The sequence below is a fragment of the Arvicanthis niloticus genome, chromosome 24 (genome assembly GCF_011762505.2).
Source record: "Arvicanthis niloticus isolate mArvNil1 chromosome 24, mArvNil1.pat.X, whole genome shotgun sequence".
Taxonomy (NCBI): domain Eukaryota; kingdom Metazoa; phylum Chordata; class Mammalia; order Rodentia; family Muridae; genus Arvicanthis; species Arvicanthis niloticus.
In genome coordinates, this window is record NC_133432.1 from 22950082 (window position 1) to 23014417 (window position 64336).

Here is a 64336-nt window from a genome sequence, read left to right on the forward strand (position 1 = left end):
TAGTCATTTTTTTACTATAGTATCCGAGTATCCACTTTGCTTTCTGTTACAGTGATCACACTACAAGCTGAAGGAACTCCCCGAGGAAAGCTTTTATTTCATCTTGCATTTCTAGGTCACCATCCATCATCGAGGGAAGATAGGGAAGGAACCGTGGGGGAAACACTCATAGGCTCATTTTAGCTAATTTTTTTTCCACATACAAGGACCACTTGACATGGTGTCTCCTATAGTAGGCCAGACTCTGACCTGTCAATCATTACTGAAGATAATGTCTCACCGACATGGCTACAGGCCAATCTGATCTAGGCATCCCTCTTCCCAGGTGACTTTGTGTTGTGTTAAGTTGACAATAAAAATTAGCTAGAACTCTCCAAGCTTCTTCAACATGACACACAAACACATCAGGGTTAAACTATATATAACCTTTGCCTTTGTTGATACCAGGATCTCAATATCGCAACACAAAACACCATCCACATTTAAAAGTCCCACGATCTTTAACATTTTCAACATTCGAAAAGTCCAGCATCTCTTTTAAAAAAAATATAAAGTAGTTCATCTGTCAGTTCTTGTAAAATCAAAACCGAGTTATACACTTTCTTTTTTGGAAAAGAAAAGAACCAGGACGTGGGACAATCAGCTCAGAGGGAAACCAAAATATAGAAATGAAAAAATAAATAAATAACTCTCCTTCTCAGTATTGTCAAAGTAATCTCTGATGCTTGAAGCAACAGTGGTTTTTGTTGGGAACATGCTAGACTGGACAAACGATCACTGAGTCATAAGTGGGTGGGCACTTCAACAGATCCAAGACAGTTTCACCTCCTGAAGTGATAGGTCAGACACAGTGTAGACCTCAGAGTAAAGAGGAAGTTCAATATAGTTCAATATAGTTCAATGCCTAGCATTTGAGGCTCATGATCTTCTGGGCTTCAAAGGACTAGTTCTACTCATTGCACAAAGAAAGGGGGCAGCCTTGTTCCCCATCAAAACTACTGTACCCAGGTATGCTTGGGAAACAAAATATTTCTACATTTTTGTTGTGTGGAAAAAAAAGTAATCTGATCTAGGCAGTAGAAGGGGGTTCCAGATTAGTTCTTTTTTTTTTTTTCTATAATAAAATACCTGAGGTGCACTAACTTTATGAAGAAAAGAGGTTTATTTAGCTCACAGTTCCAGAGATTTGAGGGCACAATCAGCTCAGCTCTGAAGAAGGAAGGCTTCAAGGGAGAATAAGTGCCTGATAGAATCAAGTGCTCAGGAAACACATTTGGGGAAAACAGGAAAGGAAACAAGCATGGGGCTTCAGGTTCCACAATGTATTTTTGAAGATTAAAATAGGGGCTACAGAGATGGCTCAGAGCATAAGAGCATTGGCTGCTCCTCCAGAGGACCTAGGTTCATTTACCAGCACCCACATGGCCCCTCACAGATGTCTGTGTCTCCATTTTCAGGGGATCGACACCCTCACACAGACATACATGTCGGCAAAAAAAAAAAAAAAAAAAGAAAGAAAAAGAAAAAAGAAAAGAAAAGAAAAGAAAAGAAAAGAAAAAGAAAAAAGAAAAGAAAAGAAAAGGTTGGTAAGATGGCTCAGATGGTTAAAAGCTCTTGTAAAGGACCCTGGTTCAATTCCCAGCACCCACAGGGCAGCTCACAACTGTGATTCCGGTTCCAGAGAATCTGATACTCTCACACAGGTGTACATCCAGGCAAAACATCAATTCGCAAAAAATAAAAATAAATCTTATTTAAAAAAAAAGATTAAAGTAAAATTACATGTGTGCATCTGTGTACATATTCGAGGAGCAATGCCTGCAAAAGCCAGAAGAGGGCATCAGATTCCCCCTACCCCCTGCTGAGCTGGAGTTACCGTAGTTGAAAGCTATGGGGATGCTGGGAACTGAACTTGACTCCTCTGTAAGCATGTGCTTTTAACCACTGAGTTATCTCTTCAGCCCCACCACAATCCCCTTTGAGGGACTATCTCTACATGACCTAGGGGCCTCTCACAACCCTTTGTATACCACTTCCCAATATGTCCTGTACAAATCTGCCAACACAGGACTCTTGAGGGTCCAATCCATAGTAGGAATGACTAAGCACGCCTCGGTGGTTAGGAGGTGGTTAAGAGGTATCTTTGCAAGATCCCATTGCTAAGTTCCAACATGAAATGTCTCCATGGGCTCATGTGTTTGAATATTTGGTCTCAATCTAGTGTCTGTTGAGGGAGATTGTTGAGACCTGGCTGGTGTAAGTAGAACACTGTGGACACTGCTTCCAGTCTCCTCTCTCCTGCTTGCTGGTTTACCTATATGTATATGCTTAGAGTTTTCAAAACCAACTTTTAATAAGGCTTCTTGAATGCTTCAGCCTCCTTTTCAGCCCACCACCCACCAGAGGTAGTAGATAGGAAAGGTTAATAGGGCAAAGGAGGACATGGACCTGTTTAGAAATAGTTCTTTGGAGCAAATCCAATCTGCATTGTCAGGATATCAGCAGTTCAGTCGATCCAGGAGAAATCTCAAGGCTCTGTCAATTGTCTGAATCCTCAGAAGCAACAAGAAGCTGCCAGAACACCACAGAGAAATGGTGCATTACTCTCTATGAAGTCATGATGTAAAGCCCACTCGAAAAAGAACTCACAATCCCCGGAGAACTGCAGACGCACTGCAAATCACTCACAAGAAACACATTTGATGCAATCGCATGAGGTTTACTGGCTAGCCAGGGCTGTCTTCCCTTCAAGCTCACGCAGAGGCACAGGAATTCAGCCTCGAACAAAAGAATTTTACAGCTTTTAAGGGGGAATCTACAAACCAGGTGGGAGTGGAGTTAGGGAAGGGGGAAGGCTGAGAGTGGAGTTAGGGAAGGGGGAAGGAGGGGGAACAGGTCACTAGGTCATCGATACATTTGATCTCAAATTCTTAAGATGGATGGTGTGTCACTTTATAATTGGCTATTTCAAACTAGTTTCACACTATATATCATGAGCTCCAGTTCAAGGGGGTCAGGCTAATCTCGAACTTTTAGCATCCTGGCACCAACTGTCTCAGGGTTGTTAGTTCAAAGCTCGGCCAGGCTAATCTCGGGCCCATAGCAACCTGACATCATACATCTTATGGTTTGTTTAGTTAGGGCCATCTATTCAAATGGTCAGCTAATTTCCTGGGACTGAGGCGACACAGTGTTTGACTTACAGGTTTTTATGTCTTTGCTTTTAAGAGTAGGGTTCAGGGGATCCACTTATGATTTTTCTATCTTTCATTGACAATGACCAACAAAGAACGGTAAGGTGTGCCAATACCATCCAGCATTGTCCACTGTCCATTGGGCTGTATTTATATTCTTTCCAAGCATCACATGTTCTCTCAAGCATCTGCCTCACATGCCCTTCTCCCAGGCTGCCTCCAGAAAAACATCACGTGTCTGTTTTTAGTAAACACCCTCCCACATCCTCCCATAGGACAGTTTCCATAAAAAAAAAAAAAAAAAAAAAAAAAAAAAAACAAACCATCACATGACACAACTGAGTCTCAAAAAAAAAAAAAAAAAAAAAAAAAAAAAAAAAACCCAGAAATTTCTACTTCATACATGTAAGAAATCTTGATGCAAATTCTCATCACTCTGGGTGAAGACTCCCTTCAATGCCTTTCTTACCATGAAGCCATGAGCCAAAATAAATCCTTACGTTGCTTTTCTCTGGTGTGTGTGTGTGTGTGTGTGTGAATATACACACATATAAATGCAGGTGAGTGTGTACAAATACATAGAGGACAGAGATTGATGTAGGGTGTCTTCCTCCATCACTATTCCTTTTATTTCTTGAGACAAGGTCTCTTATTAAACCTGGCTACACTGAATGACTAGCAAGCTCCAGGATACTGCCTGTCTATGCCTCTCCAGCACAGGTATTATTATTATTACTGGGATTATAGATGCGCCCCCTGTGTCTTGCTTTTTATTATGGGAGTGAAGGAATCCAATCTCAGGGCCTCATGCTTTGCACAAGTATTTAACCAAGTGAGGCATGTGCCCAACTCCTTACATTGCTTCTTCAGTCACAGCAATGAGAAAAATAGATAACACAAGAACTTTGATTTTGTCCTTTAGGTGATGGTGGATGTATGTGCAGGAAGCACATACTGGTCAGATATGTGGGGGCAGATTTGGCTTGTGGAGAGCTATCTGGTGGGTGGTTCATTCACCCATAGAGGCTGACGCCATTGTTCCCAGAGTCGGTCAATGGCTGCCCTTACAACAGGTATTTCTGGGGTCAAGATGCCTGTCGGCAGGCCACTTGGCTATGGAAAGCACAAGGTTTCCACCTCTGCTCTCTCTGTTCAGCTGTGTGAAGATTAATGATAGTCGTTTTCTGAACTGTTCCGCTCCTGAGCCCTGTAATACACTGTTCCAATAATCCCTTTGATTTCTCTCATCAGGGAGTGATGCTGCAGAGAAACATAAATACATTTTTTTTTTTTTTGCCTTTCAGAAATCGCACACCCTTCCACATTATACACTGCAATTTAGAAATTACATTCACATGTGGAATAATACAGTCGGGAGTGCTTACGACAGAGACTGGCATCAGTTCTTCAATTGTTGGAGATTCCTGGGTATTTTGATTATGGTGTAAACTAGCTAAGTTCCCCCGCCCCCCAAGCTCATTATTGCTGCTTTAGGTCTCTTATTTATGGCTAGCCCATTAGAAGTATATACAGGCTCAAGGCTATAGAAAAGTCTTCTGGTTGACTTGGCACAGAAGAACCAGTTTGAAATTTGTTCTAGTTGATCTCATGGTTATTATTTCTGGCAAAAATACACGGAGGGTGGGTCTTCATCTTGTGTGTGTGTGTGTGTGTGTGTATACGATTGCAAGTGTGAGACATTGTGCGTGTAGTGATTTTATAGCAAGCACTTTGCCAACTGAGCCATCCTGCCACCCTCTTTTCAAATATCTTTTTAAAAAGATATAATTTAAATTAGGTGCATGTGTTTATGCTTGGGGTGCCCACAGAGGATAGAAGAGAGCAACAAATCTGGAGCTGGAGTTATAGATAGTTGTGAATCACTCCTCAGGGCTGGGACCCGGACACTGGTCCTCTGCGAGAGCAGTGCGCTTAAGGGTGAGCCACCTCTCCAGCCTGCGTGTTCCCTATTGTAAAGCATATAACTCAGCAACACTTTGTGTATTCATCATATCGCACAGCTGCCATCACTATCTAGTGTCAGCACACCAAAGAAAAACCCCTACTCATTAAACATCAGCTGCCCTTCCCACCTTCTGCCGGGTCCCTTTCAATCATTCGTCTACTTCCTGTCTCTATTGACACACAGGACTTTTCATGTAAATAAAATTATATGATAAATATACAGTCTTATGTGTCTGACGTCTTTCACTAACATAGTGCTTAGAAATTTATGCATATTATACTTTAGCTGTACTTTACACATAGGGGAAACTGAGGCTCACAGCCTGTCTATTTTCACTTGAACCATGGCAGCTTGGTTTTGGGCCATCCCTCATTGTTTTGTTTGAAGTTTTGAGATAGGGTCTCACTATTTAGCTCAGGCTGGCCTCCTGAATGCCACCATCCTGCCTCTGACTCTTGAGTGCTGGTATTGAAGGCATGGGACCCCACATTCAGCTCCTTTCCTTGTTTTTACACCGGTATTAGGCAGGGTTCTTGGGGGGGGCAGCAGTTCCCGAGAGACCTCTTTTGAGGGTTGAACAACCCTTTCTCAGGGTCACCAACACATGTATCTATATCGAGATGCATAACCATAGCAAAATTACAGTTATAAAGTAGCAATGAAAATGATATTATGGTTGGGGGTCACCTCAACATGAGGAACTGTATTAAAGGGTTGCAGCATTAGTAAGGTTGAGAACCACTGCTCTAGAGAAACAGAGCCAAGAGAATGTGCATGGATTACAAAGAGAATCTATTAGATTGGCTTCTAATAAGGTCATGGTAGTCGGCAATAGTTGTCTGCACACTAGAGACTCTGGGAAGTTGATAGCTGCTCATCCCACAGAAGGGGATGCCTGGCAGTCCCAAATGGGTGAGAGAACATTGGTATTCGGTGTCCATTGTCACAGTGTCACACTAGAAGGCCAAAGGAGGATGGAGTCTGGTGTCCACCTTGGATGGCAGCAGTAGTGACAGACACATTTGATCAGGGGGAGGTTTAGGCAGGCAGGGGAAAACTGCTTATTCCTCAAATCTCTTTATATGAGGATCATGAGATGGAAGTTCCCTTCTACTCTGAGGGCAGGTCTTTCTTCCTCTGTCAATCTTCCCTGGAAATGCCCTTGAAGAGATGGTAGAGGTGTGTCTTATAGGTGATTCTAAATTCTTCCAAGTTGACATTCAAAACCTGCCACCACAAAGCTCTTCTGACTACTCATGCATAAAACTGTGCTTCAGGGGGGAAAAGTACCTAATCACGATGCTAATTAGGGAGCCATGTTACCACGCCTTTTATGTTCCTAGTTCAATTCAGTTCTGTACACTATTGAGAAAACTAAGCTATCAGTCTTAGGTCTGACCAAACTTCTAAAATTAGGCCATGTTTCTGGATCAACAGCTGTGAGGTACACATTGAACAATGACAGTTACTTGGGTGCATTTGCCACCGCCACCCCCAATTCTTGCCCTGTCTTCTAGTTTGCTCTTACTTATTATTATTTTTTTCTTTATAAGACAAGGTCTCACATAACCCTGGAACTCACTATGCAGCAGAGGATAACCTTGAACTCTCGATCTGTCAGTCTCCACCTCCAAGACGTTGGGATTGCAGGGATCCACCAACCAGTCTCACTGAGTTACTTTTGACATGCAACAGAACCTTGCAATGTAGTTCAGACTGGCCTTCAACTAGAGATCCTCTTCTGTCATCCTCCTGACTACTGAGATTTCAGACGTGTGCCTCCATGCCCAATTCTTCCTCAGTTAAAAGAATAATTCACACAGAGTCTGACCCTGGGCCTACCCAGGATCCTGTGCGTTTAGTAAGCCTCCTTAGGAGGGAGGTGTATTACTTACTTGTTTCATTGCTACAGCTAAATGCCTGAGGAAATTTAAAGAAAGTTTACTGTGGGCTCGCATTCTAATGCAAACCATCATGGCAAAGAAGATGGAACGGCAAGAGCATGAAATGGCTGGTCATGTTGCATCTACCTGGAGCTATGGAAAATATCTCCTTAGTATATATATGAATGAATGAATGAATGAATGAATGAGTGGAATGACTCTACAAAACAATGAAGCAATGCTTTCACACCCTGGGGCCTTATCCTTTTTTAGAAGAAATAAGAGATAAGCTTAAGAGACGGTCTTAGGTATCACATGATCAGCTACACTCATATATCACATGATCAGTTCACTATGTAGCAGATGGTGACCTTGAAATCCCAATGCTCCTGCCTCTGTCTCCAGAGTGCTTGAATGTCAGGCTTGCAACGCCACATCTACTTTGCTTGACACTGGTTGCTAGACAATCACTCTACCAGCTGAACCACATCCCTAGCCCTGATGCATAATTGGGTTCTTGGTTTGTTTGTTTGTTTGTTTTCAAACAGTTTCCCTTAGTTTGGGCCAAGGATGACCTTGAACTCCATTAATATCTCACCTCTGGTGGACTAGAATTACAGATGTGTACTAGCCCCTGCCTCCTGCTTTGTGGTTTTTATTTTAAGCACAAATACAACATACACATGAGCCGATTTTTCATTTTCTTCTCTGGTCAAACCAGCATCGTGAGTGATGGTCCTGATGGCTGCTGGGCCTTCCCCCCCCCCACACACACACAGTGACCTTACTTGAAGAAAATACTGTGAGTGATCAGAGAAATTCTGACTCCTTAATGTCATGGAACCATGGCATAGCTGGAAACCACACCCTGTGGCACATGCTTTGGTTTCTTGTTCTTCCCCTAACCAGTGCCAGGCACCATAATGTGGGTCTTAAATCACCCCCCTGGCCTCGAACTCTGAGATCCACTTACCTGTGCCTCCCAACCGTTAGGATTAAAGGCTTGTGCCACTGCCACCTGGCTTCCTGGTCCTCTTTTTTTTTTTTTTTAAGATGTATTTTTATTTTTACTTATGAGAACTAATTGAGGCCAGAAGACAGCACTGCATGGATCCTCAGGAACTGAGGTTATCAGCAGGTGTGAGTCACCAGATGTGGGTGCTGGCAACTGAACTCAGCTCCTCTGCAAGAGCAGCAAGCAATGGTAACTGTTGGGACATTTTTTCCAGCCCCTGGGGACTCATGAGAATTCTGATGCCTGTAGAAAGCAGCTAAGTCTGTGACTGGTGCCAAGAAAGAAGGGGAAGACCCACAGCATTGAGTTCAATAAATATTTATTTCATTACCTACGTAGGGTTTTGAGAGATAGTTACGTAGAAGGTCTATTAATCCCGGGGCTCCTGGAGGAGCAGCATGCATTGCTGAGTGCCCTCCTAGTATGTTAAAAATTAACGGTGATGATGAGTGTGCCAAAGACAGTGGTGATTAGATTCAATGTGATGGCCAGGATCCAGTCCCTTAACTTCTCTGCAGGAAGTGCCTTCCTTTGTTAAATCAGGATAATGAGACTCCCCTGCTGTTGTGTGGTGAGCCCAATTAGCTACTGTCTTGGAAGGATTCAGACCCATAAACACATTGTAATCTACTCAAATGTAAAAAGCCAGTTGATAAGGACTTTGTGAGCTTAAGTGAATAAAACCAATAAGAAAGCAAACACACAAGCTTGCCTGGGAAACAGGCCTGTTAACTTCATCCTGCCTTGGCTTCTCTCATCCATCATTCAGACTCTATAAAGTAAGCATGGAATGGTTCTACTTCCCAAATAAAACCCTACACAGTGAGGATGAACTGATCTTCATCAAGAAAATCTTGATTATCTGGGGTAATGGCCAAGTCTTGTCATCTCAGCAGCTGGGGGGCTGAGAAAGGAAAATCCTGAGTTTCAGGCTAGCCTGGGCTAAACAGTAAGACCCTATCTTACTGCCTCCTATCCATTTATAAATAACACTTTGAAGGGTGTGTGTGTGTGTGTAATTATTTTGGAACAATCTCTCTCTCTCTCTCTCTCTCTCTCTCTCTCTCTCTCTCTCTCTATCTCTCCCTCTCTCTGTGTGTGTTTCTCTTTTGATGATGTCAATACCAAAATAGCTAAAGGAAAGCTCTTCATTTTGGAAATCATGTGAATTTAAAAACAAAAACAAAACCAACTGTAATAAAATTTCTAATGTAGAATCTTGAGTTATTTTTTTTTTTTAAATTTTTTAGAGACAGAGTTTCATGTAGCCCAGTCTGGGCTCAACCTCAGCATACAGCCAAGGATGACCTTGAACTCCTGATCCTCTTGCTTTCTTATGTAGTGGTGAAAGTACATGCCTTGTTTATGTGGTGCTGGGGATGGAACCCAGGGCCTCATGTGCGGTGTTAGGCAAGCACTCTACCAACAATGGAGTATGTACTCAGTCCCCCAAGTTTCACTGGTACCCAGAAGTGGACCTGCAGGATGCCCTTCTGAGGGTCACAGAAAGAATAAAGAAGAGAGGTAAGGGACTCAAGGAACAATCCTATCTGAACAAACTCACAGTAATTTTTTTCCACACCAAAACCACCTGGATGTCTCCTTTGTGGCCCTCTACAGTTTTTTACTTCTCATAATTTACAAGCCATGATCAACTTACGGGAGAAAAGACTTACTTTGGCTCACAGTTCCAGAGGGATACAGTCCTTCCATCATGGTGGGGAAGACCCAGGAGCACGCATGGGAGACACAGAGGCACAAGCAGGAGCATAGCTTGTCACCTTGATTCTGTACCCAGGAAGCAGTCGGTGAACAGGAAATGGAGCTTAGTTATTAAGCCTCAAGTTCTAGGCCCTGGTGACCTACTTCCTGTGGTGAGAGGCTCTGGTTCCTAAAGGTTCCACTGTCTTCTTCCCCCCAAAAAGCCCCATCAGTTTGTGGACGTGAGCTCAGAGGGGACATTTTACATTTCAATCAGGGTCCTTAACATTTCTTAGCACATTTAAACTTAACACATTAAACTTAACGGAGGCAATGGAGGAATGGCTTTGATCTTCACTCTTGTTTGTGCTCGAGAGAAGTGAAACTCTAGAGCCATAAAGAAAGCTTGCCTTGCCTTATCTTCTTGCTTTATGGTCACCTTTAGGATACCAATATAAGGCTCCTCTTACAAAAAAAGGAATCTCTCCAGCGACGATAGAAGATCAAACCACATTAAAAGAAGGATCCCAACTTGAGACCCATCCTATGGGCAAGCCTCAGTCCCTAACACTGTTAGTTTGCAGACAGGAACATGTTGTCCTCTGAGAGGCTCCAGCCAGCAACTGACTCAGACAGATACAGTCACCCATGGCCAAACAGTGGATGGAGTTTGGGGAGTCTTATGGAAGATTGTGGGCACGAAGGTGATAGGAACTCCACAGGAAGAGCAACAGAGTCAGCTAACCTGGACCCTCGGGGCTTTCGGAGTCTGAACCACCAACTGAAGAACATACAAGGGCTGGACTTAGGCCTCCCAGTTCATATGTGTAGCTTGACCTTCCTGTGGGCCATGAACAACTAGAGTGGGGCTATCCCAAAAGCTGCTGCCTGTACATGCGATATGTTCTTCTAGCTGAGCTGCCCTGTCTGGCCTCAGTGGGAGAGGAAGCGCCTCACCTCCCAGAGACTTGAAGTGCAGGGGGTGGGGTGGGGGATACCCAGAGGGGCCCCCACCTGCTTAGAGGAGAAGGGGATAGGGTATGGGGGAGGGATAAGGGAGGGGGTGACCGGACCGGGTGGGAGGTAGTGAGAGGGAGGTAAAGTGAATAAGTAAAAAAATTAATTAATAAATTATTAATAAATTAATTAATTAAAGAAGAGAGAAAGGAGGAGGATCAGTGTGGGAAACTGACTTGCCGTTTTTCATCAAATGGAGTAAAAGGTATCCTCAGAAGGGCATCCTGAAGGTCCACTTTTGGGTACCAGCAAAACTTGGGGGGGCTGGGTACATAATCAAGTATGTAGAGTGCTTGCCTAACATTGCCCATTGTTTATCTCCAGAATTTGGGGTGTCTCTGTCCTCCAGTTAAGCTTCAGATGTGTGGGAAGACCTGTGGGCTTCAGTGAGAGGCTTTGAGCTTTGGCTGCTATTTCTACACTGAGGAATAAATACGTCTTCAACGTTTTAGGGCAAAAGCCTGGACTCCGCTATCCATTCTCACTCCAGTAACTAGAGACGAGTGATAGTAAGAACTACAGCAAAAGATTTATTCAGTGTTGCCACACTGGCAAGAGGAAGAGAGATTCAGTGACTTCCCAAGTCCATCTTCAGAATCTTGTTACAAACTTTAGGTTTAAATAGAGGTCAAGAGCTTTGCAAAACTAACTAGCTGTGGGCAAGGTCTGGTCTACCCCATCTCCAGCCCAAGCGTCTCTCTCTGGCAAGGTACTCTGACAATTCGTTAGAACCGTGTGGAATCTCTTACTGGGAGAAAAGCTCCCTTTCTGGGCTTTCAGCCTTTCCTTTTTGCCAGTGTAGAATTCCTGGTAATTTGAATTCTGGAGGGCCCAAGTATTTCTCTTTAGAAGGTCTAGACTCTACCAAAGCAGTTATAAGTAGACCTTATCTGAAATGCTTGAAGATAAGAAGCAGTTACGATTTGGGCACTAGGGGATGGGGTGTCGGAATGTTTGTATAGACTTTTCTGATTGAACATCCTGACGACAGAAATCTAGGCTCCAAACTGTCCTGAAACCTGTTATGTGAGAACCCAGAAAATTTTGGATTTTGGAGCATTTTAGAATTCTGATGTTCAGATTAGGGATATCCAGTGGGGATCATAGGTGTAAGATCCCCTTTGTACTTCAACGTTTATTATCTGTTTACCATTTTACTTATTTGTGTGTGTGTTATCGCAGGCGTGTTTATATGTGTGTTTTCAGACAGGCATGGGAACATGCTTGTGCATACGGTGCATATCTGTATGGAGGTCAGAGGTCACCTTTAGGCATCATCCCTTGCTGTCTATATTGGGGTTTTCTTTGTGGGGTGGTGTCTCACTGGGACTTGGGGCTCACTGTGTCAGGCTGGTTAGTCAGAAAGCTTGGGTTATCTTCCTGTCTCTGCTTCCCTAGTGATAAGATTTTAAATACACACCACCATGTTCAGCCTGTGTGTCTGTGTGGGTGTGTGTTCCACGGTGTGCATGTGGAGTTGGAAAAGAAGCTTGTGTGCCAATCTTTGTATTCAATTCAATTTGAGGCAGGATCTCTCATTGTCCACCAGTGGGTATGCCATGCTACCCATGTGAGCTTCCAGGGGTTCTCTGGACTCTGTCTCCTGGCTCTTATGAGAATGCTGGGATCATAGACATGTGCTATTATGTCTGGCTTTACCTGGGTTCTAGGGACCAACTCAGATTCTCATGCTGTGCACAACACTTCCATTTAAAAAGAACATTATGATAATCACAGGAATGGTCCCACATAGACTCATCATGGGAACAGAGAATTGTTAAAGGCACTCGTCTTGGTGACAGCCCTTCGGACATGGTAAGAAAATCGGGTGGCTGGAACAAGCATCTAAGTCTCCCCCCTCCCCTCCCCCCCCTCCCACATCTCAGCTGTGTTTCTGGACCTTTGACCTTTTCTCTTGTGAGAACTGTCAGCACAGGGAGGCTCTGAGGTCATCTTCTCTCCAGTCAAATATTTGCCAAGTGCTCACATTCAGCCAGGCCAAGCTAAATGCCATTTATACGATGTCGCCGTGGAAAAGATACGGCTCTTGCTGCAGGGCACAGGACTCAGAAGTCCCCAACTGCAGCAACTGAAGCTAGTGTGCCATACCAGTGTATTTAGTGCTTCAGAGTTAGGAGGCTGAAGACGATGTTGGGGGCAGGCAGAAGACACCCCCCCCCCTTAACCTAGGCTTAGGGAAAAAGGTGACCTCTGAAAATGAAATCTAAAGATGAATTAAAATGACAGGTTAGGTTGCGGGGTAGAGAGAGACTTTGAGGAAAGAGCATCCGCACTTGAGCAGGACCTGGTTACCCGGGGATGATGGTTTAGACAAGGACCAGAGCAGCAGGGGAGGATGCTGAGGTGAGACTGGGGAGGGTATGGAGCTGAGTGACCTTGGGTCAAGCTATTTTAACGAAACACTCATGCTCCTCCGTTTGGCTGTCAGACTTTTGAGATGATGGACCCCAAGGAACTAATATTTCCCCTCAAATATTATGCTAAGGAAAGGAAAGGGTTGGGGAAGGCTCTGGCCCCCATCAGAGGCAGAACTTGTCTTAGGAAGATATTCCACACAGTTTTGGCAACTTGTTTGACTACGGGGGGTGGGGGGGGGGAGGGAGGGAGGGAGGGAGGGAGAGTGCGAGAGAGAGAGAGAGAGAGAGAGAGAGCACTAGCTGAGAGAATGACAGGTTAGTGACAGGCGTGATAACACCTGGACAAAGACCGCTCAGCCATGCAAACCTCTTTTCGTTAAACGCATTTTTTATACTATGTGTATGGGTGTTTGTGTGCGTGTATGTGTATACACCACATGCGTGCCTGGTGCCTACGGAGGCCAAAAGAAGGCATTAGATTCTTTTGAACTTGGGTTGCAGGCAGTTTTAAGCCACATGTGGGAGCTGGGACCCTTATCTAGATCTTCTGCAAGATTAACAAGCGCTGTTAACTGCTGAGTCAGCCTCTCCTGCTCTGCTCTGCTCTGCAAACCTCTTGCATAGTTAAACCTGCAACCCAGGTCAGGACTTTGAAGAGGAACCTCTGTGGTCACTGGAATTCTGTATTTGTTCCTCTTCTGAGTCTTTCTCTGCTTTTTGCTACTAATTTGTCTTTTGATGGTGAGCAGCTGAGCCTAGCTTGTTGGGGCTGCTAGGGCTTAGGATCTGACCCTAAAAACTCAGGTCATACTGCTACACCTGCCATGGAATGTGGGCCAAGGGCCATGGCCTGGGATCATGTTCACACTTTGGATAGATTGGTGCCTGTGGTGTCAAGGCCAGCTGGGGTGGGCACAGGGCACTAAGCCAGAGGCAGGGAGCTGAGCTGACCAGCTGTTACAGAGTGGAGGTGAAAAATATGGGTTCAAATAAAATGGGCATTTGTCAGGGGTCAGAAAGGAAGGCTAGGATTCTAGCACCCTCCCGTGGGCAGGCATGCTACCATTCAACCTTTATACACTTCCTTCCCTCTCCTCCCCTCCTCTCCCCTCTTCTCTTCCTTTTTCTCCTTCTCTTTCCCTCCTCTTCCTCCTCCTCCTTGTCTGTCTTCTTTCCTTCCCTTTCCTCTTCCTCTTCCTCCTTCTCGTTCTTTTGAGGTAGCATCTCATTTGTAACTGAAGCTAATCTGGAATGTACTAGCCATCTCAAGCTGGCCTCAAACTCATAGCAATCCTCCTGTCTCAGCCTGTCACATGCTGGGATTGCCAGTGAGATGCTATCGTGCTTGGACTTTTCTTTCTTTTTTAGATGAAGTCTTGCTATAAGATAGAGCAAGGTGGACACAAACTGGTGACCCTCTTGTCTCAACCTCTGGGAGTGCTAGGATTACCATCCAACTTTTAAAAAGCTGCCCTTTGATGGTTTCCTTTGCCCTTCAGGTACCTTTAGTGAGATTTCTTGTGTGGGAAAGCACTTGGTATAAGCTGAGGCAGAGTTACTACCTCTTGATGTACCCTGATGCATAGCTCTACGCACATTATGTAAAACAGGGGCTTCCATTTTGAAAAAGGAGGTGTGGAGAGGGTTGGGAGATCCTGGAGACCTCCAAGGCTTGCATGGTAGACTCTCGGACATCCAGTGAGACCCCCACGCCTGACTAGGCCCTGTGGAAAGGAGAGGTAGAGAAGCAGATCAACAGTTTTAAGGATCCAAGTTCTGCCTCTGGGAAAGGAATTGTTGCAGAAGAGCGGTCTCAGTGGAAAAGATCCAGCGTAGGCTCATGTCACTCTAGTAGGCGGCAGAGACATCGCTAAATATACCTGAGATATGAAGTAAAGTAGCATATACCTTTCTGCAGCATCTGAAAACAGAGAGACTGCAGGCATGAATAATCTCCAAAGCACTGACAGCAATAATAGGAGAATAATTAGAAAGAGATGAATTTTAAATCCGCAGAGCATTTGTTTTTATTTAATTGCATGGAATTAATATTTACTTACTTACTTATTTACTTACTTACAGAACTTAGAGTCAGAATTTCACTTTGTAGTCCAGGCTGGCCTTGAACTCAAACTCAAGCCCCTGTGGCCATCCTCTCCAGCACTGAGATAGGTATACGTCACCATGTCCAGATCTAATTATTTGTATCTATTTTCATTTTATTTTTTAGGTCTTACTGTGTTACTATGTACTCAGGATCTTAGTATGTTAGGCAAATGCTATACCACTTAGTCATGACCTCATCCCCTCACTGGGGGATTCTAGGCAGGGGCTCTACCACTGAGCCACGCCCCCAGCCCCTCCCTGGGGGATTCTAGGCAGGAGCTCTACCACTGAGCTACACCCCCAGCCCCTCACTGTGGGATTCTAGGCAGGGGCTCTACCACTGAGCCACGCCCCCAGCCCCTCACTGTGGGATTCTAGGCAGGGGCTCTACCACTGAGCCACGCCCCCAGCCCCTCACTGTGGGATTCTAGGCAGGGGCTCTACCACTGAGCCACGCCCCCAGCCCCCTCACTGTGGGATTCTAGGCAAGGGCTCTACCACTGAGCCACACCCCCAGCCCCCTCAATGTGGGATTCTAGGCAGGGGCTCTACCACTGAACCACGCCCCCAGCCCCCTCACTGTGGGATTCTAGGCAGGGGCTCTACCACTGAGCCACACCTCCAGCCCCTCCCTGAGGGATTCTAGGCAGGGGCTCTACCACTGAGCCATGGCCTCAGTCTTTCATTAGGGGACTCTGGGTGAGGGCTGTATTGCAGATCTATACCTTCAGCTGCTAAATTCTTTTTTAATAATGGTTGTATGTCTTTCCTGGTAGGAGCTGGCTTTTGCACCCGTCATTTTAATGCTCATATTGGCTATACTTATTTATATTTTTAAATATCACCTTTCAAGCTGGCATTACATCTGTAGTTGGTTGGGCTACAGACCATTTTCTTATTACCTTGAGATCAAGCTGTTTCTCTGACACTTTTTGGAAATGTCAGCCTTTGGCTTGCATTTAGATTCCCCCCCCCCCCCCCAGAAAGCCCTGATTCCAGTTTTCCTGGGGACTCTGTTTTTTTTCTAGGGCAGAGGAAAACCTGTCTTTTTTTTTTTTTTTTTTAGCATTATGTCTCACCTTCACAGGATCACCAAATCTTTAAACTTTCCTCTAACTTGTTTGCAGACTCTCAGTAGTCTCTCTTTTTTTACCATCAGTGGTAGCCCACGGCTCTGGTTCACGCTTATTGTCCTTTCTGCCTCTGGACCTCTCCCAATCCACCAAGCTGGGGGAGTGAGGCCCGTGGCCATTCTGATCATGTGCCTGCTCTGATTCAGATCCCTCTGTCTAGACCATCCATATCTCGTCAGATCTTCTTGCTCTGTCCATTTTTGTCATCCTTGGCCTTTACCACAGTACAGAGCAAACCTAATGCTATCCTAGATGAAGGGTCTCTGTGCATGTTCCAAGAGGCCATGGTCCTGCCTCTGCTGGTGACCAGCGTTGTTCTGGTCAGAGATTCTGACAGAATCCTCACAAGTTGTTTCCAAGCTATGCCCCTCCTCCTCATCTGACTCATCTCCCCAGAAGAATTTAAAAAAAAAATATTATTAGTGCAAAGGGAGAGAGCCTGGAAGCCACAGTTCTTGCTGAGATGAGTTTGGGCACATTCCAGCTTAAATCCAAGAGGTTTCATTTGTTTGTTCGTTTCATTTTATTTATTTTTTATTTGTTTGGACTCACAGGCTGAAAAACCTTCTGAAAGCCAACCTTGGAAGCATACCTGTAGAGAACCAGTTAAGAGTGAACTCTGGGTAAAGTCACAGGTTTTAGCGTAGATGCAGGTACACAGACTAACAGGTCCAATAAGGCTGATGAATGTAGTTTAGTGCTGGGTGCTGCCCTTGGCCTGGTTGTGTGTGTGAAAGAGAACGAGAAAAAGTTTCTCCTCTGAAAAAACATGGAGCGTGCAGGAGGATGGAGCAGGAGGATGGAGCAGGAGGATTGCAAATTAAAGGCCATCCTGGGCTACATAATGAGTTCCAGACCTGAAGAGATGGTATAAGAAGACCCTCCTTGTCTTATAATAAAACAAAATAAAAACACCAACAACAAAACCCAAAACAAACCACAAAACAAGAAGCAAGAGAAAAACCTTTTAGAACCCCGACCACTAGTTATAACTATATAACTGTTTATAAACCGAAGTAAAGCAGATGCAACTCAAACCAGTGCTTTGAATATGTGTGTGAATACATGTGCATGTACTTGGCGGTGGTGTGTGTGTCTATATGTGTGGTGTGTGCACATTTGAGCACAAATGAGCTGGGGGTGGCAGGAGAGATCCAGAGGTCAGTAAAGCATCTTCCTCAGTAGCTCTCTGCCTCATGTTTTGAGACAGGCTCTTTCACCAAACCCAGAAATTACTAATTAGGATAGGATAGGGTTGAGATCCTTCTGTCTCTACTTCCCCAGTATACCTCCACTAGGCACAGAGTGCCTAATTTTTTTCTGATTCTTAGATGCTGAGAACCTGAACTCAGACCCCCATGCTTGTGTGGTAAGTACTTTATGACTGAACTATTACCCCAGCACCTCCAGTCCTTAAGGTCTCATAGTTTTCTTCCATTTCTTGATAGAGAACGCTGTAGAGAAGACAGTCCAAATTGAGTCTGGGAGCCCAGTGAACTATGTCCTCCTACCAAGGACCTCCTTATTACTTGTGAGAACACCCACCCGACCAGAGGGACTCTGTATCTATCAGCAGATTGTCCTCCTCAGAGGAAAGGAGGCCAGCCTCTCAGACTAGAAACAGATTCCCCCATGTGGATTGGAATGTTTTCTCTCTCTCTCTCTTTCTTTCTTTCTTTCTTTCTTTCTTTCTTTCTTTCTTTCTTTCTCTCTCTCTCTCTCTCTCTCTTTCTCTCTTTCTCTCTCTCTTCCCTTCTTTCCTTCATTCTTTCTTTCTTTCCTCCCTCCCTCCTCTTTCTCTCTCTCATTCTCTCTTTTTCCCTCCCTCCCTCCCTTTCTTTCTTTCTTTCTTTCTTTCTTTCTTTCTTTCTTTCTTTCTTTCATTCATCTCCTCTCTCTCTTCTTCCCTTTCTGTCCTCTTCCTTTGCTCCTCCCTCCACATGGACAAGGGCACAGCAGCTCTACCTACCTTCTGCCAGAAGGTGCTTGGCTGTGACGTCCATGGTGACCTCACCTGAGTCTGCACATGGACTGATGCTGAGGAACCAAGGTACTTTCTACAGCTAATTGCAAACAGCTCTCAGCCTTTTGGCTGCAGGGGTGGGGCATTGCTAGGAGTAGCTGCTGAGGTGACAGGAAGCTAATTAGGCTGGATGAGTGGCTGCTCTTTGAGAGGGTCCCTGCTTCTGAGGTACACTGTGCCTGCGCTCTAGTGAGAGGTCACAGCTTGGAACAGGGAGTTCTAGTCAGTTTGCTGAGGATGTCTCATGGGGAGTTGGCTAGTTCTATAGGATTTGATTTGATGCTGGCATGACCAAGCAGCTCCAACAAGGAGGACTCCGTCTCTGTGAACAGAAGTTCAATGCTGCATGTATTTGGCTTCTAGAAACAGGTCTCCCCAGCTGTGTGGATATTACAGTTTGTACACTGTAGCTTCTGCTCCTTAAGACAGAGGGGCTGTGCGGTGTGGTGGTAAGAGCCTGCCTGGGAGTGTCGTGCAGCCTGAGAGTTGTCCCCTGGATCTGCTACTAATAGATGCGGGTTACTTCTGAGTCCCAAATGACCATCTGTGAAATGGGACCCTTGCTATCATCTCATAGGGCATTTTAAAAATGAAGGCCTGAAGATGAAGGGCCTCATGTCGTATCTGGCACATAGTGACTATGATGGTTCATCTCTTGTCAACTGGATAGTGTTCAGAATAGTCTAGGACACAGAGTTCTAGGCATGTCTTTGAGGCTATTTCTAGGGGAGTTTAGTAGAGGAGAGATGACCTACCCCTGACTGTAGCAGAATTCTCCCATGGACTGGGGTCCCGGGCAGGATACAAAGAGGGAGGTGAGCTGCCTGAACACCAGCATCCATCTCTCTGCTTCCTGACTGCAGATGCAGCGTGAGCAGCCGCGTCACGGTCATGCTGCCATGCCTCTCCACCATGATCGACTGCACCTTCCAACTGAGAGCAAAAATAAACCTTTCCTTCCTTAAGTTTTTTTTTTGGTCAGGTATTTTTTTTTTTTCAAAGCAGTAGGAAAAGTCATAAACACACTAGTCAATATTCTATTACTTAGCAGTCCTATTTTGGCAATCATTGTTTACACACACACACACACACACACACACACACACCACCACCATCATCATCATCATCATTATCTCTCTCTTTAGCTCTGTATATAATCCATCTCTGTGTCTATATATCGTAATATCATTTATCTCTACATGTATCTCTATCAGTATCATCCGTTACTATCTTTATATCCCTATCCGTTCCCATCTTATCAATACCCGTAGTTATATCATCTATCTACCATACCTATATCTATCTATACATATAAACATATGCCTAGATAACCCTTTTGAACTCCCATTTTAAAACCCCCATCTGCCGATGAAAGCTGACTTCGGAAAATTTTCAGGTCTTCCCTTAGCAGCAGCGTGTTTTGGTTACTAATCAGAGCTTTCATTTACTGAGCCAAGCACATGCCTCATTTAATTGAATCTGCACCAAATAGCCCTGTACTGTTGATCTAAACATCTTTCCCTTGGAGGACACCAAGACCACCAGAGGTTCTGATTTGCCCAGGGCCCTGTGGGATTCATTTCCCCGGCAGGATGCTCGCTCGGCTCGCACTCTCGGCCCTGTCTGCGCTGTCTTCCACAGGGATGTACCTCTTCCTCCCGCGCTGTGCTGGGTTGTGGTATTCCGGTCTTGCTGAGTAGGCAGCCTTCCTCCCTTTCAACTTGCATCTGAACTGTTGACTCCTGCTCGCTTGCTGTGCTGCTCCCTTTAGTTCAGATCAGCTTGTTCCTTTCTCAGAGCCAACCTATTTGCACAAAAGCAGTAAGGAGCCCAAAGATTGCTGAATATTTAACATTCACAGGCAAGGAGCCACAGTAACAGAACACTTGAAACATGACCCAGACAAGGGAGGGGGAAGAAAGAGGAATAAGAGACAAGGAGGCCTCAGCACACTGCTGGCCAGGGGAGCCGTCATCCTATGCTGTTTTCATAAGCACAAACCAGCCATGTGTTTTGCTCAGAGGACAGTCCGAACAATTATTGTCTGTCTCTGTCTGTAGTCATGACCTTTGGTCTTAAAAAGAATTTGGAAGACAATGACAGTCTAGGCAATGACAGGGTACTAATGATTCATTCATTCATTCATTCATTCAGAGACAGAGTTCCGTATAGCCCAGGTTACCTCAAGCTCACTATATAGCCAAGGAAAACCTTGAATTCATGAACCTTCTGCCTCCACCTCCTGAGTGCTGAGATCACAGTCCCACCATGCTAGGTTTATTCAGTACTGCGTATGGAACCCAGATCTTTATGCATGCTGTGCATTCTGCAAGCCCAGCTACATCCCAGGCTGCTAATGACATATTTAAACAGGTAGTGTCTTACAGTTAAGGCTCACACTGGCAGCTTAATCTCTTCCCCTGGCTTACTTCTGGCTTTCATTTTGCCCCTTCCTGTGGGAGGTGGATGGCTTGGAAGTGGATGAAGTGAAGAACAGGGGCAGAGGCCTGTTCAGTCTGAGCTGGGAGTTACTCAGGCCAAATTCAGCTGCCTCAACTTCATCTCTCTTCCCTTAGAGGAGCTGAGAGAGAAATGACAGGCAGACTGGATGCCTACTGCCTGTGAACCTCCAATCCCCTCTTCCGCAAAAGAAGTTTACCAACCTTAGACCAACTGAGAGCCTAAACCAAGGGTTCTCAACCTGTGGGTCGCGACCCCACAGGGTTTACATGTAAAATATTCTGCACATCAGATATCTGCATTATGATTCATAACAGTCAAAAAATTACAGTCATAAAGTAGCAATGAAAATAATTTTATGGTTGTGTATGTGTGGTGGGGGGTGGTTTCGCCGCAACATGAGGAACTGTATTAGAGGGTTGCAGCAGCATTAGGGAGGTTGAAAAGCATTGTAACCATCAGGGGCTGCAAGCGCCATATCCCATTATCAAAGGACACACATTAATAAAGGGCTGAAGCCTTGATCCTTCCCCACAGCCCTGGAACCAGAGACAACCCGACTACACGTATGGGCTACTCATTAGCTACATGAAATGGATGTACATGTAATCCATTTCATGTACATGTAATCATGTACATGTATGTACATGAAATGATATGAACGTTGGAGCTCAGCTTGTTGAGCCTTTCCGTTTTGAGCCAGCCATGGATATTTTTTCTTGCTGTTGTAGCACATAGGAGGAAGGTATGTCGTCCATATTTTCTTCTTAATTGTGGACACAGAGGCATAAATTTCCTGAATGGAAATGTAACGCCTGTGGATTGAACTGAATTGGTCTGTCAAGTTCCATTCAAGAATGTGTTCTTTAGTGGGGAGCAGGGGTGTAAGACTCCTGGCTGCAAAGGTGCAAACACAGAGGAGTAGAGAGGACAGGTGTATTACACCACCGGGCCTGGCAGTCTTATAAGTCAAACAACTTGTGTGTTTGGGGAGAAAAGGACAAGTTTAGAACAGTGACAGCTGAAGTTGGTGAGTATTATGTTGACATTTCCTGGGGAGACGTAAACAAATGCCTATTCTCTCCGGATTGAGCACTTATACAAATAAGTCTTTCCTTCTTTTAGTGTTTCTCTCAGGAATTTGTTACAGTGAGGGGGGGAAAGATCCTTACATGCTAGATCTTATCTTCATTGTGGTGGGAAGGATGTGGTGTATTCAAAATGATTTTGAAAGTAAACTCAACACCAATAGGCAAACCTGAGAGATTACACTGCAGGAGTGGAGGGAGGGAAGAACCAGGGATCACACGCCTGCTAAGAGCTCTCAGCTGTTATGCATTTGGCAAACACTGAGGTCCTGGCTGTAGCCTGGTCAGCCATGAGAACAGGAGGTTTTTCTATTATGAATTGTATAGTGTTGTCCTCCAAGCAGAATGGAGGATACCGAGTAGCTGTGTCTATGGAAAAGACCCTCAAAGTCAAGCCTGCTGACTATCAACATGGACTCACAGGAGGGGTGGTGAGGCTCTTTGTGCCCTCTGCTCATCTCACAGGCTCTTCCCGTGCCTCCCAGATAGTTGTATGTAATTTTGCCCCAATGGCGCACATCGTCAGGAAGCTACAGTATATAGCACATAGGTTAAGTGGAAGGGGGTGGGCACTACTCCAGCTATGGGAAAGTTGGCATCCAAGCTGGTCTGACACTTTCTGGTAATGCAGCTGTTTTGGAGATTGTCCACATCCTTGTAAGCAACACCACATCTGCACTCTGTAAGTAAGCCCACCAAACTCATTTGTTCCACCAACTTAGACTTTGGTGAAATCATACTTTGGCTTTTGTTGGTAACTGCTTGTGTCTGCTTTCTGTTGCTCTGGGAGACATCACACTCAAAAGCATCTTGGGGAGTGTGGTGGTGTGAATATGCTTGGCCCATGGGAAGTGGGCTATTAGGAGGGGTGGCCTTGTTGAAGGAAGTGTGTCACTGAATAGGCAGGCTTTGAAGTCTCCTCATGCTCAAGCTCCACCCAGTGTGAAAATTGAACCCCCTCTTGGCTGTCTGTGGAAGATAGTCTGGGCTGAGCCTCTGAATGGGCAAGCCAGTCCCAATGAAGTGTTTGTGTTTATAAGAGTTGCCTTGGTCATGGTGTCTCTTCACAGCAATGGAAACCCTAACTAAGACAGAGAGAAAAGGGTTTATTTGACTTAGTACCCTGCTCACAATACATCAGTGAGGGACACCAAGGAAGGAACTCAAACAAAGTAGAAACCCAAAGGCAAAAACTGAAGAAAGGACCATGGAAGAGCATTGCTTACTGGCTTATTCTCGTGGCTTGCTCAGCCTGCTTTATTATATAGCCCAGGACCATGTGCCCAAGGGTGGCACCACCCTCAGTGGGCTGTGTCCTCCTGTGTCAATCATTAATCAAGAAAGTGCCCCCTAGACACACCCACAGGCCAATCTGATGGGGGCAAGTCCTCAGTGGCATTCTTGATTACAAAGGGAGTCTGAGGCCAGTTTGGGCTTCATAAAATCTTGTCAAAAGAAAAGTAGAAAGAATGAAAGAAGGAAGGAAGGAAGGAAGGAAGGAGGAAGGAAAAGGGCTGGTGAGATATGTTAGTAGGTATGTAGGTATGGGCACCTGTTGCCAGGCCTGACACCTTGAGTTTGATATCTGGGTTTGATAACTGACTTTCAAAAATTGTCTTCTGATCTCCATGCACATGCATGCATGCACACACATATAGGCTGCAAATATAAAAATGTAATAGAAGATAAAATAAATAAAAGGGTAACAGACAACGTTAGAGAAGGAACCCAGGCAAATCCTGGCCATAGAGGATGACATTTTGAGCAGATGGTCAAACGAGGCAGGGGTCTCATCCTCCTCTTGCCTGGGCTCAGTGCTGTTTGTAATCCATAATCCCCAGATGCCAGTCATCTTTGCCTCTGACCTTGTACAAAACACACGGAGTGTGCGGATGCTGAGCGCATCTCACAAGGGTGTGGACCTGCTCTGCCAAGCAGAAAGCACAGAGGGTATTACAGAATGTCAAGTCCAGCTTGATCCTGATGGAGACATGAGGAGATCCAGAGGAAGGCAGGGAAGTGGTGGGGGTGGTGGGGGGAGGGAAGGGGAGTGCCCCAGAGATTAGAACGGCAGACAGTTTGACTTGCAATTTTACTTTGGCTGCTTGTAAGCGGTTTGCCCTTGGGCGAATAGAGGGACTTCCCCAGGCTCTGTTCCCTTCGGGTTAAAACAGATAATACCAAGTGTACAGGGGGCGGTTGTAACAGTTCAGGGAGCAAGCACTTGGCAGTGTGCTGGGCTGGCAGAGCTGCTCCTGCTCTCTGTCTACCCTGCTTCCCACTCCTACTCCTCTTTTTCCTCTTCCTTCTTTCCTTCCTTCCTTCCTTCCTTCCTTCCTTCCTTCCTTCCTTCCTTCCACCTTTTCCCCTACTTTTCTTCCTTCCTTTGACCTTTCCCCATCCTTTCTTCCTCCATTCTTCCTTCCATTCTTCCCCTTCCTTCCTTCCTTCCTTCCTTCCTTCCTCCTTCTCTTCCTTCCCACTTCCTTCTGTCCCCCATCCTTCCTCCCCACCCCACTTCCCTTTCTACCCTCATTTACTCTTACTTCCTTTCCTTCTTTCTATTTCCTCTCTCCTTCCTTCCTTCCCTCCCTCTTCCCTTTGTCCTTCCTTCCCCTCCTTCCTTCTTTCTCCCTTCTTTCCCTCTTTCTTTCCTCTTCCCTTGTCTTTCCTTCCCTTCTCTCTTACCTTCTCTTTCTTTTCTCTTCTCCTCCTCCCCTTCTCTTGTCTTCCTTCATCCTTCTCTTCTTCCCACCCTCTGTCTTTCTCTTCTCTGCCCTCTTTCTGTGTCTCCTCACTTCCCTTCATTTCCTCTTTCCTCCTGCTCTCTCCATCTCCCCCTTCCACCTCCTTTCTCTCTCCTTCCCTTGCTTGTTCCCTGTGCTTTTTTTTTTTTTTTTTTTTTTTTTTTTTTTTTTTCTCTTCCCTGCTCTGGTCCTCTGCACCCAGCACACCCAGGGACAGTAGAAGAGGTTGGGCTTTCCCTCTCCAGGTGGAGGCCCTGTCCCTACCTTCTCCCAGAGCTCTGTTGACTGAGGAGAAATCTGCAGAAAGCAGGACAATAGAGTGGTTTTCCTTTTTGTCTTGAAGGCAAAGGAAGGAAGACTTGTCTCTACAAGAGAAAAGACATAATTTCCATCCTGTTTCCTCCTGTCTTAAACAAACAAACAAACAAACAAAACTTGTGGCATCATACAACTAAAAGACGAGTGGGGTTTGATGCTCTGTGGGACTCGGATGTGGATTTCAGGGTAGGAGAAGAGCATTGGTGGAAGGGCTGGGGAAGCTTGGCACTAGGCAGGTGCTTGGCTCTGGCAGTGGGATGAGAGGATGACCAAGCTTAGCTGGGTTTGGCAGTCCTTTCCTGATTTATTTGGCTTCAGCAGGATCCCTGCATTTCAGTTAACAGGGGCTGTTATGCCCTCCCACTGGGGAAGGAGGGGATAAACACACACTAGCTTCTCTCTCTCTCTCTCTTTCTTTTCCTGCTAAGCCCACTGGTAGTACATGCTTGTAACCTCATCATTATTGGAGTGGAATCAGGAGGTTTCGAGTTCAAGGCCAACTTGGGTTACATAGCCAGCTCTAGGCCAGTTACTGAATGCCCATCATATGCATACTTTGCATAATCAAGCAAGCCCTGTGAAGGTTAGAGATGTGAGGAAGCCTGGGAGGGAGAAGAAAGGACATAAAGGACATAAGGGAGTTTAAGGAGGACTTTTGCAAATTGATAAAAAGATTTAGTTCACCAGGCCCTACCTGAGCATCTTCTAGGTGAAGAAGCCTTGGACTCCAGCTCCCAAAGAACTCTTGGCTGAGTTGGAGATAAGAAATCACAATAAGCCAGGTGGTGGTAGTGAGTGCACACCTTTAATCCTAGCACTCTGGAGGCAGAGGCAGGCTGGTCTCTGAGTCTGAGGCTAGCCTGGTCTACAGAGGGAGTACCAGCACAGCCAGGGCTACACAGACAAGCCCTGTCTTGAACCCTGCCCCCCCCCCCAAAAAAAAACCCCAAACAAGTTAGATCGTTTGACGATGATGAAGGAAGTCCCATGGGAAGTAGTCCTGAGTGAAGCTAAGAAAAGCCTGCTCCTCTCCGGGACCAGGGACATCCATGGAAAAGGGTAAAAATGTCAGGGATTGGGGAGAAGTCAATTCGGGAAGAGGGTCAGAGCAGAGCACAGGGAGCTGAGCTATTGAACAACTCAATCACTCAAGGGTCTAGAGAGGCCAAACAGTTTCCCTACAGTTGCTAGAAGTCAGCAGAAAGGGCTTGGGTGGAGGAGAGCCTCAGAACCAGCTGTTTACCCACTGATTTTGACATATGGCTGTCAGTGAAGGTCATCTTGCTGTGAGCTGAAAAATGACCTCGGGCATTGCTTGGCTTTTTTTTGCAGGGACATAAAGAAGCTGAGAAAGTGTGGTCTGAGAGTAGAGCTTTTTCCATACAAGATCAATAGCTGGGCTGGGCCTGGTGGCCCACACCTTTAATCCTAGCATACAGGAGGCAGAGGCAGACGGATCTGGGGTCCTAAGACTTTGAGGTTCAGACCTTTCCCAGCTCTGTAGCCTACTTACATTTCAGGAATGGCTATCTTAATAAGCTGCTACCACGATCTAATTTTTTTTTTGTTCCATGATACACGTACTTGAAAATCTTAACAGGTGGACCCTGGAATCAAAACCACACCCACAGCATGTGCAAGCAACTACACACCGTGTCCAAGGAAAATGTGGTGATTCGAGGTGGCTGAACTGCTGCAGGCTGCTCTTGGGGGATTGTGTGTGTGTGTGTGTGTGTGTGTGTGTGTGTGTGTGTGTGTGAGAGAGAGAGAGAGAGAGAGAGAGAGAGAGAGAGAGAGAGATGTCCAGTATGTAGGTAGGAGTCAAAGCATAAATGGCCTTTAATACTCAGTAGAGAAACAGGGAATTAACGTGATTGGCCCCAAAGGTTATTTTTTTCTGAGACAGAGGTTCCCTGTGTGTCCCAGGCTGGTCTTGAACTCCCTAAACATCAAACATCGAGGAGGAGAATGACCTTGAACTGACCTTCCTGCCCCCACCTCCCAAGTACTAGCATAATAGGTATGCCTTGATTGTTTTTTTCTTCTTCCTCTTCCTCCCCCTCTTTCCCCTCCTCATCTTCCTCTTCTCTAAGGAAGTCTGGATACATAGGCAGGCTTGTTGAAAGATTTTAAACAAGAGTTGCAACAGGAAAGGTCTGTGTTCTGGGTGGTTGGTCCTGCCCCTCTGGTCAAGGTGGATTGGGACAACAGGGAGGGCCGTCTGGAGGCTTTCCTAACGGTCCTTGAGGGAGATTGCCAAGGACAGTGGCTCATGCTTTCCATCTCAGTGCATAGGAGACTGTGACAGGAGGATCACCAGAAGATTGCTGGTACTCTTGGTTATAGGGTGAATTCCAGGTCAGCCTAGGCTGCCTATAATAGTAGGACCTTGACTCCAAAAAGCAGCCCCCTACATGTGCATACTCACGAGTGCGCTCACACACACACACACACACACACACACACACACACACACACACACACGAATGCACACAACCCCTTTCCCTCACCTTTATTTCTCTCTCCAGGCCCTGACAGGAAGGTGGATGGGGCTTAGGATTCGTTCACGTGGTCCCATCCTAGGACTGAGGCTGATTACAGGTGCAAGGCACAGGAGGATCTTTAGGGTGACTCTCTGTGTGATGCCAGGCAATGGAAACCAGAGGAAACGTAGGAGGCAGGGTGCGGGGTGAAGTGAGGGTACAGAGGCTCCAGGAGAATGTCACAAGCCCAGAAGGTGATACGGGTAACAGGAGTGTGGCGTGGCCATGAGAGCCCTCAGAAGCCAAAGTGACGAGGCCCATGTGGGCACAGGTTGGAGATGTGATAGATTGATTCATCCTTGTCTTGCAGCCAGCAGGAAGTGGTTGGGTGGTTTGATGGCACGGGGGCGTGACAGGCTGCAAGGGTGTTAAGATTGGAGCAGTGTTATTATGAGACAGTTGACAGAGTGTGGGTTGGGCTGGGGGGAAAGATATCAGAGACAGAAGCATAGGTGGGAGGCTCTTGTGACATACAGAGGGCTTTGGGGAACGGGGGTGTGCTGGGCTGATACAATGAACGAGGGGGAGGGGCAGGGGCAGAATTCTTCTTGTCCTGAAGGCATTGTCTCCTCCCTGTTTTATCTTGGGAGTTTGATGAAGGGTTTCACCCCATCCAAGAATTTGCTGCTGGTTAAAACCGGAAGCCAGGCATGGTGGTGCATGCCTGGAATCCCGGATCTTGGGAGATGGTGACCACAGGATCCAGTGTGCAAGGTCACCCTTGGCTAGAGTTTGAGGGATATTGAGAATTAGAAACCAGTCTGGGCTACATGAGACTGGTCTAAAAAACTAACATGAATGAATGAATGAATAATACATGACTTCAAAAAAAACTTGAATGAATAAAGAGAAATAAAATAAGAACTTAACTTATAGCATTAAGTCTATGGGGAGAAGAGCAAGATAAATACTTCAAAGAAGAATTGAAAAGCCTGTAGAGACCCCACCAATATAAAGAAGGATTGTGGAAAGCAATTGCATGAGCAAGTGAAGACCTATCCTGGGGAGACTTGAACAAACATCTGTTCACTTAGATAGGGCACTGATGACAGAGTGAAGAAAGGATTCCACCCAGATTCAGGTTGGTAAACCAAAGAGTTTATTGGTGTTGCTTACAGGAGCATGGGTGAGGGGGTCACACACAGGAGCACCAGTGACCTCAAACCAGCTGCATCACCAGTCCCACCTCAGCATGGGTGGTCACCTTCAGAAAGCTGCATGGGTGAAGGTCTGCCTTTAGCTTATCTTCAGCCTCCTGTAGAAGGTAGTGCCTCCCCAACCACTTGAAACTAAGGCAGGCTCGTGTGCAGCTAGATGGACAGGCATGAATGGCTGGCAGCAATGGAGTAAGAGATTTGGGCTGGATTCTTTTAAAAATCTTATTGTTCATTAGTGACAACAATAACAATTAGTATGTGTGTATGTATGTACTCATGGGGTGTGTGTGTGTGTGTGTGTGTGTGTGTGTGCCTGTCATAGTATACATGTGGGAGTCAGTTCTCTCCTTCCACCATGTAGGTTCTGGGTATAGATTTAGGTTGTCAGGCTTGGTGGCAAGCTCCTTTACCGACTGAGCCATCTTGCCATCTGTTGCGTTAGAACTGCCGTTCGAGTCTGGACAGACCACACCAGGCTGATACAGTTCCACATGGGGCTTATTGTGGGGGAAGAGTGCAAAAGTGGGGACAAAGATGAGGGGAAACAGAGAGAGGGGAGGTCAGAAGGTTCTGCCTTTTATTTGAGTTGTGAAATAACTGCTTGCAGGTAAAGGTGGGAGGTGAGCCAAGTGGATTCTGGGAATGTGTGGCGGTTGCCATAACAACAGATGCTCAGGTCTCTGTTGCCTATGTGTGATGTCACTGGGTTCAGAGATGATCTGCCATGCTGGCTTCTGATATCAACACCATCCCTGGGCTTCTGTCTCTGTCTCTGTCTCTGTCTCTCTGTCTCTCTGTCTCTCTCTCTCTCTCTCTGAGGTTCTATGTCTACAGATCACTAACCACCATTGTTGTTTTGAGGCTTCCATCTCATCTGAGAAGTATGGCTGGAGCTTGCTGTTCATGGTAGCTAGAGCCAGATGGAGCCTCACAATGAAGCCCTAGCTACAGTAGAGCAGTTGAGTTTGAGAGTAGGAAAAATTGAACCATCACTATTAAGCTTTTTCTGCTTCTCTGCTGCCTCTCCTACCAGCACCAAGGCTTCCTGACTTCTTCTTCAGTTGGTGCTGTATCCTAAGGGCATTGTTTGGTCATCATTTCACATGCATGTACTTATATGGGTGCATGTGTGTATGTGTGGGTGTGTATGTGCATGTGTGTATGTGTATGTGCATGTGTGTATGTATGTGTGTGTGTGTGTGTGTGTGTGTGTGTGTGTGTATAGAAGTCAAAGAACAATCTCATTCCTCCACCTCCTTTGAGACAGAATCTCTAATTGCCTTTGAGCTTACCTGGTGTTAGACTGGTTGGTCAGCAAGTTCTAGGAATCTCCCCATAAACCCCCATCCCCTTTCTTTGCCTCCCAATGTTGAGATTACAACTACAAACCACCTCAACTATCTTTTAAAAAATGGGTTCTGAAGATTAAACACAGGTCCTCATGCTTGCAAGCCAAGTCCTTTACCTAGACATGTCCCTAGCCCCAGAATGTGCTTTTAAAGTAAGTGCTGTCATGTGGGGCTAGAGCTGGATCTTTTCAGTTGCTGGTAAGATGTTTAATAAATGGCTTCCTGGAAAGGATAAAAACACCCTGGCTTATAGTGTTTGTGGATTCTGTGGCGTAAAGCCTCCCATGGTGGCCAATTTCAGGCTACTAAGGAGATGTCACAAAAGCCAAAATAAGATTTGTAGGTCTGGCTTGTGTGAATGGGTTTCAGCCCACTCTGTGGTTCCAGATCCCTGAAAGCAGGCAGAATGTGCTGGGTACACAGTAGGACCTCAGAAATTGTTTGTTCATCAGCATCTTCACTCTGGGACCACATAGGAATTGGAAGGCCAGGGGGGATGGCCTTGTGCTCAGATCTACCACTTCAGGGTTCATAGTTAGTACTTTCAAACCAAAGGTCTCTGTTTTCCATCTATGGCCAAGTGACCATTCTCAGATATATTTTGGCTTATTCTACCTTTTAGAACAACGTTCTCAGTCTGTGTATGGTGATCCCTTTGGGAATCGTGTATTAGCTATCCTGCATATCAGACATTTACATTACAATCCACAGTAGTAGCAAAATTACAGTTACGAAGTAGCAGTGAAAATAGTTTTATGGTTGGGGGTCACCACAACATGAGGAATTGTATTGAAGCAGCAGCAGGAAGGTTGAGAACCACGGCTCTAAGCTGACTTCTTATAGTCTTTAAAGTTCTGTGAGTGTATTGGCCATATCAGGTACTGTCATCACGTAAATGTTTATCCATTACGGGCTTTTTGAGCATGTAGGGTATATCTTGTTTGTTTTATCTTTAGCATCCAACTATGTCCAGCAAATAGCAGGTATACAATATCATGCCATTAATGGCCAACCACAGAAACAATTGGGTTTTTCTTTCCCTCACTCTTCCTTTCTCTGGTTCCTTAAATGATCAGGAATTGGCAGCAGATTTCAATTCTTCCCTCCCAGTCTGGGTTCAAACCAATAGTGAGAAGTTTTATTTGATTGACAGTTGTCCTTCCAGGCAGATGGAAGAAGTGATTTGGCCATTTTTATTGTCTATTTTCTTATTACTCCTTGCATGTGTCAGGGTATTTGAAGATGGTATGTGTGGGAGCTCTGGCTCTCTGGTGACTTTTCCCCATTTAATTAGTCTGACCTTCTGTGCTAATCCCCCTTGGATGTCCCTGGCTCCCGCCTTCCACTTCTGTATCACACTCAAGCGTCTTCCCTTCATCAGCAAAAGACCAACTGCTCGCCTCAGCCTGTAGCATAATTCACAGCTTGGCTCTTGAAAATGAACTTTCACTCTGACGGAGCTGCTCTTAGCATTAAAATTGGCCTGAGTGAGCTAGGAGAGTTTATCTTGGAGCCAGCATGGGGTCTGTTCCTCCAAGTCAAATATTTCTCTTTAAAAGTAGAATGAGCTTTAGCGAGGCCACTACCAACTGCTTCCTAAAATACCAGGGATATCTTTAAACATTAGCATTTAGTTACAACGCTGAAGGCTTGTTGGAAAGTTTATAATCTTTCCCCTACCCCCTCCTGAATAACCAAGGCTTTCATGCAGACTTTCCTTTTATTTCAGGACATGCAATCTCTCTGTTCAGAAGTGGAGGATGACATAGCTCAATGCTGGGCTAATCAAACACTCATTTATTTTCAGTTCATCCCCCTAGGATTTTATGAATGAGGTAGAGTCTCCTTTAGAACGATCTAGAAAGCCAAAGTGGTACCCCTGGAGCGTCTGGTCTGCAGGATGCTGGGAAAATTCCAGGCAGTTCAATGCTTTCCTTTCAAACCCTCCCATCCAGGCTGTAAACTGTATTATATTCTTCTGTGCATTTTCGGTTTCCCTTGCTATTTTGGATTAAAAATATGTCTGCAGTGTACAAATGAATGACCCCCTTTAGCAGCTTTAGATGGGATAGGGACAGTTTACATCATAGTTTTATATATATATATATATATATATATATATATATATATATATATATATATATATATACATAGCCTACTGCACTAGGACATTTTCTGTTGCCATAACACACACATCGGAAATTTGATGCGTTACAAAGGAAAGACATAAGACATTTACTTAGCTCACAAACCTGGAGGCTGAAGTCCAAGACTGTGTGTACCATCTGTTCAGACTCTGGTGAGGAGAGAGCCGCCCTAAATGTGAGCGATGCTGTTCCACAGACTGGTGTCTTGGGCTGGACAAAAAGGTCAAAGAGAGTAGGCCACCCTTTCTCTTGTTTCTACGCTTTGTGTAGTGACAGGACTGGTTCATATTCCTGCCATCCTAACTTCCCCGCCATGATGGACTTCATCATCCAACACAGTGGCAGGAAAGCCCACCCTCCTTGCATTGCCTTCCTTAAGCATTTGATCACAGCATCAGGAGAAGCAACTAATTCTGCAGAGGAATATTTACCTGCCTCAAAGCCCTTTGGTTCCCCTCGACCAGAGAATATGATTGTTTCCTCAAGCAGACAGCCCTTTGGGAAGAAAAGAAAAATGGTTATATTGTAAAATACCAATGTCCTTCTCAATGCCAGTGAGAATGACAGCGAGTCCTAGTCCTCCTAGAATACATGTCATCCCAAGAAAGCATAAATGTATCACAAGTCTCCAGGAACACTCTGAAAGCTTCCCTGCTCATCAATAGTATATGTCTCTTGTCAAGCCTGGAGGCAAGAAAGAAGGCAAATTGGGAAGGAGATTTGTAACTGAGTCTTAGAAGAGGAATGGATAAAGACCCTGGAGACATTGGGCCTGGAAGACAGAGGACTTGCTGAGGATTAAGTCATAGGGTCTTTAAAAATTTAAGGACTGTTGTGTTGAAGAGAAAACACATATGTTCCTGGTGGCCCCTCAGAGTAGTGGTACCAATGGATGGACATAACTTGTCCAGAAGAACAGAAGTACAAATGTGCCCCTGATAGAGCTGCTGGAAGGTGGGTTATTAGGGTTGTGTGGTGGATTCATTGTGAAATGTCCCTCATAGGCTCACGAACTTAATGCTTTGGTGTCCAGATGGTGGAGCTATTTTGTGAGGTAGTGCAAACATTATGAAGTAGGGCCTATCTGGAGGAAATAGGTCATCTCCCGGCTCCATCTCTTCCTCCCTCTTTACTGTCTGCCATGAAGTGAGTAGCCTTTTCTTCCATATGCTGCCTCCGCTGCCATGTTTTGTCTCCCTATGGGTCCGGAGTCCACAGAGCTGAAACGTTGTTTGAAAGATTCGAAATAGAGAGCTGAAATAAATCATCTCTTTAGATTGTTGCTACCAAACATTTGCTCACACCAATGTGAAGAGTAACTAACACAGCTTTATACCAGGGAGTGTGAGCACCTCTACCTCTGAAAGTATCTAATCAATTATAGGCTGGTAAAGCCCTTTGTAGGGAGGGCAATGAGGAAAAGTAACAAGTACCTATACTGTCTCAGGTTTACATACATTGTAAGCAAGGGCATGTGCCACAGCATGTGTGGTGATCAGAGGGCAACTTGCTGAAATCAGGTCTTCTTTCAGCCGTTTGAGCTCAAGGGTCAAACTCAGGCTCTCAGGCTTAGAAGCAAGGGCCTTTACCCACTGAGTCCTCTTGCCAGTGACAATCTTGGGTTTAAAATACCTGCTCCTCCATTTTCACTTCTACATCAAGGCTATGTGATCTTAGATAAGCCAAAAGTCTTTTTTCTTTTTCTTTTCTTTTTGTTTTTGTTTTTCTTTTTCTCTTTGTTTTTGTTTTTCGAGACAGGGTTTCTCTGTATAGCCCTGGCTGTCCTGGAACTCACTGTGTAGACCAGGCTGGTCTTGAACTAAGAAATCCTCCTGCCTCTGCCTCCCAAGTGCTGGGATTAAAGGCGTGCGCCGCCACTGCCCGGCGCCAAAAATCATTTTTCAACAAACTACCTTGGTTTTGAATCATGATACCACCACCATCCACATGCCTGTCTGTTGGTTGTTGCTGTTATCAACTTCCCTTAAATATGACAGGTATATCATGTAAAATATGTTTATAAGTTGATTTTTTTGAAACAAGGTCTTTTGGAGCTAAGGAATACTTTGACTTCTGATCTCCTTGCCTCTACCTCCAAGTGCTTGAATCACATGCATGAGCCAGTGTTGTGTGATACTTTTTCTGTTAAGATGGAACACAGATGTCTATTCATTTTAGATAGGGAACCAAACTACAGAGATCAAGGTAATGATGCCACCATACCATTAACTTGGTAAACAAATGAGTTTATTGGGGTTACAGACAGGAGTATGGGTGAAGGTTTGCTTACAGAAGCAAGGAAGACTCAAAGGCAGCTGCATCATTGAAAATTCTACCCCAGCATGGGTAAAAGATGGAATTTCAGAGCTGTTTGCATGGCTTGCACAAAGCTCAAAAGGTCAGAGAGTCTCAATCTCTTCTTCACCTTAGTACTTATATAAGCTGTTGAGCCACCATCTGCCTTGTGCATCTGATCAGTTTCAGAGACTTCCTGAGACTTATGAATTGTTTATTTCATAAGTCTTGATGAGCCACCTTTAGAATTCCTTGACTCTTAACTAACTTCCTTCCAGCATGGAATATTTTCATTTGGAGTAAATTCCTATCTAACAGCCAACATGCTTGGTTTATATTGTTCTGGAGATGGAACTTACTGATTTCCTGCATGGAGGGTAAGTGCTTCACCAGCTGAACTACACTTTATCTTCCTGCTAGTTATAAAAACAAGTTTTTCTGTAAAACAGCATGCTGTGTTTTCTGACAGTAGCTTCAAATATCTGTTTACTGGGTTACTTAATTGTATTAACAGACATTTGGAGAGGTTGCCCTATACCAGCTAAGTTAAAGTGTATCTGTGCTATTCATACACAGTGAGGTCATCTAGCAACATTTTTCTTACAACTTCTCTCACTGACAAGCAAGGTGTGGCTGTGCTTGAAAATGGGTGTGTGAGCCCAGTAGCATAGTGCATGCCTGTCATCCTAGCACTTGGGATGCTGAGGCAGGAGGACTGCAGATTCACAGCAAGTCTATATTACATAGCTCAACCATGCCTCAGAAGGTTTCCGTCTCTGAAAAGGGAAAATAAAGACAAAGGACAAGAATTGAGAAGTGCTCTAGGCTGCACAGAACATAGCTGTGTTCTCCTCCAAAATGATTTCCTTCAACTCTGCCTCTTCATCCTTCACTACCATTGCCTCTGCAGCTACCTCCTCTTCTTCCTTCCTCCTCCTTCCATCTTCTTTCTTCTCTTCTTCCTACTTCTTGCCACCTCCTTCTTCTTATGCTTTTTGTTTTTGAAAGGGTCCCACTAGGTAGCCCTGCCTATCCTAGAACTTTCTATGTAGACCAGGCTGGCTTTAAACTTTTGATGATCCTTTTGCCTCTGTCTGCTGAGTACTGAGATTGTAAATGTGCACCAGCCTACCCAGCAACAAAGTCTTTAAATTACAACATACACACACAGTCACAGAGGCAGGCACACACATATGTATGTATATACATACGTATGTATGTTTGTTTGTTTGTTATATAATGTTTTGAGTCACAGAAGTTTTTTGGTTTGTACTTAGCTGAATAAAAATATAGGAGCTAAATTTGTCTTTTCCCTTAACCTTCAAAAGGGTGTTGTTTGTACACACTTACACAGTGAGTTTTTTCTTACCATAGAATCTACTGAGACTACTAGCATGCCCCCTCTCCCTCCCTCTCTCCTTTTCTCTCTCTCTGTCTCTCTCTCTCCCTCTCCCTTCTTGTCCCTCCTTTCCTTCCACTCTTTTTTCTTCATTTCTCTTTCTTAACCTTATGGAAAATTCAAACATATACACAAAGGGAGAACAAGCATAACGAACCTTGATAAAGAGTTCCTTTAAATATTTCTCCTTTGGAACATTTATGATAATCACCCAGGAAGTGTAGAAAGGCTTCATTTTTTGTGTAAAGTGTAGAATAAATATATTTTATAAAGCGACTCTCAGGAGATATGTACACATGATAAGACTATAAAGATCTTCTAACCTAATAAAAATCAGTAACTCCAGCAGTATAGCAATATCATCAAGTTTCCTTCTCTATTTGTTCAGTTTAATTATTTATTTATTTTTTGCCTTTGTGGGATTATGAATCCAAGGCAACACACTGAAGATACTTGCCCAGGTCTGTGACTTCTGAGCACTTTGTAGGGAAGTGTGGCAGATGTTACACCTAGCCACGTACTCAGTGAAATTATCATGCCCATGGGCTGTTAATCTCATCTCATTGACCCAAGATCCCATAGAATCAACCTATTAAAGGGTTATTTCTTCCATTATTTTATTTCTTGAGACAGAGTCTTACTATGTAGCCTAGACTGTTCTAATCCATGATTCCTCTGGCTCAGCCTCCCAAAGTCTGGGATTACACATACAAACTACTACATCATCCCAGTACTCTGCATCTTGGGGCTGTGGTTTGTGTATGCTTTGTGTTGATCCCTCATGGGTTTATGTGATGGAACTTTGAGCCTCAGTGTGTTGGTATTAGAAGGCAACATGGAAAGTTTAAAAGGGAGGGAATTGAGCTATTTGGGTGTTACGGACCGCTCTGCCTCATGCTTGGGGGCCAAAATGTCACGGACCGCTCTGTCAATGTTGGAACCCGCACTGCCAAAAGCTTTGGGGGCTAAACTGTTAGAGCCCGCACCGCCCCAAGCTGCTCCAGTCAGAGGGTCGGGGTTCAGCAAGAGAGAGAGTGAGGACAGACTTGAAGAATGGAGACCAGACTGAGTATGATTCAATCCTGTTTATTCTTCCGTCTCTCTTCTCTCCAAGTCCATAGTTCCTAGTACCAAGTCTCAGGTATCAAGTCTCAAGTCCTAATTCCAGTCCTAGTTGCTAGTCTCTTTCCCAGTTCCAAGCTACCTGTTTTTCAAGTTCCAAGTCTCAAGTACCCTCTTCTGTCTGCCTCTTGCCTTTCATACGTCTCACTTCTAAGTCTTGCCTTTAAGTCTCACACCTTTAAGTCTCACACACCCAAGGCAAGATCCTGGGTATCTAAAACAAGATGTTATCAGAGTGTGCTCAGCCGTTGTAGGCTGTTGTAAACAAGTCTCTTGTCAGGGTATATGGCTCAAGATGGCTGCAGGGATGATAGCCGCCTTCTGTCAGCTCCCCACATTTGGGATATTACTCTTGGAAAAAATTAAACTGTTCATGTAAAACCCCAGTTAGTTTCTGAGAGTGAGTTGTTAAAACAGTCAGGCTGGCCCCGCCTTACTCTATTAGTCACCTGACTCTATTAGTCACCTTTACTGTCCTTGTGACTAAAATGTCTAACAAAACAAGTTAACAAGAAGAAGAGACTATGGCACTCATTGTTTCTGAAGTTAAAGTCCATAGTGGTGGGGAGATTGTAGTGGAGTTCACACCATTGTGGATGGGAAGCTGCTGGATTCACTTAAAGGCAGACAGGAAAGAGATTGGCTCTCATCGGGCAGTTGGGAAGCCACTCAATTCACAGCATAGTGGACTGGAAGCAGGACCAGAGGTAGATCAGTTCACATCTTGGTGGACAGGAAGCATAGCATCATAGTGGAAGGGAGGCAGATCAGTACACATCGTGACAGACGGGGCAGATCAGTTCACATTGTGGGGGATGGGAGAGCAGATCGGTTCTCATTCATATTATGACAGAGGCAAACAGGAAGCAGAGAGAGAACATGATAAGGGGCCAGGACAAGAAACAGCTTCCAAAGACATGCCTTCAGATACCATTTCATCCCACCAGGCATGCCCCTCCACAACTCCACCTCCCAATAGATTCTATCAATGGCTTTATCCATCAGTTTGGTCAGAGCCCTCATAATTTGTCTCTAATCACTCCCTCACAGACACATCCACAAGTGTGCTTTACAGATCTTCTAGGTGCCTCCCAACCCATTGAAGCTGTCAATCATGATTAACTATCTTGCTATGTGGTCTTTACTCTTCTGCTATTGTCAATGTCCCTTCAGGAAGGTCCTCATAAGAGCTGAGCTGATGTCAGTGGCATACCTTTGAACCTCCAGAAACATGGGTTAAATTAACCTCTTTTTTTTTTTTGAAAGTATTGGGCTTCTGAAATTTTGTTATAGTAATGAAAAGGGCGCTAATACACCCAGGAAGAGGAAGAAAACCATGCTTGATGCTATAGGGCAAACATGGCCGACGTTAGTGCTTATTCAGGGGCTGAAGCAGGTTGAGCAGAAAATCCTGCCCTTGAAGTCTCCATCTGTGAGTGACTCTGTAATGTATGTTATGTTGGTAAATTGTCATATTCTGTTTGAAAAAAAAAAAAAGTGAAAAGCAGGCTTGGAAGGCAGTTGTCCTCCACCCCATTTTCAAACCCAAGTACATGTTTGTTTCCCAGACCTGACAAAAACTCCTGATGTGGGGATGCAAAGGATGCCCACTAACTCTGTGACAGGCATGGGCAGCCCATAAGTGAAACACTGCGTCCTTGAGAACAGCCGGAAGGTGACACATTTCCAACAGAGCTCACTAGTGTTCACCCCATGATAGAAAGGTGCTGCAGAGGGAGAGAGAAGCTAGCTGCAAGTGCAAGCATGGGGAGAAAGCTCAATGGTGACCTCCAGCAGAATACCTCAACTGTTCCAGTTGGTTTCTACCTGATGTTGTGACCTTGAACTTCTGATCCTCACCTCTTCGCCTCCCAAGTGCTGGGATTACCAGTGTTTGTCAGCATGCCTGACTGAAGTGAGACCTTAACAGTACTTACCTAATGGGAGAAGGTTGTGAGAGTTACACAAAACACATTTAAAGAGTAGGATAGTAACAACATTATAGTTAGTAGCAATGAAAATAATTTTCTGGTTGGGGGTCACCACAACATGAAGAACTGTGTTAAGTCTCACAGCATTAGGAAGGTTGAAAACCATTGACTTAAGAGGATTATATGTTCTAGACTGACTTGTTACATGGTACATTTGAGGCCATGCTGGGCTATAGAGCTACATAATGAGTCCCAGGATGCTCTGGACTGAACAGTGAGATCCCGTCTGAGTCCATGCCTGTGGCTTCATCTAATAAAGATCTTGATACAGGATGTGGCAGTGCCTTGTGCTGTCACTTGTTGGCTACCTGAGGACTGGGTGGATTGAGGCTACTGTACATATTAGTCACAGATGCATTTGACTGAATCATGTCCTCAGGTTGCTAAGGACATCCAGGGACCCACACTGTTCTTTGCAATTCAGCAAGTGTTCAAAGGCACCTTGGAGCTGCATATTGTGTCTCTTGGACCTGTCGCTGCCACACTGCTCAGAAATTGGATTCTATGGAGTGGAAACGTGCAGCTTGTTGGCACGGCAACTGGTTCAGAGCAGGGCCAATTCCAGACAGAGAGAGCTCACCTCTGTCAATTGGGTTACAGCCTTCATAAAAACCTGTTTGTTTGTATTCTTTTCTGGATGCTTGGAGGCATCAGGCCACCTCCAGTTCTAAGGGGGTGATGCTCTCCACGCATGCACGGGTGACTCCAGCTGCACGCTTTCCTTTGTATGCCTGACTCCCTAAGTGTGGGGGCTGCTTGGCTTGACAGTGCCAGGTTAATATCTTTCTATTGCATGTGCTCACAGGGAGGGCTCCTGAAGTCTCTCATTTTGCTTTTGGGTAAGTGGAGAGAATCAGGGGTGAGAACTGTAGTTGTTGACATGACTTCCATCCTTTTCCTCTTAGAAAACAGAAGGATGGGGCTGAAGATGTGCCTCAGTTGATAGAGTGCTTGCCAAGCATGCAGGGAGTCCTGGGAATCATTGACAGCATCAAATAAACTGGTCACAGCGGCACCAAGCCTGTCACTCAAATACTTAGGAGGGGGAAGAAGAAGGATTGAAACTTCAAGGTCACCCTCCTTTACATTGCAAGTTCAAAGCCAGCTTGAGTTCCTTGACAATTTGGCTCAAAAAAAAAAAAAAAAAAAAAAAACCAACAAACACAAACAAACAAAAACATAGACAAAAATAAAATCTTACCCCCAAACCCAAATGCAAAACCCTAGAAAGGTAGTTTTCCAAAATACCAAGTTTTGGTTGTGACAAATGGAAATTTATAGCAAGAGAACCTCTGCTGACCTGTTCAAATCTGTCGACAATGCTGTCATGAGCAAAATAAAATATGAAAGTTGGAGAATTTAGGTGCCCCAGGTGGCACAGCGGGAGTTGGTGGCTGATGGGAAATTATTGGCTTACACACTGTCTCTGCCATTTGCAGCCAGCATGATCTTAAGTGGACCTCTTTGAGCCTCCACTTGTACCGAGAAAGAATTTATAATGACATTGTATTGGAGCACTGGCGTGAAATTGTAAAGGATTAAATGTGTGCTGAGCGCTTTTTAAAGCTTAAAGCTTGGTACGAAGCCCGGCTGTGAGGAGCCAGGTACGGTGACAGCTGCCCATCATCTCAGTGCTTGGGATACTTGTGTTTTCTGGACTGCCTGGGCTACAGTGTGAGAATCTATCTCAAAGTAGAATGCAACACCCAGAGTCTGGCTGTGTAAACTAATTTGAGGTGTATTCAAGAGAGATCCTGACATTTGGTTCTAAAAATCATAGAGAATCAACCTGGCAGTGGTGGTGCCTGGCTTTAGTCCCAGCACTTGGGAGGCAGAGACAGGCACATCTCCATCAGTTCGAGGTCAGCCTGATCTACAAAGGGAGTTCCAGGACAGCCAGAGCTACACAGGGAAACCATGGGGGTCGGGGGGCGGGGGGAGAGGGAGAGGGAGGGAGAGGGAGAGGGAGAGGGAGGGAGAGAGTCAGTCTTTCCTTTCCTCCCCTCTTCTTTCTTCTTCCTTTCCTCCTTCTTCCCCTCTTCTTTCTTCATCCATGTATTGAACACATATTCATATAACATGATCCCCTTGGTTCTAGGCATTCTTACATGCTGGTGACATAATCAACAAAAAAGGAAGAGACTAATCCTTGTTTTTCTGAGCTGACTTCTGCTAGAAAGAGCTACAGACACAGAGCAGCACTCCAGATGATGTTAAAGTGACAAACAGAGGGGAGGAGGCAGGATGGAGACCAGGGAAGTTCAGTGTCTCAGCTGTAAATACCACATCAAGGATGTCCCCACTGAGATGATGACATTCTAATAAAGACTTGAAAAGGCAAGTAAGTGAACCACAAGGAAGTACCTGGGAGGACGCCTTCCAGGCAGAAGGGGATAGCACATGTAGATGTTCCCCAGAATGCACAAATGTCTCTGGGGTGCACGTGTGTGTGTGTGTGTGTGTGTGTGTGTGTGTGTGTGTGTGTGTGTATAGATGTCCCTGGAGAGTACCAGTGTCACTGAATAAGTGAGAGAGCACATCAGCTCAGAAGCAGACACTGGAAGGCTTTGAAGTCACTCTCTGCCCCGTGAGAGTGTGTGTGTATCTCTGTGTGTGAGTGTCTGTCTGTGTGTGTATCTCTGTGTGTGTGTGTGGTGTGCACACAGGCAGGTGCATGTGTGTGTGCAGATGTGTGTGGAGATCTGAGGACAATCTCAGATATTGTTTCTCTGGCACCATTGACTTTCTCTGAAAAAGACTCTCTCACTGGTCTAGAGTTTAACAAGTAGTTAGGCTTGTTGGGAAGTGAACCCCAAGGATCTACCTGTCTCCAGCTCCCAGCACTAATATTATAATCACAAGCTACAGTGCTTGATCCTTTTTAATATGATGTCTGAAGATCAAACTCTTATCTTTGTGTCTATAGGCTGAGCACTTTACTGACTGAGCTGTCTCTTCAGCCCCTCTGTAGTTTTATTTTTGAAAACAGGTCGGGAACCAGTTAGGCAGTAGTTTAGGTACATAGAGACTCTAGGGGAAAGCAATATTGCTTTTACCTGCCTGTCTTTGCTTTCTGGTAGGGACTCTGTCCTACTGTGATCATTCTTCATTGACCTGGGACCCCAGCTCCTTCAGCCTCCCAGTGTAGACTGAAGACCAATAGTTCTTCAGGGACCCTTCAGGCCTTCAGCACCAGATTGGGACTGCTACTACCCCCAACTTCATGGACTGAATGGCTACCAGGTTCTCAGTCTTTCCAGTGTGGAGACAGCCTCAGTTGGAACACCCAGCCTCTATTGCACACGCTGATCTAGTAAATCTCCTTTGTTGTATATATTCATTCTATCGGTTCTGTTTCTTCATATTGGAACATGGTCTCAAAGAGATAGAAGAGGAGGAGGGAGAATACAGGAAGACAGGACCATGACAGCTTGGAAGGATGGGCAACCTCTTACCTGACAGGGAAGACAGGTAGAGAGTAGATTAGGGCAAGTACCCTCAACCCAGCATTTGACACATTAAGTCTGAGATGTCTGTTTGTCATCTCAGCCGGAGTACACTTCTGGACATATGAGTGTAAGCCTGTGATTCAGCCTTCAGTCACGCTACATTGTGTGTCATCTCTTGCTATTTCTCTTCAGCACTTATGCCCTTTACTGGACACACCAGCCCTGCACGTTTCCTGAATCATGGAGGTAGTCGCTTGCCTTGCGTTTCTCACGCTCCACTTGGATGAGCTGCCTTTCTCTCTCCCTCTTAGCTGTATGTATTTCAACGTACTCTTCACAAATCAGGGGCCGAGCATGGAGTGGCTTTCCAACAGTGATGTCGGGAGCTGGTGGAGAATGTAGCGCTTCACTGATTCTTGAGAGGGAGGATCCCAAGTATGCCGGTGTTGGTTTTGCATTTTTGCCAGTGTAGAAAATACCTAAGAAAACAACCCAAAAGAGGGAGGATGTATTTTGGCTCACAGTTATAGAGGTCTCAGTCCATGGCCAGCCGCTCTTACCCTGAGCTTCATTGTTGCTTTGGGTCTGAAAAAAAAAAAAAAAAAGAAAAGAAAAGAAAAGAAACCCAGAAAACAAAAAAACTCATGGCAGTACAAACATGTAATGGCAGCTGCTCACTTGTGGTAACCAGAAAGCACAGATAATAAATGGATGCTGGTGTTTTCTTACTTTTGTTTCGATCCCAACCAGGCTCCAGATTACTAGACGGCAGTGCTCATACTCAGGAAGAGTCCAGTGCTCTGAATTACTCTCTTCCTCTTCTTCCTTCCATCTTCTCCTCACAGCCTCCTCCTCATCTTCCTCATCCTCATCCCCTCTTTCTTCTTCTCTTGCTTCTTCTTGAGACACTGTTCCACTATTTAGCTCAAGCTGTTTTTAAACTCGGGATATGACTCAAGCTGGCCTTGAACCATATACCTCCCGGTTCAGCTTCCCAAGTGCTGGGACTTGGTCATGCACCATTCATCACTCTTAACTTTTTTTTATTTGCTTGGTGGCATCCAATTTGCACCCTGCCCCCTGTCTCAGCCATCCACGTGCTGGGACTTGGCTGTATCATTATTTTCCTTACTGATTTACCCAAGGCTGGCTCTGTGCCACGACTTTGGTAAGAATTCCATAGCTATTGTTTTCCAAGTGTGTGTGTGTGTGTGTGTGTGCGTGTGCGTGTGTGTGTGTGTGCGTGTGTGTGTGTGTGTGTACACGAGTGTGTGTATGAGTATGTGGGTAGAGGTGTGTGCATACATGGAGGCCAGGAGCCAACCTCAGGTGTCTTTCCTCAGATGTTGTCTGCCTTACATTTTGAGACACGGTCTCTTTTTGGGCCTTGCCAAGTAAGTGAAGTTGGCTGCTCAGGTAGCCTCAGAGAAAGCCACTTGTCTCTGCCTTCCAAGTGTTTGTATTATGAATGTACATCATCATGCCCCACTTTATTTATTTATTTAATATCTGACCTACTTATTTTACATCCTGACTGCAGTTTCCCTCCCTCTTCTCTAGTCCCTCCCTCTCTCCCTCCCCACCAGTTGCAGTAAGACTATGACTTCTTCTGCTATTAAGGCTGAAGACGCCATGAATTTTTAATGTTGGCTTTTGGGATCGAACCCTGGTCCTCATGCTTGCATGGCTAGCACATTACAAACTGAGCTATCTCCCCAGCCCAGTTTCATAGCTTTGGGAAGCTTCATTTGATCTTTATATCTACATTTTGCCTGCTGTAAATAGCTCCATTTTGCAGATGAGGAAACTGTGGCCCAGAACAGATATTCAAAACCACCCCTTTTACTTGGAGCATGGGAATGGTGTTCAGAGCCACCAACGATGTGTTTTTCTGCAAGTCATTTAATTTTTTTTGAGACTCAGCAGTCCCTACCCATTTCGTCATATTGATGAAGCATAACAGGGGGCAATGGATGTAAGAGTACTTAATAAATTGTCATTTTTATTATAAGTATAAATAATAATTTATAATCCATCTTTAATTCCACTGTTGTGGAATTAAACTATCTTTATTTACTCAGATTGTCAGAATAATTTTGCAATTAATAGTGTATGTAGCTTTATTATTTCACTAATCTCTAAATATTCCTTAGGGGTGCCAGGTGTGGGGTTATATAGCTGCAATCTCAGCATTTGGGGTGCAAAAGAAGAAAGACTAAGAGTTGAAGGCTAGCCCGAGCCAAGGACAGGTTCAAGTTCAAGGACAGGTGAGTTTTACTCTCTACACAATACTCTAACACCAGACAACTTCTAAAATACTCTTAACTGTGCCAGCAAGATGGCTTGCCTGGCAAAGGTGCCTGCTGCCAAAGCTGATGACCTGAGTTTGAACCCAGGGACCCACATGGCAGAAGAGACCCGGCTCCTGTAAGTCATCCCTTGACCTCCACCAAAGCCAGCACACCATGATGTGTCTCCTAACACGCAATGAATAGATAAAGTGCAATAAAACACTACTAGTCACACTGTAGTTTCTCTTCATGTTTCAGAAAACCCTTTCACCTCATAAAATACTTCTGGTGTCAGGGGTCACAGCACTCTTTGAATGGATATTTCTTGGATCACAAGAAAAACTTCTTGTTGGCTTCTTTTCCCTAGACAGGCTCTTCTGTAGTGCAAATTGCCTTTGAACTTGATGTACAGCAGGCCAAGATTACCTTGAACTCTTGTTCCCCTGCTTACATCTGGGATTCCAGGTGTGTGCCACCATGCCCAGCTAACATCGAACAGTTTTGTACAGACCAATTTACTGATATCCTCTCTCTCTCTCTCTCTCTCTCTGTGTGTGTGTGTGTGTGTCTTTGTCATAAATTGTCAAGTTCTCTCTCAGCTTATATATTGGAACTTTACCTGTTTTGTATTCATGTGTGTTGGTTGCTTATATGTCACAGACAGGAACACTTTGTTTCATCTGTTGTGAATGTTTTCTCTGGATATCTTTGCTTTGATTTCTAGTCGCACAGAGCAGCTGTGTCAAGTAGCTGTTTACTTTTATATTGTACAGACTGTTCTCGGTGCTGTCTTTCAACCTAACCCATGTGCTTACATCAGCAGCACATATAGGAGACTGTGGTCCCTGCTCAAGGATGATGTGAATTCATGACCTGCTCCAGTGTGTGTGTGTGTGTTGAGGTTTGGTCTGTGGTTATGTATTGTAACGTTAAATACTGGCCCACAAGGTCTGGTTGCCTCCAGGGACAAGGGAATCCTCACATACATGAAGTAATGCTATGTAACTTTTCTCCTTAATTTAAAACTATTGGTTGAGTAAAGATGCCTATAGCTGGGCAGAGGAGAGGTAGGAGGGGCTTCAGTTCCCAGGGCTTGGGGTCTGAGCATAGATGACAAAGAGAGAGGAGAGACAATGCAGAGAGAGGAGAAGATGCCAAAGGGTAGGTGAATCATGAAAACATGGCAATGAGGGCTGGCCCATTGGAGTAAGAATGGCCCAGGCAGAACATGGTAAGTGATATCATGTGACAGGGAAGTAGGCATAATAGTTTATAGGGTTGATATCTGTCCAGCTCTAGTTTGTTAAGGCTTCTTGTAAATATAACAGTTTTGTGCCTTTTATTTGGAACCAAATGACCAAAAGTGGGGTAGAAACTCCCTATTAATTTTAATATGTCCACATGCAGAGGACAAACCTTTCCTTGGTTCTTAGTGCTGTCTATCTTGTTCTTATGATGCAGGGTCACTCAGTTACCCAAAACTTGACAAGTAGGCTAGGCTGACTGGCCAGTAAAACTCAGGGCCTATCTGCCTGTCTTTACACGACCATGCTTGGCTATATTTATTTATTTACTTATTTAAACTATGGCTTCTAGGCATTGAATTCAGACCCTCATGTTTCTGTGGCAAACATTTCATGCACTGAGCCAACTCTCCAACCTTTTCATATATATATGTGTGTGTGTGTCTCTGTGTGTGTATATATGTATATGTATACATATATGTATATATATATATATATGCATACGGATAGATAGATACAGATATATACATTTATTTATTTGGGGGCATGAGGTACTGAAGAGGTCAGCTTAGGAACTTTGGAACACTTGTCCCTCTGGAATGGAGAGGCTAATTAACATACCTCAGACAACAGGGGATAGAACCGACCTGTGAGCTGTGGGTCGGGACACATTCCACAGAATGGACCCTTGGCCACCCATAGACAAGGGAAGTCCTTGCCACCTCATTCCCTAAGGACCAATCAGTTTAAAAGTTACACTGTTCTGCCAGTCATATTGTACCTAGTCACTGTTTCTCTAGTCTACCCCTAAAAACTGTATAAAGGCTCACTGAATGAGCTGCTTGCGGTCCCTGCCTTCGGGTGCAGGATGACCCCAATGCGTTGGAACAATAAATTTCTCTCGCTTTTTGCATTGATTCTCAGTTCCGTGTGGTTCACTCAGGGGGTCCCAGGTAAGCTAAGGCTCACCAGAGTCTTACAGTACCAGGACCTATGTCTGTGTAGGTCAAAAGACAACTGTGACAGTCTATTTTTTCCTTCTACAGTGTGGGTCCTGGGGATCGAATCAGGTTGTCAGGATTAGGAATAAATACCCTTACCTACTGAGACATCCTGCCAGCTCCTCTTCTTTATCTTTTATACTCTGATTATATCTCAAGCTAGGCACAGTGGCATGCACTTATAGCCCTACCTACTTGGGAGGCTTAACAAGGAGGATCACTTGAGTCCAGAAGTTCAAGACCAGCTTGGATAGCATAGTGAGACATCTCTACACTCTTTTCTCTTAAAAAGTTGTATGTCAGCAAAATTGTTAACAACACATCAAAGCCAACCACATAGGGAATCCATTGTTATAAAGATCTGCAAAATCATAGCAGCGCATGCTCCTTTTGGGAGCTGATGACTTTCTTTCATCTTTTTCTGTCCGTGTTTACATGAACCTGCACCTCTGATTTTCTTTTCACCTGTTCTATCTTTATCATCCTTGCCTGATACACACAAAGTGCTCAACTTCCTTTTTGTTCTGGATGGGTATTCTATTAGTTATTTTCTCGTTGCTGTGACAAAATCCCTGAGAGGAAGCTACCCGAGGAAGAAAGGGTTCATGTTGCTCACAGTCTGAGGGTGCACAGTCCAACACGGCAGGGGAGGCATGGCAGCAGGAGCATGAGGCAGACAGTCACACTGTATTCATGGTTAGGAAGCAGAGAGAGATGGATGCCAGTACTCAGTCCCCCTCCCCCATCTCTGCTTTTTGTTTTCAGTTCAGGACCTGAGACAGAATGATGCTGCCTTCATTCTGGGAGTATATTCCTTATTAATTTCAACCAACCTAGAATCTCATAGAGGAGTCTGAAAGTTTACTTCCAAGACTCTAGAACCTCCCAAGATAACAATTAACATTGACCACCACAGATATTTTGTACAATGTTTAATCTATCTCTCTCTCTCTCTCTCTCTCTCTCTCTCTCTCTCTCTCTCTCTCTCTCGATAGAATCTCATTATTGTAGCCCAGGCTAGCCTTGAACTCTCCACCTTTGGCCACCTCCTGTCTCAGCCTCCTGAGTACTGATATTACAGATTTCTGCTGCTATGGTTAACCATCCTCCCACCCCACCTGGTTCAGAAATCCCAACATTATTCTGGTAGAAATATTGAGACCAACTTTATTTTTGAGTTGTTATTTAATAAATCTCTCAACTTCTCAACAATTATGCTTTTTAGAATTATACTTCCTAGATTCTTTTTAATAATCTGTACCTTTCCAGAAATTATTTATGTCACTGAGGATTACAATATATTTGTTTACAAGTACATGTAACTTTCTCTTTGGAGTTGGGTGAAAAACATATTTTCTATAAATGGTCTTATCTCCTTGCTCATTTCTAATTAAAAATATTCCCTTAATTAGATTTGTCAGTTTGCTTGTTTATGTTAGCAGTTTTATCAAAAAGAAAAAAAAGAATAACATTTGAACCAATTTATTATGCTGTTGCTTGTGCTTTAACTGTATTTCATCTTTGTTTACTGCATCATTGAGAATTGCTTTTCTGTTTAACTTTTAAACAAGAGGCTTTGTTAATATCCACTTGGATAATCCCAGCGTGAATAGAATTCTGAAAGACTAGGATGCGAGGTAAGAGAGAAGGGGGTGTATCATCAGTGTCTATCCATTAGAGACCAGTGTGTGTGTGTTAGGGGAATGTAGGGGGCGGTTCAAGAGCCCACACCAGCTAGCTCAGTGGAAGATAGTCAAGTACAGGGAACTAGCTGTCAAATATGGGCAGAGCTGAAAAGCCAAGAGGGCTGGTGATTCATCTCAGATAAGCAACAGAGGCAATCTGCTGCTTCTGCCCACACACAGCTGGGCTGGAGCAACCTATTGAGAGGGAGGGGGAGTTATCAGACCCCAGAGAGTAGTCTCACCTGGTGGGGGCCAGATGCTCAGCTCTGATGAGAAACTACAGAAGGCAGAGATGGGGCAGCACCTGGGGGAAGGCAGGGGAAGGGATGATCTGGATGTTCTGACTTCCAGAATCTTCTGCCACTGCCTGTCTTTGGAGGAACTCATTAGAAACGAAATGGCAAAGGAAGCTGAGAATTTTCTTTGTGGAGGTCAGCTCTCCATGGTTTAAGAATAAAGAAGGCAGTCTGTGGGCCTGAGAACAATGGCCAGTGGACCCTCTAAGACTGGTTAGGTGGAAGTGTTTATGAAGCTATGGTAGTTTTGTCCTTTGTGCTGTTATAACAAAATTGTGATGGTTAGAATAGCAATGGCCCCTGTAGACTCATGTGTTTGAATGCTTTGCCATAGGGAGTGGCACTATTAGGAGGTGTGGCCTTATTGGAGTAGGCGGGCCTTGTTGGAGGAAGTGTGTCACTGTGGTGGGCTTCAATGTCTCAAAAATGCTCAAGCTACACACAGAGTGGTACATAGTCTCCTTTTGCTGACTGCGGATCAAGATGTAGAACTCTCAGCTCCTCCAGCACCATGTCTGCCTAGATGAGGCCATGCTTCCTGCCATGATGATAATGGACTGAACCTCTTCACTGACCCCCACACCGTCTAGATTTGGTTGAAGTTGTGTCTTCATGGATCCTAGACTGGCTTTGAACTGACTACATAGCTGTATTAGCTGGTTTTGTGTGTCAACCTGACACAAGCTAGAGTCATCATAGAAGAAGAAACCTCCGTTGAGGAAATGCCTCCATGAGATCCAGCTATTAGGCATTTTCTCAATTAGTGATCAATGGGGTAAAGCCCAGCCCATTGTCAGGGGCTCTATCCCTGGGCTGGTGGTCCTGGATTCTATAAGAAAGCTCAGCAAGCCATGAGGAGCAAGCCAGTATGCAATACCACTCCATGGCCTCTCCATCAGCCCTTGCCTCCAGGTTCCTGCCCAGTTTGAGTTCATGTCCTGACTTCCTTTGGTGATGAACAGCAATGTAGAAGTGTAAGCCGAATAAACGCTTTCCTCCACCAACTTGCTTTTTGGTTATGGTGCTTCATCACAGCAATAGAAACCCAAACTAAGCCGGTGATGGCCTCAGATTTCTGATCTTCTTGTCTTTACCTCCTGAGTTCTGGAACTACAATTGGGAGGCACCATGCTCAGTTTGTATAGTTCTGGGGATGGAACCAAGGACCTCATGCATGCTTGGCAAGTACTGCACCAACCAGGCCACATCCCACCCCTGAAGTTATGGTGTTTAGTCTTGAATTTGCTAGGCAATCTCTTAGAAGGATTTTGGAGACCTTTCCAATACATGGTAATATTCTACCATGGAGAGCAAAGGCTGTACTGAGAGGAATGGTTGGACTGGCTTACATGAAGATTTATATGGATCAGTTTAACTTCTAAAGTGTTCTTCCATTTCCGTTCTGTTCTCCAAAGCAGGAGATTGCTGGTGTTCTCCAAAGGGAAGTTTCAAGGATTTAGCAAATGCCAGTCCTGTGTCTAACATCCCGATCTTCTCCCTTAAAGGTGAGAGAGAGAAGTATAGAATTTGGCTTACAGGAAATTGCTGGTGGAGCTGGAGAGGAGAGTGAGGGCACACACATGAAGAACTGGGGCAAGGCGTGATCTCGTGTATTAGCATACGATAATTAGCGTAGATTCAAGGGCCAAATTGAGTGATTCCAATAATTAGCGAACAGGGTAGTGTGTTGTAAGATGGGGATTACGTGCTGTGCATAGTAAGTGTGAAGTCAGAGAGAAAAAGGAGATAAAGGAAGCCTGGGCAAGGAGAGAAGGCTTCAGAAGGGTGTAGGATCCGCTGTGAGCAATGGCTGGAAGATGGCTTTAAAATGGAGGAACATCAGATATTAGGTTAAAGGAATTGGAAATCAAACATAAAATGAATTGAATAAGAAGTCTACCATGGTGGCACATGACTATAATCCTGGTCATTGAGAGGCAGAAGAGGGGGATTGCTATGAGTTCTGGGCCACCCCAGGCTACATAGTATGGTCTTGTCTCCGTTTTTAGAAGTTTGTTTTTAAAGGGGCTGGTGGGCGAAGTTGTTTGCTGTGCAAGCATAATGGTGTGCCTGCACCTCTGGAATCCAAATAAATGGTGGGAGGAGACATCTGAGCCCCACAGTTGTCTTTTGCCTTCCATGAGAGAGTACCTTTAGATGCTGCCCCACCCTCTTCACAACACACACACACACACACACACACACACACACACACACACACACACATTTAAAAAGCCATCTCATAAAAACAAAACAGAAAATCTGTACCATTCAAGCACATTTACCATTGTGACTTAGAAAACAGTTAACGGGCTGGGGTTCACCCTTCTTACCGTTCTGCAAACCACTTCTTCCTTCCAGCATCCAGAATGGAACAGGAATACTGGAGATGGGTCACAACGTCTGCCACAGGCTGCGTATTGCTTCCTTTGAAACAGACACAGAGGGAGGAAGTGTGCTAAACAGGCCCAGACAAAGGAAAAAATTGAGAAGTAACCCACAGGAGACGTTCTTCCAGCAGGAGGAAGATAATCCATTAGTATGTTAATGGTTCTTTGACATTATCTTTGAAGTTCAAGGCCACTGTTGCTTAGCCAGAGCTGTAGAGGAGAGCATGTATGCACTGACTTTTAATCTCTTTGAAAACAGACTCTCTCTCTCTCTTCCCCCTCTGTCTCTGTCTCTGTCTCTCTTTCTCTCTCTGTGTGTGTGTGTGTGTGTGTGAGAGAGAGACAGAGAGAGAGAGAGAGAGAGAGAGAGAGAGAGAGAGAGAGAAACAGACAGACAGACAGACAGACAGACAGAACATGGAGGCTAAAGGATGTTGGATCCCCTGGAGCTGGAGTTACAGATGTTTATAGCTCACCTGATGTAGATGCTGGGAATTGAATTCAGGTTCTCTGGAAGAGCAGCAAGTTCTCTTAACTGCTCAGCCATCTCTGCAGTGAGCCCCCTCCCTCTCCTCCTCCCTCTCTCCTCCCCCTCTTTCTTTCTGTCTCTGTCTCTCCTTTTTCACAGTGTTGAAGTTTAGATATGAAAGGTCCCCTACCAGACCGGTTTGTTTGGAGTTTTGGTCCCTAGCTGGTGCTGCTGTTTGGGGAGGCTATAGAACCTTTAGGAGGCAGAACCTTACAGAAGGAAGTGGGTCACTGGAAGTGGGTTAGCTAGCTCCGGGTCTGTACTCTGGTTTCTGGTTTCACCAGGATAGGAGGAGGTAGGCTTTTCAGCTTCACACTCCTGACACCTTGGAGTCCCCTGAGGCCACACCCTCCTCATCACAATGGACAGAACCTTCTGAAAGTATGAGTCCAAATAAACCCTCCATTCATTAGCTTTGGTCAGGTATTATGATCACAGCAACAACACAGTGTGTTAGTATTCTTTTGCTGGGAAGAGACACCATGACCACAGCAACTCTTAAAAAGGACATTTCATTGGGGCTGGCTTATAGTTTGGGGGTCTAGTCATTATCATCAAGGCAGACAGCATTGTGGTATGAAGGCAGAAGGCAGACTTGGTGCTGGAGAGGTAGTTCTATATCCAGATCCGCAGGTAGCACAAAGAGTGAGACACTGGGCCTGACTTGAACATCTGAGACCTCAAAGCTTGGACCCCAGTGATACACTTCCTCTAACAAAGCCACCCCTCCTAATAGTGCCACTCCCTGTGGGCCTAAGGGGGCCATTTTATTCGAACCACCACACAGAGAGTGCTCTCCCACTGGAAGCTTTAGCACCACCTTTGCGTGAAGCTGAGGTTAGTAGGGTCCTGTGTCTCACCAGTTTTTGGATTTGGGGATTAAGCCATAAACCGATCTAAGCTACCTTGGGAAACTTTGATAAAGTAACTCACCTCCTATATTTGCATTTTAATGGAGGCTCTCAATGTCTTAACAGCAGAAGGGTTGTAATTCTAGGCACCCTGGTAAGCAGCTTGGAAAAATACTTTTCTCCAGAGGAGGCTTTTACTGCCCCTTAAATCTTATCGAAGAGCTCTGCAGCCAGGACTGGGTGAGTCTTGCAGGTGATTTCCTTCTCCTCCTAATCTGGATACCTCCTGGGAAGAAGGCACAACGGTAACAACTCAGGTCCCATTTTTATTAAGTGTATTGGCAAGAGAAAAGGAAGGAGAAATTATTCAGAACAGGACTCAGGTATGTGCTGAGAAAAACAAAAGAGATTCTGCTTCTCTGTCCTCAGCTAAAACCCATTGGACTGTATCCTGGAATGGTTCTGAGTTTCCATCAAAGACAACCTGGCTTCCCCCCACCCCCACCCCCACCCCCATCTTTGAGGTTGGAAAGAACAGTTAGGTTTCTTTCCTACTGTTTGACATTTTTCCATGCTTGTTGCTAAATCTCTGACAGGAGCATTAGCTGGGCTGAGGAATAATGGTGTTGTAAGAATGCTGATAATGGCCCAGGGAAAAAAAAGTATGTATAATACATACCTTGACATTGAATCTCTGAATGCTTTAATAGGGGATATGCACAGACAGAGAGGCCTTTTGTGTTGACATGAATGTAAGTGTTACCTTTCTTCTCAATGAGAAACATAAAGAGCTGGAGAAGAAAATAGACGGGAAATATTCAAATATTTTCCTTAGGGGACTTTGATGTACTATATGCCTATTGGTTCTTTTTAAATTTCCTCAAGTGTTAAAGAGAATGAGAGTGAATGAGAGCAAGATAGGTGATAGAGTGTGTGGAGTTTCCTGGTGTTTTCTGGAAGCTAGCTGCAGATGTAAGGATCTTATTCAAACATGCTGGGATGGTTAATATTGATGGTCAATTTGGCGGGATCTAGAAGCATCCAGGAGACACCTTCTGAGCATGACTGTGAGGGAGTTTCTACACTGGGCTAATTGAAATGGTGTGACATACTCTGAATGTGGGCGGCACCATTCCCTAGGCTAGGGTCCTAGACTGATTAAAAAGGAGGAGCCGAGCCAAGGACCAGCATTTCCTGCTCAAACTTCCTGATGATGAGTCAAGGTAAATCCTTCTCCCTTAAGTCACTGTTGTTTGATATTTTGTCATAGCAACGAGAATAGAAACTAATATGTATTACTGAACAATGCAGGTATGTGCCCATGTATGGCTATAAATATCTATATATGAAAGAAAATTTTGGCTGATTACTAACTTACATTACAAAAAAAAATTAAGCTGGGTTTACATAAAAAAAAAAAAAAAAAGATTTGGGGGGCAGAAAAGTTGACTCATCAGTTAAGAATGCACATTGATCTTCCAGAGAATCTCACATCAGTTTCTAAAACTTATGCCAGGTGGTTCAGAAACACCAGAAACACCAGGGGATATGGCATCTTTTCCTGGTCTCTGCAGATACTGCATTCATGTGTGCATACAATACCCAGACACACATCCAAACACACAATTAAAATGGCAAGTATTTTGCTCAGGATTATAGCTTATTATGGTATGATGATCATACAGCCATTAAGGCACAGCTTATATATAGTTATTTCCCATATGTAAGCAATAGGTGCATCCCAAGAAAGTTCCACTGAGATGGCTCCGTGTAAGGTGAATCCTGTATTGCCTTTAACCATTATGATGAAGTTGGAGCTATATTTCCAATGGCAAGTATTATGTGTTGGAAATAATGCTAGCAGATGAAATTTCTACTCCATGGTTATAAAACTAGGCTTGATGTAATACCACTAAAGCTACAACATTTCTAGACTTCTCTTCAAATCGCTGGAATCACAGACACCAAGAAGGATGTCAGGGAAGCTGTGGGTTTGCAAGGGTTCTCATGAGACATTGCTTGCTGTATGGGCTAACTTGGGAATCACTATTGCAGAGCACCTGCCTAGCGTGCCCTACTGAGGGGCTGGCTATATGGCTCGGTGGTAGAGACCCTAACTAGAATCCCAGTAGTAAGAAACCATGGGTGTGGCTCAACCACAGTAGATGCCTACCTAGAAGTCTTCAATGAAGGGCTGGAAAGCTTGGCTGAGGAGTTGAGATCCTGCATAGTATTCCACAGTGAGGAGATGACCCATGACTCAGTAGTAACAGAAAGAGACTTAAAGAATAATGGGATCCAACAGGTTTTTGAAATACTTTGGTCAATTCCCAACTCCTCATTTTAAAGAATGATGAAGTTAGGTTTCCTGACAGTGTGTCTGTGATCCCAGTACTAAAGAGTTTCTGGGGGAATCTTGAGTTCAAGGCTAGCCTGTAAGACCAAGGCTAACAGTAAGACCCTATTGCAAAATACCAAGGGCTAGAGGCTTGGTTCAGTGGTAGACTACTTGCTCAGAGATGGGGGAAGGTTGGGAGCATGGATCAGTGATAGAGAGATTTCTTAGCAGCACCCAAAAAGTCTAGGTCCCATCAACAGTACAAAAAAAAAAAAAAAAAAAAAAAAACAACAACAACAACAAACAAACAAAAAAAGAAAACAAAGAAGAGAAGGGAACAGAAAAGGGGAAGGGGGGAGAGGAAGAGGAAAAAAGAAGCCCATGAAATTATAAGGTTTGTGAATCATCATGTGGCTTCACAGAAGCCTGATTTAATCTTATCTCTGACTTCTGTGTTCTCACAAGCACATCACTGCTAGGGAAGGGAATCGTGGTATTTTATGTGGTACTTCCATTCCAAAGTTTTATATGGTTTCTGAACTTGGTATCTACTGACTGTCTTCCTAGCCTCTCTTTTATCAGAACGTTTCTCAGAGCATGAGAACCTGTATGGCAACCATGGAGCTCCTATTCCGAGAATGTCTTTAGGGTTGTGGATGTTTATGCACTCCTGTGTACAACAAGCCATCACACACCCCTGGGGGTTCTGAAAATCAAGAGGGAGACATCAAAATGGAAATCTTAAGTCTGAATATTTTATATTCCCTCTTTATACACTTTGTATTGACAAACTTGTACAAAAAAATCTATAAAACAAACCAAATTGCATTATTATTTTTGCTACATTGCTTATATGAAATGTTAATTAATATTATTATCAGCACTTTCCGTGTTTAAGAGTATATGTTGTGTGCATGTGGAGGTCAGAAGTTGCTGTCAGGTATCTTCTTTAATTGCTTTGTACCTTATTATCATTATTTTAGAGATTTTTAAATTCCTAATTATACATATGTGTGTTAATTATTATGGGTATGTGTGTATGAGTGTAGTGCCCACAACGTTCAGATCTCCAGAGCTGGGGCTACAGGCGGTTGTGAGTCACTCTAAAAGGATGCTGGGAACAGAACTTGGGTCCTCTTTGAGAGCAAAAGTGCTCTTATCCATTGATCCGTCTCCCCAGATTTTTATCTTTTTTTTTTTTTGGAGACTGATTTGCTATACTGGTTTGTCAATGAGTTCAGCTCTTCCCTCCCCCACCCCAGTGTTGGGATTACATCTGACTGCACCTGACTTTTGAGGGGTTACTGGGTTCTCACATCTGCACAGCAATACTTGATTCACTGAACCATCTTCCCATCCTCAGGGTTATCAGTTCAAGGTCAGCCTGGAATATACAAGGAGATCTTGTCTCAAAATAGGACTAAATCTAACCAATGTGTGAGATTTTATTAGTATAAAATTAGAATAAGGAGGTGTGAGTGGAGCCTATAGGGTCTAAGGGGTCAAGCTGAAAAGGACCCAGAGACTTGTACAGAATGCAAGGAAGAAGGAAGGGTTGGGAATAACATTCATCTTTCAAATATTTGAAACAGACTAAGGAGAGAGGTTGTGTTATACTATGTGGGGGATATAACAACTTTAAATTTGGTTCTTGAGATGTCTTAAAGAGGTGTAATAAATATTTTCTCCTCCTTTCCCTCCCTCCCTTGCTCCTTCTCTCTTTCCCTCTCTCCTCTCCTTCCCTCCCTCCCTCCCTCCCTCCCTCCCTCCCTCCCTCCCTCCCTCCTCCCCTTCCCCCTTCCCCCTTCCCCCTTCCCCCTTCCCCCTTCCCCCTTCCCCCTTCCCCCTTCCCCCTTCCCCCTTCCCCCTTCCCCCTTCCCCCTTCCCCCTTCCCCCTTCCCCCTTCCCCCTTCCCCCTTCCCCCTTCCCCCTTCCCCCTTCCCCCTTCCCCCTTCCCCCTTCCCCCTTCCCCCTTCCCCCTTCCCCCTTCCCCCTTCCCCCTTCCCCCTTCCCCCTTCCCCCTTCCCCCTTCCCCCTTCCCCCTTCCCCCTTCCCCCTTCCCCCTTCCCCCTTCCCCCTTCCCCCTTCCCCCTTCCCCCTTCCCCCTTCCCCCTTCCCCCTTCCCCCTTCCCCCTTCCCCCTTCCCCCTTCCCCCTTCCCCCTTCCCCCTTCCCCCTTCCCCCTTCCCCCTTCCCCCTTCCCCCTTCCCCCTTCCCCCTTCCCCCTTCCCCCTTCCCCCTTCCCTCCCTCCCTCCCTCCCTCCCTCCTTCCTTCCTTCCTTCCTTCCTTCCTTCCTTCCTTCCTTCCTATGGTGTCTCATATAATTCAGGCTGGCTCCAAACTCACAATATTTCATGTTTTAAATCTCTTTGTGGTACTAGGAATTGAAATCTAGGCTCAGCCTCACAGGTGGCAGATACTCTACCACTGAGCCACACCCCCAGCCCCTCACTGGGGGATTCTAGGCAAAGGCTCTACCACTGAGCCACGCCCCCCAGCCCCTCACTGGGAGATTCTAGGCAGGTGCTCTCTTTACCACTGAGCCACGCCCCCAGCCCCTCACTGGGGGATTCTAGTCAAGCTGTCTCTCACTGAGCCACACCCTCAGCCCTTTACTGGAGGATTCTAGTCATGCTCTCTCACTGAACTATATCCCTGGCCCTTATTTATTTTTACTTTTGAGACAGGTTGTACAGAGTTGCTTAGGTTAGTGTTGACTTACTCCGTAGTCCATTAGACCTCAACCTTTCAATCCACTTGCCTCAACCTCCCAAGTAGACGGGTCACTAGTATTCGTCATTAGGTCTCATCCAACACAGACTTTTTAAGTAAATGAACTATTAGTCAAATCTTGCTCCATCTAGACCTCAAGTTAATGCTCTATTTGTCCTTCTTGTCCTTGTAGAAGATCCTTGTATTCTCAAACATACACTATTGCTAAGAATCCCTTTTACCACTGCTAAAATAAACCCACAAACACAAAACGATGAAGGTGACCTCTTAGACTTTGGAGATTAGAGGTTATATACTTGTACCTGACCACTCGTTCTGCATTATGACCAAGGCTAATTGTTCATTCTACAGTTGGTTAGGGATATGAGGATGGTAAATGCTCTTAGCACGGTCTGCGGCTTGGTACAGGTGCCTGGGGAGTGAGTCGTAAGCACTGCTAGGCCTGCCTTTGAAAGGTGTTTATCTGTCCTCATTAAATCCTGATGCAACTCTTATTTTTCAAATGGCATTTCTGTCCCCTAGGCTTTCTTTCAAGAGGGAGCATCCTTGCTTCCTTACCTCCCCTTATATCACCAAGTCTCTTTTATATGGCTAGCTCTCAGTGGAGGCTTGTGTATGCTGGGGTTTGATTGCACAAAGCAGTGTAATATTCATGAGGATGATCAGGAGGCTCCCAGGGGAATGCCTTCCTTTGACTGTAATTCTGCTACTAGCTTTTGAAATGAGAGGATTGGATTTGATCCTGACGCTGCGACCCTTTAACACAGTTCCTCATGTTGTGTTGACCCCCCCCCAACCATAACATTATTCTGTTGCTACTTCATAACTATAATTTTGCTACTGTTATTGACTGTAATGTAAATATCTGCTATGCAGGATATCTGAGATATGAACCCTGCGGAAGGGTCGTTTGGTGTTACAACCCACAGGTTGAGAATCACCTGACTAGATGCTGTGCAAGTTGACTGCCTCCTGGGAGAGGTCATTGTTTACGATATACCATCCTTATCGGACAATGCTGGGGGTGTGGGCCCTCTCCCCTTCCCCCACAAACAACCTCAATTGTTGTTCTTCGGGTGCTATCCACCTTGTATTTTGAGATGGGGTCATCTTTCATTAATCTGGCCAAGTATGCTAGGTTGGCTGGCCAGTGAGCCCCAGGGATCCTCTAGTCTCTACTGCCTCCACAGTTCTGGGGTCACAAGTGTATACCACCATGCCTGGATTAAAAACAACAACAACAACAACAACAAAAGGTCAACCAAACAACTAACCAAACAACACCGGGAGATTTAGGGATCGTTCAAGTCCCATGCTCTCATGATGTCGTTTAGCAGTTTCCGTCTGAAGTGGAACATTCCTTCTAGAAGGAAGGCTGAGAAGCTCGGGGAAACTCAAGAAGTAAACAAACTTTACATGTCTGGCAAGCTGATATGTACAAGGCCCTGACTAGGGCTGTGGTGGTTTGAATGAGAATGGGCCCCATAGGAGTGGTACTATTTGAAAAGATCAGGAGGTGTGGCTTTGTTGGAGGAAGTGTGTCACTGGAGGTGGGCTTTGAGGTTTTCAAGGACCCAGATGTAGAACTTCCAGCTACTTCTCCAGCACCACGTCTGCATGCATGCCACCATGATGACAACGGACTAAACCTCTGAACTGTAAGCCAGCCCAATGAAATGTGTTTCTTTGTAAGAGTTGCTGTGATCATGGTGTCTCTTCACAGCCACAGAAGACTGTCTAAGACAAGGACCTATTCCCAGGGTTATAGAGGCCATACTCAGTGTAGAGAGAGGAGATTTTCAGACCTGTCCAACTGTCTGCAGGTTGTGCAGAGATCTCTAAGCATGCAGCTTCCTGTGTTATCAACATGGCGTGGGTGTTTCAGTGATATAGCTGCTTTAAGTCATGTCTGTTCCTGTAAGTCACCTCTCATCCTTACTCCTGTTAGTAACCCCAATAAAATCTCATTGGCTCCCAAAAGTAGACTTAGAACAATTGTCACTTTGGTCTGTCATGAGTTCCCTTTCTGGAATGAGTAGATGTGTGTGTGTTGTATGCATCCGCAGGAGAAGCATCTCATACATGTGGTAGACAGTTTATCATGTGAGCCATGTCTCCAGCCCCAAGGACATCTGTTATAACAATGAATTAGAGAATTCTAATTCAAATGCATTTAAGGCAAAATGCATTAAGTCATGGGAAAAGAAGAGTCCCCCCCCCCCCCCCCCCGCTTACCTCTGTGTGTGTATGTGTGTGCATGTATGGGTTCACATGTGTATGTGTGTACATGGATACATGTGTGTGTGTGTGCATGTATGTACACACATGGATACATGAGTGTGCGTGTGTGCATTCTCTTCAATTGCACTTCCATCTTACTTATCAAGGCAGGGGCTCTCAGTCAAACTCGGAGTTGGCGGATATGGCTTTTTTGCCTAGCCAGCTTGTTCTGGAGGTCCCCCATCTCTGCTTTCCAGGCCTGGAACTACAGGGTGTTGTCAACAGCACATGACCTTTGTACAGGTTCTGGGAATCCAAACTGATCCTGCAGCAAGCTCTCTAGCCACTGAGCCATCTCCACCACCCTGAAAAGAGTTTGTTAAGGGTGCTATAAAAGGGAACACTCACATATCCGAAAGGAAAAGCAGAATTGAGCTGTACCCTCCTTAACTGTGCGCAGTCTTCAGATGGCTCTCACCCAGACGACGGTCTGCTGACTCAGCGCAGACAATCAGCAAGGAGACAGATTTTGCACAGAAGTGAGAAAAATTTCAATAGGACGCCGATGATCAATGGAGGGTGTCAAAGGACACAGAATTGCTGCAGTTTTAACAGTGCCAGAAATTCCGGCTGCACTTTTTTTAATCAACATGGATTTCTTTCTTTTCTTCATGGTTTTGCCCCCAAAGCAAGTGGCAGCTCTCTTGTTTCTGAATGCAGTAACTAGATCCAGATGGAATGATCACTTACAGAGGCTATTTTTAAATTTATCGTATCTTGGATGTAAGGTTTTGCTATATAGCCCAGGCTATATACTGTTGTGATTCTCCTGCCTCAGCCTCCCAGAGTGCCGGTAGACGTGCACCACCATACCTGAATCTTTCAGGCTAGCTTCCAATTCCCTGTGTAGCTGAGAATGACTTTGAACTCTTAATCCTCCCGTGTCTATCCCTGAGTGCTGGCATTACAGGTGTGTACCATCATATATGGTCCTGCAGATGGAACCCAGGACTTTGTGCATGCTAGGCAAATACTCTACCAACTGAGCTACATCCCCGGCCCCGGATTACATATCAGTACCCTGGGAACACCTTGTTTCTTTATGGAGGCAAAACATATATGAATTAAGTACATTCCCACTGTTACATAAGGATCCCACTAGTTATCTCCTAGACCTTCTCATCTCCCCAAATAAGAACTTTGTACCCAGTGAATAATAACCCCGCTTCCCCTGTCTCCTGGCCTCCGCATGCAGAATCATCTTGTACTTGTCCCTTTGTGTCTGGTTTATTTCATGTAGCATATCCTTAGGAATTCTTGACAGCTATTTAGAATTTGGCTGCCCCAGTGTTTTGGATACAGATTTCTGTAGTACATGACATAATTCTCCAATTATCTTCTCAGAGACTTTTGCTGTGTCCCTCTCCCCCGCCCCTAAAACGGTGAATAGAAGTTTCTATCCAAATAAGTCATTCTTCCGTATTTTGAGTACAACTTCCAATAGCAACAGTCATGTGATAGTCATCCTGGCAGGGCTCTGAAGTTTTCCAGAGCCCTACTGTAAAGAAACTGTGGCCAACGGGAGTGTGGATCCACGTTGTGCCCTGCAGCTGCCTGTATCCCGGAGTATGGCTGGACCCCTGGAAATCCCCCATTCTGCAATATGATTCCAAGGCTTCCTTATTCCAAAGAACTCCAACCCACGTAGTGTGTATGCTTGCTGCAAATCAAAATACTCCGTCACTTTAATGGTTTTTGTACATTTTTTATAAGCCCCAAGTTTTTGTTTTTGTTGCTGTTAGACTCAACAAAATATAAAATTACTCTGTCAAGTTGCTATATAAGCTTTTCTTACTCTCAATTTCAGTATGTGTCTTATCGAGGCTCAGAAGCAAAAAGTTCTAAGCTCCTCCCCCTACCCCTACAACCCCTATCTCTTTAAATTGCTCCACTCTAGGGATAACTATTCTGGTTACCTGAAAATTTACGTTAATAGAGCCTATTATTTGGTATGTGTATACGTGTGTGTGATCAGTTGTCATGCCTCAGGCACTATCCACCTTTATTTCATCTTTGGTGTTTTGCCTGCTTGTATATCTAGCCACCATTTGCATGCAGTACCACTGGAAGCCAGAAGAGGACATTAGGGTCCCTGGGATTGGGGCTACAGAAGGTCATGAGCCACCCTGTGGGTGCTGGAATTGAACTTAGGGCTGCTTCAAGAGATAAGTCAGGGCAAGAACTGAAGCAGCAACCATGGAGAAGTGTGCCTCATGGCTTGTTCAACTCAAATTCTTATACCATGCAGGATGACCTTTCTGGGGTGGGTTGGGTTGGGGTGGGGTGGTGGCACTGCCACCTGTGAGCTGGGATCTCCCACACCAGTCATTAATCAATAAAATGCCCTATAGACTTGCCTACACAAGCTGACAAACACCAGATATCATGCCACCTTTCTAAAACAAAACCTTTAATGATTTTTTTTGACAATTTCATATGTATATACAATGCAACTTAATCATATTCACCCCAGTTCTTCCCTCCCTCCTCCCCTGCTATTCTCCCAACACACTTCCTTCCCGATTTCTTGTCCTCCTCTTCCTTTTTAACTTTGTAACCCACTGAGTCCAGTGAGTGCTGCCTGTGGGAATTATAAAATGAATTTATAATTCTGGCTGTCCTGGAACTCACTCTGTAGACCAGGCTGGCCTCGAACTCAGAAATCCGCCTGCCTCTGCCTCCCAAGCGCTGGGATTAAAGGCATGTGCCACCACTGCCCGGCTACCTCCATCTTCTTTATTTTACTTCTTCTTCTACCTGCAGCCCCCTCACTGGATCCTCAAGTCCCACATTTCTCCCTCCACTGCCCAGTCACAGGCTCTAACCTTTTATTGATCAGTTAAATTAGGGAGCAAGGTTCACATAGCATCACTTGGTGTGCATAAGGATCTACTCGTTATGGGCAACCACATTCTATCTATCTATCTATCTATCTATCTATCTATCTATCTATCTATCTATCTATCTATCTATCTATCTTATGTATATGAGTACACCATTGCTTTCTTCAGACACACCAGAAAAGGGTATCGGATCCCATTACAGATGGTTGTGAGCCACCATGTGGTTGCTGGGAATTGAACTCAGGACCTCTGGAAGAACAGTCAGTGCTCTTAACCGCTGAGCCATCTCTCCAACCCGGGCAACCACATCTTAAGAGCCATTATTTAGCGTTAGAATACAAGTATCTTCAGACCAGTCCTGGACAGGGAATGGTGACCTACCTCATTGCATTGACCTTGTAGTGGTTGTGTGCAAGGAACTATAGCTTCAGTGCGTTCTTGCATGCAGTGACCAGTGTCAAATCCCAAAGTTAGCATCCCACAGCAGCATTCTTCCCTGCCCTCCAGGTCTTATGTTCTTTCCACCCCATCCTCCATGATAGTCTCAGAACATTGTTTTAATTTGTTGACAAGGTGTCTGTCTCACTGGCTATGCTAGGCTATGCTGACTAGCCTTTGAGTACCAGGGATCTGTTTGTCTGGGCTTTTAAGTGAACACTATTACAACTGTTTTAAGTTAATGCAATGGTTAGTCATAAGTTAACACAATGTTTAGTCTTAAGGGAAGTCCAATTTGGGTAATTTATTTTTGTGGTGGTGTTTCTTGGATTGCCACACCCCCTAACCTCACACTGAGAGATTCTAAGTAGGTGCTCTACCACTGAGCCACACCCCCAGCCCCTCATTGGGGGATTCTAGTCGGGTGTTCTACCACTGAGTCACAACCCCCAGCCCCTCACTGGGGGATTCTAGGCAGGTGCTCTGCCACTGAGCCACGCCCCCAGCCCCTTACTGGGGGATTCTAGGCAGGTGCTCTACCAGTGAGCTACACTTCAGCCCCTCACTGGGGGATTCTAGGCAGGTGCTCTACCACTGAGCCATACCTCCAGATCCTCACTGGGGATGCTAGGTAGGCCTTCTACCACAGAGCCCCAACCCTAGCTCCCTCACCAACAAATTCTATGTAAGGACCCTGCTGAGCCATGCTCCAAGCCCTCTTTTTACCTTTCATTTTGATTCAGGGTTTTGCTAAGTGAGCTTACTATATCCAGGAAGGCTTGAACTTAGGATCTTCCTGTCTCAGCCTCCAGAGTAGCTGGAGTTATAGGCTTGTGTCATCTAGCCTAGTTAAAATTTAGCAAGGAGAAAATTTACCAAGGCCTGTATGTTGTTCTGCGGCAGTATTATGGCACACTGCCATTTCTCTATGTCTGT

The 64336-nt window shown here is 44.9% G+C and overlaps 1 long non-coding RNA gene across 1 annotated transcript; it reads right to left on the reverse strand.

Moving 5' to 3' along the window:
* Positions 1-48484: 48484 nt before the first annotated feature.
* On the reverse strand, positions 48485-52255 carry LOC143437471 (uncharacterized). The gene is made up of 3 exons (XR_013106927.1): positions 52132-52255; positions 51332-51425; positions 48485-50496 (listed from the first exon to the last, which is right to left on the reverse strand). It is a non-coding gene; the product is annotated as an uncharacterized LOC143437471 (long non-coding RNA).
* Positions 52256-64336: the final 12081 nt, after the last annotated feature.